Below are 72,089 nucleotides of genomic sequence, written 5' to 3'. Positions count from 1 at the left end.
ATGTGATTGACAGAACAGGGCGTTTTTGGGTGTTGACGGGGGTGGAGATGGAAAAACGCAGGCGTGGCGAGGCGTTTTTGGGGCGTACATACATTAGCAGATGCGAGCGTAAAATGTGTTCGGACCGACTCATACGTCACTGGATGATCCTCTTTCCCTTCAAAATGCTCGCACAGCTTAGGGTCTGGATTACTCTACCACATTGGCGATGGCCTTCTCCTCCGACCCGGGACTCCACGATGTTGTTGCGATAAATCGCGGGAGGGCTGAAAAGCAATTAGTGTTGGATTGAAAACCGGCTTGGTATGTGTTTTGAAATCAGTTTTTTGGGATAGCACAAAACCGTACGCAGGTGGAAATCAGAGCTGCTAATGTCAGGATGACACAACCAATTTGCGTACATTTGTGGGGGTTTATTTTGCCCTCAATTTGGTGGTTAGGGCCTATTGTAACAATAATGTCATCATGTTTTAATTTTCTCACCATTTTATTTTTGCCTCTTGAATTTGCCTCGTTATATGAATTTTTAAACGTTCCTTAAAGAGCCCATTTTTTTTTTTTTTGCCAGCTTTTGCCTTTTGGTCCAGGATTAAATGTAACCCATTTGTACAATAATTTCACAATCCAATGTCAGATTTTTGGTGTCAATTTATTGCTCAAACAAAAAATAAATTAATAAAAAATTTGGGGACATCTTTTTTTGGCAAAGATATGTCCCAAAATCAAACAAATTGGCCCAACATAACTGTTGACATAAACATACAACAAAAAATTAAAAACATTTCACAAGAAAGGAGAGGGAAGTTTTGACCAGAAAGGAATATGAGCCAAGCACAGAAGGATTGTGGGAAAAGTCACCATTGCTGTCACCGTTTTTTCACCCGTTTGGATGGGGGAGGGAGGGCGCCAGACCGGGTCCGGGATGTCATCGGGCTGGCCTGTCCAGAGGCAGATGCTGTGGCCTCTGGACTAGGCACAGGGCTAGGCACATTTGGAGGATTGGCTGATGTTGTGCCAGAGGTGGAGGATCCTGATGTTCCAGCAGGAAGGGAGGTTGGCTCCACCATGTGCTGGCGAACGAGCTGCTCCAGGGCATTGGCGATGCGGATGTTGGCCCTGGTATTTTCCGCCAGGGCCTGACCAATGGTCACGTTGGCCGCAGCATTTTGCTCCAGGCCCTCAGCCACCCGTAGCAGACTGGCGTCCATCCTCTGCAGAATCTCCGTATGGAAATCCGATTTGAAATTGAGTTCTGTGAGGAGGGACACTGCCTGCGAGGGGGATTGCCCTGGACTGGCTTCTGCAGGGTCCTCAGCCGGATGTACTGGTTCCTCCCCTGCCGAGCCAGCAGAAATTCGGCGGACAAGGCTCCCCTCTGGAGCAGACTCATCCGCCTGTGTCTCTGTTAGGAAAAAAGAGAAAAGACTCACATTAGAATCTACATATTGGCACAATAACATTTCAGAGTTGGTGACATCAAAAGATTTACCTGGGACAACATGAGGAGCCGCAAAGTCTGGCATGTCCGTATCCATGTTGGACACGCCAAACACCTCCACAGGCTGCACACACCCCTGTGCCAGCTCTTCTAAATCCGTCAACTCCAATGACACAGGGGTGGGACCCCCACCTGTCCCCCTTGCATGCCTAGCCCTGTCCGGGAGTTTTTGCTTTAGGCGATATTTGAAGTCGCCCCATCTGTGGGAAAAAATGGAAGCCATTATCCTTTTGTTTAAAATGGTGTTTGTTTTTAGGGGGGGCAAGTGTTTACTTACCGCCGTTTGACATCCCGGGCTAGACGGACATAATCACCCACCCTATTGACAGCAACGGCTACCTCTTCCCACATTCTCCCCTTCTGGCTTAGACTCATATTCCTGTCTGCCTGTGGCAGGATGTCCACACACTTCTGTATCAAAACCTCCCTCTCCTTTCTTGTGAAATGTGGCTGCCTTTTTTTTTTGGCAGCTTTGGCCGGAATACTGGGCCCAGCAGCCTCTTCCATGTCATCCTCCTCACCTATTTGTGTAAATATTCATATTTCAGAAAATCACAACTTGCCCAATCTTATGTTTCAAATTAATCATTGATACAAAATGCATGAAAGACTTACCGCCTGACTCTTGGGCATTGTTTCCCTGGTCTGTCGCCATGTCTGAGGTCCAACCAAGAAATACACCAGAATTTTAATGTGTTTTCGTGACGTATTTATACATGCGTCCTTATTTTGCGGCCGCATCATTGATTGTGCGTTCCTATGATCCCTCCTTAATTTGTGCGGGAAACGAAACACTATTTATGGCTTGGTGTGTCTCGAGTCGAGGTGGCGTTTTTGGATTGTTGGAGGTTACCTTGGCTGGAGTTTCTTGTTTGCGAATAAAGGAGTTGGCGGTTGGAGATTATTTTGTTTGCTAGATTTGCGTTTTTATTTTCCGTTCTCTTTTTTGTTTTTTGGCCTCGTTTCTTGATTTGGTAAGTTTTGTGAAGTCTAACTTTTGATCAATTGTTGTCTCATTGTGTTTCTTCTTGTTTTTAATTTTTGGATCCATAATTTCATATATTTTAGCTTTTTATTAATTTCGGACCCAAAGACCTTTTGATTTGGACTCTTATATATTTGCTCTTGGTAAGTCCATTTTTTATCTTGTATTTGTGAACTAATTAGCGCATTTTTCTCAGTTTGTATAGTGACTTGTATTTGCGAACTAATTAGCGCATTTTTACTACTTACTATTGTGACTTGTATTTGCGAACTAATTAGCGCATTTTTACTACTTACTATTGTGACTTGTATTTGCGAACTAATTAGCGCATTTTTACTACTTACTATTGTGACTTGTATTTGCGAACTAATTAGCGCATTTTTACTACTTACTATTGTGACTTGTATTTGCGAACTAATTAGCGCATTTTTACTACTTACTATTGTGACTTGTATTTGCGAACTAATTAGCGCATTTTTACTACTTACTATTGTGACTTGTATTTGCGAACTAATTAGCGCATTTTTACTACTTACTATTGTAACTTGTATTTGCGAACTAATTAGCGCATTTTTAAATGCTTATTAATCCTGTAAAATTTTTTGTGGTTGCCCTTTCGCTTTTTTGGCAAACATTTCAACCCATTTTGATGTACTGTGTGCAATGTCGTTTTGCTCTTTTGCCAAATGTGTGTTTCGCATATTTTAAGTTTTGTCTAGCACAAAATTTAGAAACAAAAATGCACAGAGTGAAATTTGTCAAATTATTTTTGTGATTAATTTCAGTTTGGACGTATCATGACAATACCCCGGCATGTAAGCAGCAATGGATGGTATCATCAAGCTAAGTTGTTTTTAATTTTCTTTTGGGGTGGGTCCAAAGCCTTACATTCCAATCTTGCCATTTCAGGTTGATCTTGGGCGGATTGTTCTGGCCATGCTCCCGGAAGCCGACCAACCTCAATCTCGTCCCAGGTGTAGGCATCGTAGGCGTGCAAGGCCCCAGATATTTCGAACACGTGTCACCCTTTTTGGAATGCCCGATGATGAGGTTTTAAGACGCTACCGTCTTCCTCCCAAAATCATCATAGACACTCTCTCATTAATAGAGAGTGATCTTGAGCGGCAAATTGACAGTCCTACAGCAATACCACCACTTACGCAATTTATGGCGGTGTTACATTTCTGTGCCTCAGGATCGTTTCAAACGGTGGGAATAGTGGCGGGCATCTCACAATCCTCCTTTTCCCGGATCCTGAGGGCAGTGATGGAGGCACTTTTCAAGCACCTCCATCATTTTATTCAAATGCCTTTGGATATGGGTGCCCTTAGTGTGGCCAAGGCCAATTTTTACCAAATAGCTGGCTTCCCACACATCATAGGGGTTGTGGATGGTACTCACATACCACTTCAGCCTCCAGCACGGCTGGAGGCCATATTTCGAAACAGGAAACACTATCACTCCCTGAATGTAATGGTGGTATGTGATGCCTCCCTCCAGATCCTGTCCCTGAATGCAAAATTACCAGGAAGTGCACGACTCCTTCGTCATCCGGCAATCAGGGATATGGCACAAATTAACCAACCTACAAGCTGGTGATGCGTGGCTTCTGGGTAAGTGGAGACCTTTAGAACATAACAATGTTAAGCTTGATACACAGTGATCCTGATGTTGTCTATTCTTTTTCACAGGAGACAGTGGATACCCTTGCATGCCCTGGCTGCTCACTCCTTATTTGGCTCCCACACCAGGTCCACAAAGTGAGTTTAATACTGCACTTACAGCCACCAGGCAAGTGGTGGAGCGCTGTATCGGCCTTTTAAAAGGCCGATTCAGATGCCTCCACCGCTCTGGTGGCGAGCTCATGTATTTGCCGGATATGGTTTCGAAAATTGTGGTCCTGTGTGGGATCTTTCACAACATCGCCATAAGGAGTGGTGTTCCAATGCAGCCAGAGGATGCCTTACCTGAGGATGGCCCCCCCGAGGTTGGTCGGAGGTCAGTATGTGGGGGGCCATACGCGATGATGTGGTGGCCTGATATTTTAGGTAATTATTGATCAAACAACAGTGTGTATACCCAATGTGTTACGGTTTTTTAACGTTCATCTTTTTTTATATTAATTCTTGCACCATCTTCTGTTTGTTTGCATAATCTTTGGCACTCCCACGATGACTACTTCCTGCTACCCTTCAAAAACCTTTCTGTTGAAACTTCGGGAATATATTCTGACACCAATATTGCAACGCCATATTTTTGAAATCATGTGGGCATGGACCTTCGTCAACCAGTTCTTGATTTGTTGTGTGTTTGTTTAGTGTTTTTGGTATGTGGTGTTTTTCTGATTATCACTGTGTGTTTTGTTTGTGAGTGACCACTTTGTATTTTGATTTCTGTTGTGAATAAATATTTGGAGAGTGTAATTTGTTTCCTTTTTGGGCACGTTAGAAGCAAGTGTAAACAAACTCCCAAACGTTAATTTTACCTAAGGGGTAACCCAGTAATGAAGCAAGTGGAGCTAAAATGTAATATGTTTTCGGGGTACTAACCAACACAACAAGGAATCGTGTACAATCAGTTGCCTTCGTAAGATTGTCCTAAGCAGTTTGGCCACCAAATAGGAACCTGAAAAATGGTGTAAACTATCATGTTGACCACCACAAAAAAGGAAAATGACATTGGTACTGGGAGGTGTTTCTTGTGCCTGTTTGCATTCAAAATACAACACACAATCTGTAGTGAGATTCTGTGGCAAACCTTGCTTGAAGAGTCTACTTATGTCAGTGTAAAGAATCTTGGATTTACTCCAAACGCATGAGACAGAGCTTGATTTAAAACAGATTTATTAAGAAACAATTTGTAAAAAAAAAAAAAAAAAACTAATTCCTAAGGAGGACCAACAAATGGTCAAGGCCCTGCATAAGCCCGGTGACCTGCTCCCGCATACGGCCCACACAATTCACAATCTCTTCCCGACGCCTCTGTTCCTCTGTGGGTGACAAAAGTTTGGGGATTAATAAATCGATAATGAAGCAACATTGTAAAAAAACACAAAACAAGCAAACCAAAACTTACAAGCTTGTGGGCCAAAAAAACATTACACGGATAAAACCCAGCACCCCAAAATGTCTAAGGGCAAAAATACAAGGGCCCTAAAAAAAGGCACACAGGTGTGATATGTGTATGGTGACATCAGCAGGAACAGGTAAAGACAACCCCCAAAAATACCCTAAGGCGACAAAAAGTAAAAAAAAATGGGGACGACACATGATTACATACAAACAGTTTGTGGTGTCCAAAATAAACTTTAAAAACATACCGTTCTCCAAAACGACAGAGCCAGAAGCCACTCCCTGGACCACCTCGGAGGTGGCTACATTCCCCAACCCGCGGGGCAAGGTGTTTTCGGGATCCTGGGAGGGGGTATTTGGAGGAGGGATGGATGGAGGAGAGGGGGAATTGGGCTGGAGGGGAAGTAGGCCTGAAATTTCGGCCACAGGGTCTGGGGAGGAGGGGGTAATAGAGGAATTGGGGGTTGGAGAGATGGGCCGGGACCGGCGTCTTGTGTGGCGATGCCGCCGTAGTGTTTGCTGTGCCCCTAAAAAATTACAAAAATATTGTGGTTAGTTTCAACAGGAAACCAAAAAAAAAACACAATAGGACAGACATGAAAACATGCACATGCAGATATGACTACAATGACTCAATAGGACAGACATGAAATAAAGCACCCCAAAAAAATTTGATTGGCTAATGTATTTGGGAAATTAACAGGACAAATTCTATTGGTTAGTGTATGAGTCATGTGTTCGACAGGGCCAGAAATCTCTTGAGAGTTATGATAGGCTTGATGCAGTGACATGCGTAAGCAAATTTAAATAAAGAAATGAACCACAGAAAAATTGTGGGGAGACAAACAAATAGAACAATTGTTTAATTGGGGCTAACATGTCTTTTGAACAGGTTTCGGCCGTACGTATTCTGCGAGCAAATACAAACACGGACAAGATTAAAGTTTATTGCATTGTGTTGAAAACAAACAAACAATTAAGCTAATTGATACATTGATTGGCATGATACGATTGAGGGAGGTAGGCCGAAAAAACGAGCAGGTAATCGGAATCTGACAGTCCCACTTCCGGTTTGTACTTGTGCGTGCGTTCCCTTCAAGCCATTTTGGGGATGTACGCTCGCTATTTGGCACGCTCGTTAGTCAGAGGAGGGGTCGCCTGAGTTTGGGGCGGATTTTTAGCTGCGTAGGAAAATACGAGCGAGTGCTTGAATTTAAATATTTTTTTACGTACGCCGAACGTGCGTACGCCCACTTGCGAGTGGGTCTGAATCAGGGCCTTAGTTCTCATTCTATCTATTTAATTAGCGTTGTTTTGCACATTCTCTGCACCACAAATCACTTTAAGGCGCTCTGACTTAATCACACTGTTCTCACATTACTCTAGAAGTCACTGACCACGACTTATACCGATTAGGTTGAGCTGACACCCCGTTTGTGTGGGGGGATAGGCTTTGATTTAATTGTATCATTTTATTTAATTATAGTTTTAGGCACATCACATACCACTGGCACTCTAAAAACCTTACAGACACACACACATTTATTATATATATTGTGACACAGTTAGGTTAGGGGGTCCCTCTCCTGGGTAGAGGACTCCTTCCTTTCACACACAGCAGCTGGGAAACAGTACGCCAGACTGGATGCAAGTACAAGCTGGTCGGCGCCAGTCTTTATTGTGCAATGTCAGAAATAACACAAAGAAAACATAAACGTAAATCCTAGCCCTGTCGGGGCACTAACTTCACAGGTAGTTCCCTCACTACCAGAACCTGGCAGGGCCTAATGCCCTCACCAGCAACAAAAGCACAGCACAACACTTACAGTTAGGTTTTCAAGTGTCTCTGAGCAAACTCCCTGTCTGCTCTCCCAGGTGAGACCATCAGCCCTAAACAAACTAGGCTTATATTGGCCACTCTCAGGTGGAAAACTAACAAGCCTGTTACCAGGCTGCGAGAACCAAAACCTGGAGTGGCCGTGGGTGGAGCCCTCCCTCTCCTCTCACCCACAACCCCCAGGTCCCAAACCGGCTTTTCAAAAAGCCGAGACTCAAGCCTGCTACACTGCAGACTTTCTCCTGGGGGTTTTAAAACACTTAAGACAGGAATCTGGGACAAATGTACCTGCCACAGACCACCTTACCCGTGATCCTATCACATATCCCCCCCCTTTGTTTCAACCTGTGGGGCGGAACAACTGAAGCACCCAAACAATGAACGCGTGACAACGCGTCTGCATTGGCCAGCTGGCTTCCTGGCCTGTGTTCCACTGAAAATTTTAAAGTTTGTAACGCCAAGAACCATCTTGTAATTCTCGCATTACTGGCCTTATTTTCGGACATCCACTTCAGAGGGGCATGGTCAGTGATCAATTTGAACTTTCTTCCGACCAAGTAGTACCTGAGAGCCTCTAACGCCCACTTTATGGCCAACGCCTCCTTCTCCACTGTGGCATAGTTTCTCTCATGTACATTCAACTTTCTGCTAAGATAGAAAATAGGGTGTTCCTCACCCTCCTTGTTCTGGGACAGGACCGCTTCTATACCTACTTCTGATGCATCGGTTTGTACTATGAATTCCCTTTCAAAATTAGGAGTCATCAGGACTGGTTGGGAACACAACGCTACTTTCAACTCCTGAAAAGCTTTCTCTGCCTCAGGACTCCATTCTACCATGACTTTTTGTTTGCCTTTGGTCAGGTCAGTCAGTGGGACTGCCATGGTGGCAAAGTTGGGTATAAACCTCCTGTAGTACCCCGTAATTCCCAAGAAGGCTCTCACCTGCTTCTTATTCAGAGGCCGTGGCCAGTTTTGTATGGCATCAACTTTATTGAGCTGAGGCTTTATCAGGCCTCTGCCAATGGTGTATCCCAGATATTTTGCTTCCTCCATGCCTAGACAACACTTTTTTGGGTTGGCTGTCAAACCTGCCTTATAGATGGAGTCCAACACTGCTTGTACCCTGGGTAAGTGAGACTGCCAATCAGGACTATGAACGACCACGTCATCCAGATAAGCAGCCGCATACCATCTATGGGGCCTTAGAATCCTGTCCATCATTCTTTGGAAGGTAGCAGGTGCCCCATGTAGCCCGAAGGGCAACATCTTGTACTGAAACAAGCCCTCTGGTGCTGAAAAAGCTGTCTTTTGTTTGGCGCTCTCGGTTAACGGTACTTGCCAATACCCTTTGGTTAGGTCAAGAGTGGTTAAATACCTTGCCGTCCCTAGTCTCTCAATCAGTTTATCCACTCTTGGCATCGGGTAGGCATCGAATTTTGAAACACTGTTCAACTTTCGGAAGTCATTGCAGAAACGCACACTCCCGCCAGGCTTTGGAATCAACACAATGGGACTTGACCATTCACTATGTGATTCTTCAATAACCCCTAACTCTAGCATATTTTTAATTTCTTTCGACACCAATTCTCTTTGTGCTTCTGGTAACCTATAGGGCTTTAGATTAACTTTAACCCCTGGGTCAGTGATGATGTCATGTTTAATGACCGAGGTTTTCCCAGGTACGTCAGAGAACAGCACCCTATTTCTAATCAGAAACTCCTTGACCTCTTGTTGTTGAATTGCCGACAGGGTTTTTGCCACTGTCACTTCGGGAACTAAGGGCCCTGGACTTACTGGAGGGTCTCGGACGGCCGACAGTACCGTTCTATCTTTCCAGGGCTTTAACAGATTTATATGGTATATCTGTTCCGGCTTTCTTTTCCCCGGCTGGAAAACTTTGTAATTGACCTGCCCCACTCTTTCTAAGATTTCAAAGGGCCCTTGCCATTTAGCCAAAAGTTTATTTTCCACAGTGGGAACCAATACTAACACTCTGTCACCAGGAGCAAAGCTGCGTAACCGAGCATTGCGGTTGTATACCCTCTGCTGTGTCTGTTGAGCCTGTTCCAGGTGCTCTCTCACTATCGGCACTACCGCAGCAATTCTCTCCTGCATTTGAGAAACATACTCAATCACCGTTTTGTAAGGACTAGACTGCCCCTCCCATGTCTCTTTGGCAATGTCTAGTAACCCCCTTGGGTGTCTCCCATACAACAAGTCGAAGGGTGAAAACGCGGTGGAGGACTGGGGAACTTCTCTTATGGCCAACAATAAATACGGCAATAAGTAGTCCCAATCCCTACCATCCTTGTCGACCACTTTCCTAAGCATGTGTTTTAATGTCTTGTTAAACCTCTCGACCAGCCCATCGGTTTGGGGGTGATAAACCGAAGTTCTTAACTGTTCGATTTTGAACAGGCGGCATAACTCTTTCATGACTTTGGACATAAACGGTGTACCCTGGTCAGTAAGTATCTCCTTAGGTATACCCAGCCTGCTAAAGACATGAACTAGCTCTCTGGCAATGGTCTTGGTTGACGTATTGCGCAACGGGATCGCTTCCGGGTACCTGGTAGCGTAATCCATTATAACCAGAATATACCGGTGTCCCCTGGCAGACTTCATTAAGGGTCCAACCAAATCCATCGCTATTCTTTCAAACGGTACCTCTATAATAGGCAATGGAACTAGTGGACCCTTAAAATGTGGCCTGGGAGCATGATACTGACACTCAGGACAGGAGGCGCAAAAGTCAGACACCTCTTTATGAAGCCCGGGCCAGAAAAACCTCTGCATTATTCGCTCAGTGGTTTTCTCTACCCCTAGATGGCCTGCCGTTATATGACCATGGGCCAGATCCAACACTGTTCTTCTGTAGGCTTTGGGAACTATTAGTTGTTCCACAATATCTTCCCCCTTCTTAGTCACCTGATATAACAAATCCTGACACATTGCCATGTGGGGATAGGACAAAGTACTATCAGGGTCTACGGGTTTACCATCAACTACTTTTACATTCTCCCTGGCTTTTACCAAAGTAGGGTCATTCAACTGCTCCACAGCAAAGACCTCTCTTCTGACCTCTAAATCAGGCAGACAATCACTTGGCCCAACAACACTTCCCACCTCAATGGGAGGCACATCAGTTGGCGGGCCACCGTCACGTTCCGCATTCTCTAGTTCGCCAACCATAGTAGAAAAAGGGAATAACTCCAGAAGTGAGCAAAGTCTCTCCCCAATATTGCATCGTACACCAGACCATGCACCAAACCCACAGAAACTATAGCAGAGCCACATGGTGTCTCGATGTTCACCTCGGCCGTAACATAATATCGAGTATCCCCATGTATGCAGGTCACACCCACAGTTTTCCCTGTATGCCTCAAGGGGTTCACCAGCTCAGCTTTTATAAGTGTCACCAAGCTACCAGAGTCTAACAGTGCCTCTACTCGGTTGCCATCTACAGTGAGTACACAGGTGCTTATCAGTCTCAGCCTGCCGGTCAGCCGTACAGGCTGTCTGTGCAAAGAAAGACCCCCTGCGGTAGACATGAGCAGTATCACATTGCATAGGTTCAGCTGTAAGTGAACAATTAGCGGCAATATGGCCGAAGCCACCACATCGGAAACACTGAGTCATATTAATGTCTAGTCGTTTACGGGGCAAGAACCCTCAGTCTTGGGTACATTCCACCGCCCAGAACCCTTCTCCCCTGGAACAATCTTACCAGTGTCTGTGGGAGTTTGCCGGTGCGCCATCGGGGCTCGGTGGGGCATACTCATCAGCTCCTCAGCCGCCACGTACCTCTCCACCAGCTCGACCAACTGGTCCGCGGACTGCATGGCTCACCCACTTGCGCAGAGTCACAGGTAATGATCGCAGGTACCGGTCCATCATGACCCTTTCCACGATCTGTGGTCCCGTCAGCGTCTCGGGCTGTAGCCATTTTGAGGACAGATGGACGAGGTCATGCATCTGTGAACGTGGAGGCTTGTCCCTATGGAACTCCCAGCGGTGGACCCGTTGGGCACGAACAAAGGAGGGGACTCCCAAGCGAGTTAGGATCTCCTGTTTTAGTTTTTTATAGTCCTAGGCATTAGCCAGGCATAAGTCGAAATATGCTTTTTGTGGCTCCCCAGACAAAAAAGGTGCCACCAGACTTGCCCACTGCTCCTTGGGCCAACTCTCCCTTTCGGCCGTTCTTTCAAATGCGGCGAGATAGGCCTCCACATCATCACCCGAAGTCATCTTTTGAAGGAAGTGACTGGCTCGTATGGAGTGAGTGGGGGTGGGAGGACCAGTAGCAACATCTCTGGGCCGGGCGACCAGGTGCTGTACCACCTCTCTTATCGCCTGGCTGTTTTCCGCTAAGGCCTGGCGGGTTTCCTCAATGGAGACCCGTTGAAGTCTGTTAGTCTCCTGCTGAGCTGCTGTAGCTTCCTGCTGAGCCCTGGTAGATTCCTGCTGAGCTGCTGTAGCTTGGAGCAAGGCCTTAATAATGTCCTCCATTTTGTCCTGGGGTGTAGGTTGGAAGCTGAACCTTGCCTCTCTGAGCATTGGCTGACGCCTCCTCTATGGGACTCCAAGGACACAGTGTTATTTCCACACTCACAAATTGGGTGTCTGTCCCTTTAATTTTTAAATGGTTTTCCTCTTGCTGCAACTTTAGTGTGTGTGGTTGCCCGCATTCTCCACCATATTGTGACACAGTTAGGTTAGGGGGTCTCTCTCCTGGGTAGAGGACTCCTTCCTTTCACACACAGCAGCTGGGAAACAGTACGCCAGACTGGATGCAAGTACAAACTGGTCGGCGCCAGTCTTTATTGTGCAATGTCAGAAATAACACAAAGAAAACATAAACGTAAATCCTAGACCTGTCGGGGCACTAACTTCACAGGTAGTTCCCTCACTACCAGAACCTGGCAGGGCCTAATGCCCTCACCAGCAACAAAAGCACAGCACAACACTTACAGTTAGGTTTTCAAGTGTCTCTGAGCAAACTCCCTGTCTGCTCTCCCAGGTGAGACCATCAGCCCTAAACAAACTAGGCTTATATTGGCCACTCTCAGGTGGAAAACTAACAAGCCTGTTACCAGGCTTCGAGAACCAAAACCTGGAGTGGCCGTGGGTGGAGCCCTCCTTCTCCTCTCACCCACAACCCCCAGGTCCCAAACCGGCTTTTCAAAAAGCCGAGACTCAAGCCTGCTACACTGCAGACTTTCTCCTGGGGGTTTTAAAACACATAAGACAGGAATCTGGGACAAATGTACCTGCCACAGACCATTTTACCCGTGATCCTATCACAATATATATATATATTATATATAAAAGTGCAGGAGCCGCACACTCACAATATTAAATATCAGGGTGCAAGGCTGAAGCAAGAAATTTACAAAAAACAATCCACTTGGTGCAACCTCAAACAAGGTTACACCAAACAGATGGAAAACCAGCACTCCATGGAAATTACAAACATATAGCTTTATTGTGCTATATAGCAAATAGCCATAAACTTGTGCAAGAACATAACAATACTCATTGGTATTTCATTGGATATAGGCCTTAGGTGAGTGTGATGAGGAGCGACCGCTGGTGTAGGAATTTCCTCTTTGTTGGATGGAATCTGGTTACACTCAACAAGTGTGGGTAAGGGTATCTCAAGATTGTCTTTGAGAGAAGCTACAACCAGTCCACTTGCTCTTCTTCCAGAGACCTCTGTAATTCCACTACAGTGGGTACCTGTAGGTGTAAGTGTAAGCATCTCCCTTTAAGTTTAACAGATCAAAGAGCTCTGGTCTTGCGAGTGATCGGTTGCTCTGATCATCTAAGATGCAGTACATCTTTAGAATCTTTTCTGGCTGTCCCTTGGGGTATACAGTGACTAGCCATATCTTTGCACAAGACTTGCCACAAAGATCTTCCCCACAGACTTTAGTGCATGAAGAAGATATGTTAATACGACTTGCTGTTTGATCTGCATTCTCCCCGCCATGCCTTGGTGCAGGAGGAAAATGTGCAGGCGGTGTAGGATTGGATTGAGATGGGTGAAGTGCCTGCACGTGGTCCTCACAGCCGCACTCTATGCACTTAATAGTGGTTTTACAGTCCTTAGCAAAATGGTCAGTAGAGGCACAACATAGGAAACATACCCCAAATTTCCTTAAAAGTTCCCTGCATTCCTGGAGAGGTTTTTTTCTGAAACCAATGCATTTCTTGAGGGGACGAGGCTTCTTATGAATGGGACACAGGCGATTGGGGTTTTCAATCCTTTCACCTTGGCTGCTCTTGTCAGGAGCTGATGTTGGAGTGTGAAAGATTTCAGTCTTTTTACTGACACTGGACCTCTGTGGTTCTTGTAGTTAGAGCGTGGACTGTCATACTTGGGAGTAGGTGAACCAAGATGAGTTGACTCACTGTAGGAGAAGCTTGGTTCAGTCTTGGATTCTGCTATGTTCCTGACAAACTCACAGAAATAGGAAAATGGAGGAAAGGAGACTAGATTTTCCCTTTTGTATTTTGAACCGAGTGTATTCCACTTTTCTTGAATACTGTATGGCAGCTTGGAAACTATTGGGTTTACCCCATGAGCTGTGTCCAGGTACAGTAACTGAGGCCAGGTAAGTGACTATCTGTTTTGGCCAGCTTTAGCTCAAAGAGTAGGTCACTGAGCTCTTGGAATTTCTCATTGTCCTTGACAGATATTTTTGGAAAATCTCACAGCCGTTTCAACAGAGCATTCTCTATGGCTTCAGGACTTTGTTCTAACCTTTCCCAAGCAGCAGTAAGATCTGCCATATGATTATCAATATGAACAGATCTGAGTCTGTTAACAAGTTCTGTAGACTGTGGGCCGAGCCACGTGATCAGCAGATTTAGTTCTTCAGCAGCAGTAATGCCAAGATCACTAATTGCGGTTGTGAAGGCACATTTCCAACCTCTGTAGTTCTCAGGCTGGTCGTAAAACCTAGTGAGGCCGGTCTTAGTAAGTTCACGGCGAACCATGTATCTTGCAAAGTCTGACATATCTGTTTTCTCTGACTTTGGGCAAGGAATTGCTGGCTGAGTAGTGCTGTTCATATTATTTGTGGTGTTCTGGGTAAGAGACATAGGGAGGTACGGGTCTGCATAGACATTCAGCCTAAGAGCTGGTTTAAAGTCCATAGGTCTCGCTGCATGTGGGACTGTGTGGTTGCCAGGGACCTGGTGACTTACTGGCATATTGGTTTGTGACCCAGTGTTTGTATATTGGGTCCTTGTTGAGGAGTTGGGCCTTGGTGCACTGTGGTGTGTGAAAATGGGTCAGGATGACGAAGTGATTGTGCATTGTAGTGACCTTGGATGTGGCGTGTTGCATAGGGATCTGAGTCCTTTTGCTCTGGAAAAATGTCCGCATTGTTAGGAATGTCTGCAGCAACTAGGGGTTCACTGTTTTGGCATAGGACACAGTCTCTTGTGCGCTTAAGTGAATCCTCCGCATCCACTTCACTTACACTGATGCTGTCCCTTTCACTTCCACTAGCAGCTTGTTCCAAAACCTTTAACCGTACCATTGCTGTGGCGTGCTCACATTGTTTCTCTAAAGCTTCTATTTCCGCTGCTCTAGCTTCCATTTCTGCCTTTTCGCGCACTGCTCTGGCTTCCAATTCTGCCTTTTTTTGTGCAAAGTCGGCTTGCATTTTGGTGGTCTCTGCATCTGCATGGGCCTTTATAAGTTGCTTGCTGAGCATGGAATATTTTGAACATCGAGACTTAGATGATCGTTTTGAATACCTGGTGGACACAGAAATATGTGATGATGTTTGCAATAATTGTGCGATTCTTGCTGCTGTCCTGGATTTAACTTTAAATTAAGGTCATTAAAGCTTTGCAATTCTTATAAAAAATCCTGAGTATTGAGTTTTCTTAGAATGCTTACATATTCCTGGTTTTTCAGTGTATAAAGGGCCTGATTCAGAGCCGGACGCTCTGACCAGAGCGCTCGCTCTGAATCAGTGCCCTCCTACCTAAAAAGGAAGCGGCCTCCTGGCCACTCGCATAGCTGTGGGTGACCACCCACAGCATATGCGAGCGGCGAAAAAGATGGTCGCGATGGTCAAGACCTTCGCGACCATCGGGGTTGCGACGAGACCCTGTGGTAGGGTCTCGGTGGCCGCAAGCCCTGGAGTGATTTTGGCTCTATCAGAGCCAAAATCACTCCCACTGACTTCACTAGTGATGTCAGTGGGGCCGGACCCAGACGGTAGGCGTTCCCATGGGAACGCCTCCGTCTGGCAGCCACGCCCCCGGCACGCCCACCAAAGGGGGCGTGCTGTCAGTCACCATCGACAGCACGCAACCTTTGGTGCGAGACCCGGAGCGACAGCTTGGCTGTCGCTGTCCGGGTCTCGCGCATGCGCACGACGGAGCTCCCTCCGTCGAGCACAATGGGGTAACATCGACCCGCTTGCGAGCGTCCTGCGCTCGCAAGCGGGTCTGAATGACCCCCAAAGTTCATATACTGAACAAAGCTGTCCTAGGGCTCCCTCTAGTGGTGACACATCAGAAACAGGTTGAGAGAGGGTGGACATATGATTTAGCAACTTTTGCCATAAGTTTAGGACATCGGAAGAAAGTTCATGTTTCCTACCTTCAAGATTCTCTTTAACCTTCCATGTAGACTTAGCAGGGCATTTAGACTGCAGGTTGGGATCCAGTATTTCTCCTTGTTCTGATTGTAGATATTGTTCATCTTGAACAGACTGTGCAGTGTTCCCTTCAGCCATGATATCACACAGGTAGAATGGATCTGAATAATACTGGAGTGAGTATGTAGCTTGCTAGAAGAATCTATGCTGTAGTGTTAGCTGCACACTCTGATGATTTCTTCTTACACTATATGCAAGCTTGTTATTGTTTTTGTATCTGCAGAAGCTGCATATGGCTTACTGGTGTTTATAACAGTTTTTATCAACCATCTTTTCACTATTCTGACTCAATAACCAGGCTGTAAGTGTAAGGCCCCTGAGATAATTCCTGTGTATATTTGTATTGAACCACCAAGAGACTTTGGGCCTGATTCACACCCACTCGCGAGCGGCTGTCCGCTCGCAAGTGGGTCGATGTTGTGCACTGCACATGCGCACGACGGCGGGAGCTCCGTCGTGCGCATGCGCCAGACGCGACGAGCGAAGGACTTTCCTTCGCTCGTTGTGTCTGATCAAAGGGAGCATGCTGTCGATGTTGATTGACAGCACGCCCCCTTTGGTGGGCGCGCCGGGGGCGTGCCTCCCTGACGGGGGCATTCCCAAGGGAACGCCTACCGTCAGAAGCCGGCCCACTGACATCACTAGTGATGTCAGTGGGAGTGATTTTGGCTCTGATAGAGCCAAAATCACTACGGGCCTTGCGGTTGAAAACCTCAACCGCAGGCTCCGGCTCGCAGTGGCGATGGTCGCGATGGTCAAGGCCATCGCGGCCATCAAACTGCACGCTCGTATAGGCTGTGGGTGGTAAGGCACGTATGAAGAATCCAGATGAAGGTTTATTTCAAGCTGATATTCTTATAATTATGCATAACATAGTAGGTGAAAAGATGATAGTTTACCAGAGCTCAACAGGAGCAACTGCAATCTAAAATGGCAGACACACACTGAGCTACAGACAGGAAGAAATGAGGGTTGATGACATCAGATCCTAGCTACAGAGAATCAGGAAGGACAAAATTTACAAGATGCAAAGCCTTGCAATAATAACATTAAAGAAACTAAACAGCATATGAAACACATATCGTGGGACATGACACCCCCATATTCATGAGCCCCATATGCATTGCCCCATATTTATTATCCCCTTATGCAATTCCCCCATATTTATGAGCCCCTTATGCAATGCCCCCAGATTTATGAGCCCCATATGCATTGCCCCCATATTTATTATCCCCTTATGCAATTCCCCCATATTTATGAGCCCCATATGCAATGCCCCCATATTTATGAGCCCCTTATGCAATGCCCCTATATTAGAGCCTAATGTGGCCCATATGTGACTGGCATCAGCACCTTTTTGCCAGCATACATATTAGTCCCACTATAAAGGCCAGCATTGCAATGGCCCCTTATGTGGCCCATATGCAATGCTGGCCTTTATAGTGGGACTAATATGCGTGCTGTCAATAAGGTGCTGACAATGGTAGCAGCACCCGAATCACTGCCCCCCGTCATTGGTGGCCAGGGGTGGCCTACTTACCTGCTTTGCATGCTTTTCCTTTGACAAGTCAGCTGCGCGTCTTCTCCCATGTGGCACATAGTTAATGTAAAATGGATGCCAGGGAGTGTCCGGGGAGTGTCTTACCTGGACAATATCAATGTGCGCAAATCATTCAAATCGATCACAGTGGATGAATTGAATGATTTGGCCATCGATATCGACCAAGTTGGCGAGTATGTATGGACGATGATAGGTATCTATATCGTTCATGCATGCCCGCGCATCGATCACAGGTTGGTAAGTACATTAAAATGCAAGATTTGAACAATAATGATGTGATAGATATCGTTATTGTTCAAATCTTGCATTTTAATCACTACGTGTGTACCCAGCATAAGATAGAGCAAGTAACTGTGCATCTTGGTAAAACTATGTAGCAATGCAGGTGGGGTATTTGGGAGAGGTATGTCCAAACTGAAATCTAAATTGCAGTGTAGTAAAAAAAAGCTTTATTAGTAAAAATAAAAAATCCTCAGACCCTGCTTAAATAGTTAAAAGTAAAAAATAAAAGTTTCATATTTGTAGCAATGAACCAGGTGTATGTATCTATATGAGATTTCTATCATGCTTTTCTAGAATTATTTTTTGTTAAGCACCATTTATGGTTTTGTCCTGGGCGCCAAAAACCTTAGTTACCTTTGAACTTCACTTAGGCTGGCAGTGTCTTAGCTCTTCATTTGTTACAATTTCAAGTGGTTTGAGTAGTTTGCATAAATCTGAAATCATTCCCCAAGTGCTGCAGTAAGGTAACAAGTCCAATCTCTCCCAATACCGTAACTTTCATGTGTTTGTCTTGATGGGTTAGGTACGAGATCCTAGTGATCAGAATCCCGACACTGGTATCCCGACAGGGCTAAGATACCGACACCTGTTGATAGGTATTCTAACCCTCCCTCCCTGCTGCCTAAACCTAACCCTCCTCCCCTAGTGCCTAACCTTAACCCTCCCCATACTACCTAACCCTCCCACTAACCTCACTAGTTACCATCATGATGTTGGGATTCTGACAGGTGTCGGGATTCCGGTGCCGGCATCCTGACTGTCGGTATTAGAACTACATCCCATCTTGATTGCTGTTCCTCCAGTCGCTGCACCATAAAGTGTGGAATTCCCCCTGGTTGCTATGTCTTGCTTCAATTGGTGGCAAAGAGGTCATAATATTTAGCAGCTGCTGTAGTGTTCTATAAGCAGTCACTGAATCCTGAAAATGCCCACATACAGTCGGTACGGTGGCATTTTCTAGGAGCTTAATAACTTTGGGCCTGATTCAGAATCACCTGCAAGTCAGAATGTGGGCCCATCTTCTGATGTTTTACATACGCTGCAAGTTGTGAAAGCATCATATCAGTCTTATAAGGAATTCAGTTGTACGCATCTCCTTACTTTGACACAATCAACGTCATTCTCATTATCTTCTACAAGTCCTACACATTCATCCTTGTTATCTTCATTCTGGTCAGAAGTGTGATTATCTCCCTCATCATGTTGCACTTTCAAAGTAGCATCCTAAATAATCATCCTTATCTTTCCAAATGTTTGAGATATTGTGGCGGAAGGCTGCTGTATACTTACAGCATTAGAATCTGATATGTCAGACTCTTACATAGCACTCGTGGACACATTGAGACTCTCCTCACAATTCTGTGAACGTCCAATTTCTTCTTCAGCCAGTTCTTTCCAGGCACTAATGTGGCTGTTTTGGAGGGGACGCATAGACTTGTGAGAAAAGGGATGCAGTCAATAACCTGACAGTTGGGATGCTGGCGCTGAGACACCTGTCAGAATCCCGGCACCAGCATCCCAATAGCCGGCATCCTGACGGTAAGTACTGGGATTATGGGGAGGGATAGGGTTAGGCACTAGGGGGGGTTAGACACTAAGGGGGAAGGTTAGGTTTCGGGTGTGGGGAGGAGTAGCTTAGGTTTAGGCACTAGGAGGGAGGTTAGGTTTCAGGTGCGGGGAGGGGTAGGTTAGATTTAGGCACTAGGGGGGAGGTTAGGTTTAGACACCAGGTAGGGAGGGAGAGGGTTAGGATTCTGTTAGGCACTCAATTTTGCACTAGGCATTCTAGCAGTAGCAGCGGGTGTGATACAAAAGGTTGACAATTATTTGGTTGACACCAGTAAGTCAACATGGCAAAAGGTAGACAGTATAGAGGGTCGACAGGTATATAAGGTTGACAGGTTCAAAAGGTCAACATGGAAAGGTCAACACAAATGATCGAGACATGTTTTTTTCTAACCACAATCTTTACCCTGATCCTAACCCTCCCCTTGGTTCCTAAACCTAACCATCCAGTAAGTGCCTTAATGTAACCATCCCTTAAGCAACCTAACTCTAACCCCCAGGTAAACCTAAAAAAACAAAAAAAATATCCAATGGGAATGGTTAGGTTTAGGCACCAAGGGGAGGGTTAGATTATGGGGTAGGGGAAGATTAGGGTTAGAAAAGCAAAACAAGAAAAGTCAAACAGTTCTGTTACTTTTCGTACCTGTCGACTTTCTGTACTGTCTACCTTTTGTCATGTAGACCTTCCATGGCGACCTTCTGGTGTCATCCAAATCATTGTCGACCTTTTGTATGGAACCTGAAATCACCACATTCATCAATTGCGCATTAATACTTAATCAAGAGTTGATAGTTTCTTTGATATTGTTTTGATAGTTTCTTTGATATTGTTATACATTGTTTGGAACTGGAGAGTATACAGTATGTCTGGATAGGGCAATGAGGCTCAGCACCAGGGGTCAGAAGAGCATGTGCTGAGCCTCTCCAATAAGGGATCATGCTCAGTCACATGTAATTAAGGCTGGGCCAATAGAAACGCTGCAGCCAGAATAAGAGCCACTGCATCAGTATAGCTACAGGCATCCTCACAATAGATTTGGGCAATCAGTGGTCCTGTATTCATCTTTTAGACTAATATGGAATTCCATGTCTGCATTTAATGCGCCAGAAGATCAATGGTCGCTCGGACATGCGCAGTCAGCATGCCTTGCATGAGCAGTAATGCAGCCGAGTGATCAATTTACTTCTTACACAACGCGTATAATGTAAAAAAGGTGTGTGCGCTAGTTCCAATACAAAATAACCCAAGACTGTATAATAATTATAAAAATCTATTACACATATATTTGCTAAACATGTATAAGAGAACTGCAGTTAAAACTAAAAACATACATACATTATGCATTAATACACAGTATAAATGTGCCTCCAAACATTACGACCTGTGGCAAAATAACTAACACAATATTGCTATTATAGAACTGAAACACAATGGCTCTCATTCAGAGCCGCTCGCAAAAAGTGAGTGCTCTCTCTGAATGAGGGCAGCCGCTTTTTATTTTAAAGCCAGCCTCCTGGCCGCTCGCTAAGCTGTGGGTGACCACCCACAGCTTTTGCGAGCGGCCAGGCGATGGTCGCAACCATCGGGCTGGCGACGAGACCCTTGTGGTAGGGTCTCGTCTGCCGCAAGCCCCAGTGAGCTTCTGGCTGTGATAGAGCCAGAAGCTCACAGCTGACATCACTGGTTATGTCAGTAGGGCCGCCCACAAATGGCAGGTGTTCCTTCAGGAACACCTCCGTTTGTCCAGCCACCCCCCCACTCAGACTACAAAACGGGGTGAGCTGTCAATCAACATCGACAGGCGCTCCGTATGTAGCGAGCCCCAGAGCGAGTGAATTTCTCACTCGCTATGGGGCTTGCGTATGCGCATTGTGCATGCCGCACGTGTGCAATACACAACCATTGACACACTTGTGAGCGCATAGCGCTTGCGAGCTGGTCTGAATGAGGCCCAAAGTATCTATGAGACGGTACGACTGTACTTAGATACTTCATGTTATCAAGTTTCATCTTTTTATTGAAAATTTGAATATATACTTACCCATCCTGTGAGACATTTTTATACTATCACCAATCCCAACGATTACTCTGGACATTCCCCTTGTCCATCTCACTCACCCATCCAGCTTCAATCCATATGCTGGTAAATCTGATTGGATCTACTCGCTTTGTCGGGGCATTTGCCCATCATTCCCAAACCCATGAATTCTTGGACCTAACCCATAATCTTTGGGATCCCCCCATTCATGATTTTGTATGTTAAATGTTTCATGTTTTCATACGTCTTCACGTGTTTTTTATTATCACGTTTTTTATTATGATGAATAAATGTCATATTTGTTTCATTTAAAACTGAATAACTCTCATATGTTCCCATATGGTTTAGAACTGATTAGCGCCTACAGTAGGTAAGACCCATTTTTTTTTTTACATTAACCACTGACCTGAACGCCGGCCGGTAGTGCCCCCAGCAACGCCGGTCTGATGGCGCCCAAGGCACGTACCCCACATGACCCCCCTTAGTTACGCTACTGGGAGGAAGGTAGTACAAGCGCACCTGAAATAAGTTATTCTGTGCCTTGTATATTTCACTGTCAGTCTGTGATAGTGGGCAGGTGGGAGGAAGGTAGTACAAGCCATTGACATGCAGTGAGATAAGTGGCTAGGGAGGCACTGGCTAGTATCAGAGCTAGAATTACAGCTATTCTTACTATTTCCTATTTCCCTGCTCTCTAAGGACCTGAGTTAGGCCCAGTGGCAGCCATGTGTGCATCTTTTGCCGCAGTCCCAACTTTATGCTAATGACACTACAAAGCCCCTCCCTGGTGAGCATCCATATGTACAGGGACTGAGACGCCCACTTTGAATATCTTTAGCTGTGGCAATCATGCTTGGTACTTCTATAGATGCCGTTATTGGTCGCACCATTGAAACTTGCACCTACCCTATGTTAGGTGTAGCTTCTCTATCTGAGTATGGCCCCCAATGTGACCGACTAAGCGTCTGTGTACAGAACTCTCAGCAACATGCCCACAATGTTTCTATAACACTCCCATAAGATGCAGCATCTCCGTGTGTCTGATTAGCCACCTCCCTCACTGTCCTGGAGCGCCCAGTATATAGGTATAGATTGTGCCTGTAAATGTGATGGCCAGGTGGATGCGGGAATAGCTGGATCTGGTACATGAGCCTGCTTATTCTAATCTGACACTGTTACTTCTCTCCGGTCTTCTCGCAGCGTCAGCGGTTCTTCCTCCCGGGTGCAGACTCAGGCCTCTGGATTCCACGCTGTATCAGGAATTGGAGGTGGCCGGGTATAGTAAGTTCAAGGGTTGTGCAGTCAATGGCGCTGGTCAGCTTCCTCCAACGTGTATTTGTACTTTTCAATGCTGCGGGTTACTGCAATAAGTGGTGCACTTGTCCAAATGTATCAATTTAAACAAACTTCTTTTTTCTGGTGGTTAAAAACTTTATTCAGTATTACTAAAACTTACAGTGTCTATAGTATCAGTATATATATTATATATATATATATATATATATTATACACACAATCTTAGGAACAAGGCATGTATATAAATAATGGAACAATTTTATTCCATCTAAAAATATATTATATATCTATCTAATGCACATATAAAAAAAATTGCACATGAATTATTCTTATAATCAATTTCTATATTCAAAAAAGACAGTACAATACACATTTTAGTATTCCACCGGGGGAATTAATGATAAAGAGTTCCATAAAAATTAATTATCCAGAAGAAAGATTTACAGTATAACAGGGAGAATCCTTTATGTATCAACGTTCCATAATCAGTGATAAATGGATTTCAACATATAAATTTCCTCTTTAGTGTGGTAAGAAAGGTGCTCCTGGGACAAACAATATGATATCCACAGTCCACAATCTAATGGAGCCGCAATGATGTGAACATAAATAGGAACTGTCCCAGAGTATAGAGGGCTCAGCCGTTAGTTAGTAAATGGCATTCACTAACAGGCTGGCCGCAAATCGGCACACACTGTTACCTGGCTCTCCGGAGCTAATGGCAGTGTTCAGCTGAGGTCTCCAGCCATCTGTTGTTTATGGGCTTTATCAGAGTGATGTCAGCACTGCCGTAGTATGCAGGTATTGAGTAGTAAAATCTTTAGCGTGTCCGTAGAAATAAAGCCGGGGTCCTTTAGATCAGTCCACACAATAGAAGTAATGAAGTCCTATACCTCTGACATGTTTCGCTTCCATTATGGGAGCTTTATCAAAGAGTGTTCTTTTTTGAGTATATATATTATGCAGTAATACATTATATTACACTGGTTAGCTGCTGTAAGGCATTTACAACGGAATCGGTATGTAATGCCGGCTATTGGGATGTCTCCTGTCAAAAATACCGACAGCGGCATCCCGATGGTTAGTATCCTGACATGGCTCGGGGAAGTATACTTACCCTCCCCCCTTCTCCCCCTAACCCTCCCTTCTTGTAGCCTAACCCTCCCCACCCCACACCCTAACCCTCCCTGTTAGTGCCTAAACCTAAGTCTCCCCACTTCGTGCCTAAACCTAACCCTCCCCCTTAGTGCCTAGCACTTACCCCCACCACTGGTGCCTAACCCTAACCCTCCCCCCTAGGGGTGCCTAATCCTAACAACCCCTAAAAAACCTAACACTAATCCCGCTATGCTACCTAAACTTAACCCTCCTCCCACGGCTAACACTAAGGGTGTCCCGAATTTACCTCGTTCAAGCTGCCGTCCTTCTGTGTTCCGGCATCGGGATTAAGATAGGCATTGAGAATTTCGATGCCTATTTTAAGTCCCTTATCGGCTTCCCCTGTCAGTATTGAGACCGTTGGCATCGCGGCCTCTGGTCTCATAACTACATCCCATTTACAACTATCTTAGTTATATACATTTAAAAAATAAAAAAGAGTGTAACATGTATTTATTAGCAGTTATTTATATAGTGCACACATATTATACAGTACTTTACAGAGAATATTTGGCCATTCACATCAGCCCCTACCCCAGTGGAGCTTACAATCTATATTCCCTACCATATATACACATACTGTATATACAATATGGGTATTATTTTTGTTAGAAACCAGTATGCTTTTGGATTATGGGTGGAAACTGGAGTACCCAGAGCAAACCTATGCACAGGGAAAACATACAAACTCCAAACTAACAGGACCTTGATTGGAAGCAAACCCATGACCACAGTGCTATCAGGCAGCAAATTTAAACAATGTGCCACCATATATAATCATACACATTTTGACTCCTCTCTCAAATACTTATGGAAGCCAGTACATTATCCTATCAATCTTATAGTCTAAGGTATGTGTCATTTTGAGTATTTAATGTTTGAGTTGTCTTTAAGACCATGATGTTACATTACAAGTCAGTTGTCTATGACATCATAATTGTCTATGACATGACAGCCTGGAATTTTCAGAGCGAATCTCAGTCTTTGAAAAGGTTTTGATAGAGTGAGTATTTTTTTTTATCAATACCTCATAGACTTTATTCTACATGTAGCTGAGCTATATTTTACCTCCATAATAATATCATCATGGAGTGTTCCATGTCTGTATCATCAGACTGGATAAAAATGCAAAAAAAAATAAAACGTCTGTGCCCCAAATCCATCCGGGTGCACCTGACGAGAATTGATGGAATCCATCCACAAATGGATGTTGATTATAGGAATGCCAAACGGCACAGAGTGATTGAGGAAGAGGGTGAAGAAGAAAGAGGGAGGAAGAAAGCTAGAGGAGGTAGCCGGGAAGTTGGGAACAATAAGAAGAGAGCTGTGAATGAACTGGAGTCAGCAGAGAGGAAGCCATTTAATCTTAAAAAGATTAAAGTTCATGCCACCCTTGGAAGAGGAAGTTTTGGCAAAGTAGGTGATGTGTATAACATAATAGATTCTTACCCGCTAATCTTATCAAGGGGGAGATGTATGAAACCTCAGCGAGAGATAAAGTGGAGAGAGATAAAGTACCAACCAACCATCTCCTAACTGTCATTTTTCAACAACAACCTGTATAAATGTCAGTTAGAAGCTGATTGGCTGGCCCAACATCTCTCCCCACTTTATCACTCTCAATGGTTTGATACGTCTCCCCCAAAATGAGAAAATAGGATAAAATAGTAAATGTCCTTACCCCCCCAAATCATGTTGTGATCGTCTAAACCCATTTCAGGCTAGTCCACATCTATTTTCTATTAACCACTTAAATGACAATTTTTTTTGTTTTTTTTTCAAAACGGCACAGAAATTGTTGTTGTTTATTTAAATGTAATGAAGATTACAAAGTATTTTAAAAAATATATTTAAATATTTATTTTAAAATATATATCTAGGGAGTGTTTTGTACCCCCACCCAACCCTCGTGTCCATAGGCCCCTTTGAAATTTCACTTCCCACCCACCATTACAATATTACCCAAGTGTAAAAAAAAAAATCACCTGCAAAATAAACCCCCACCCCACTAGTGGTAATAGGTCTGCTGGCAGAGCCCCCACTCTTACCTCCAGGGACAATGGGTCCGAAGCTTAGCATCCCTCCTCTCCATGTGTCACTATATATAGTCATACATTTTATATATATTTATACGTGCCCACAGACAAAAAAAATATTTTACCTTTGATCATAATTCCCCCCTCCCCCCTAGTGCCAACAGATGTCCCCCCATGCCCCCCCTCCCCTGTGACTAGCACCGCCTCCTCACCTCCTTGATACAGAGTGCAGTGGAGCGTGGTGCAGGGGGATCTAATCATCATACTGTTCGCACAGCATTCTGGGGCACAATTCTGGCAGTGATGTCAGTGGTCACCGACCGCCGCATCACTGTAGGGGGGCCGGAGCAGAAGGATGAGCTCCGTTCTGCCCAAGTGCAGTAGTCGGGGGACACAGCAGCTTGTGTGGTGGCATGTAATGTGACCTGGCCAGAGGAAGCACGTCTGGCTCCAGTCGCATTACATACAGTATGACCACACCAGCTAAGTGGTTAAAGTCACATCTCACAACTGGTGAATTATTGTAAATATGTACATTGTAGTTTACACAACTATATAAAAAGTCACATCATTGTGTGATTATATAATCTGAGATGAATATCTGATTTAATCATATTAGTGGGTAAGATGTAGGGATGTGCGCCGGACCATTTTTGCCGGATTTGGATTTGGTTCTAATTCGTCGTCCGGCTTTGGATTTGCCAAACTGCGGTGACTGGCTTTGGATTTGGATTTGGATTTTTTTTACAAAAATTGACAAAAAAAGCTAAAATCACATAAATTGGTCTTTTTTTTCTTCCTAGAGTATTATTAACCTCAATAACATTAATTTCCAGTCAATTTAGACCATATCACAGCTTATAATATTGTTTTCAACATTATTGGCCAAAGGTTGCAATGAGCTGACTGGTTACTAAGCGACAAAGCAGCGGCACAATGACACAGACACCACAGTATAAAGCACATCTATGACACATTGCCACACAGCAGTGGCAGAAATGAAAAGTAGTGCACCCACCCAGTGGGTACGGCCAGCAGAGTCACAGTACTTGTTTACATAGTGGGCTACGGCCCAAAGAGTCACAGTGCACAATCTTATTCACATTACACCGCACATAGGGCCTGATTCACATTACACCATAAAGTAGTGTCTCTTATTTATGTTACGACACACAGTAGTGCCCCTTTTACACAATGCCCACAGTAGTGCCCCTTTTACACAATGCCCACAGTAGCGGTATCCCTTACACAATGCCCCCAGCAGTGGTGCCCCCTATGCAGTCCCCTTAGTAGTAGGGTCCCCTATACAGTGCCCCCAGTAGTATGCCCCCCAGTAGTATGCCCCCCATTAGCATGCCACCCAGTAGTATGCCCCCCATTAGCAGGCCCCCCCAGTAGTATGCCCCCCATTAGCATGCCACCCAGTAGTATGCCCCCCATTAGCAGGCCCCCCCAGTAGTATGCCCCCCATTAGCAGCCCCCCCATTAGCAGCCCCCCCAGTAGTATGGCCCCCCCAGTAGTAGGCTGCCCCAGTAGCAGGCCCCCCTCAGTAGTAGGCTGCCCCAGTAGCAGGCCCCCCTCAGTAGTAGGCTGCCCCAGTAGTAGCCCCCCTGTAGTATGGCCCCCCCTGTTGTATGGCCCCCCCAGTAGTAGTATGCCCCCCAGTAGTATGCCCCCACAGTAGTATGGCCCCCCCAGTAGCAGGCCCCTCAGTAGTGGACCCCCCCCAGTAGTATAGCCCCCCCCCCAGTAGCAGGCCCCTCAGTAGTATGGACGCCCAGTAGCAGGCCCCCCCAGTTGTATAGCCCCCCCAGTAGCAGACCCCCCCAGTAGTATAGCCCCCCAGTAGCAGGCCCCCCCAGTAGCAGACCCCCCCAGTAGCGCCCCCGGCCCTTGCACAATTTTCACAAGTTAAAAAAAACAAAAACTTACCTGATTCCTGATTCCCCGCTCCCGCGCCGTCCGCTCTGCTGAGCCTGTCACACACTGCGGAGGGAGCCGGAAGACGGAGCTCATGTGTGAGCTCCAGCCGGCTCCCTCCGTGCAGCAGCCAATGAGAGTCTGTGTGACTCTCATTGGCTGCTGTAACAAACACACAACTGCCGCTGGCGGCTGTGTGTTTGTATCTGTGTAGGGCAGAGCGCTATCACAGCGCTCTGCCCTACACAATAGGAGACCTGATGTCGGATTCTCTAGTGAGAATCCGACATCAGGCGGCCGCCGTTCGGCCCCGAACGGGGATCCGAGTCAGGCGGTGAACACCCGAACAGGGTTCGGGTGGACTCGGATCCCCAATGTTCGGAGGGGTCCGGATTCCACAGAATCCGAACCGCTCATCTCTAGTAAGATGTAATGAATAGTGGAGCTTTATCTTCTTTATGTATTGAATGGTGGAGCTTTATCTGCTTTATAAGCACTATGTAATGTAATGGAGATGGCTTATACATTGTATATTTACTTATAGTTACATCATCTCTGAGATTATACAACTACACTATTATGTATAAAATGTCCCACTAAATGTTTGTTATACATAAAACCTGACTATTAACGTACAGCCATGCTGTCAGTAACATCACGTGCCTGTAACACAGCAGGACTTTCCTTATATGTAACACATTATCTGGTCATACACATGGTCTTTTATTCCAGACATCGTCATTGTTACATGAGCATTGCCACATGGGCAATCAGATGTGCCCTTTATCCTATAGGCCACTCAAGAGACATCACTACCTATGTATGTAACACATATGATTATATAACAAAGGGGCATCTTCATATTATACCTATAGGCAATACCAATTTCTATACAAACATCTAATACTGTAAAAGCATTAGCACATTTCTACAAATGTGACATTTATCACTAAAATGGTATTATCATTAATGTTTTTATTATGCAGCCTACTAGTTAGGATAAAACTTATATTGGAGATAAGTGTAAGTTATTATATTGTCATTTGTCTCGTCCATTAAAACATTAAAAAAAACCTTATTGTCACAATGTAACATTATTTTATTGCCATAGCAGTTACTATATCTATCTTGAAAAATAACCACAATGATAAAGATTATTTCTCTGGAGTCCACACTTCCTGCTATACATGTGTGTGACAAAGTGGCTTTATTTAAATTACAGTATATCTCCCAGCCCTCCACCCTTCATTAGAGAATATTAATTTTGAAAGGATAGGAGCAATAGCCCATTATATTTAAACAAGTGTTAGGGGCCAATGTATCATTTCTGCATAAAGTTTTTGAAAAAAATCCCTCTATTATCATTGCCTAAATGTTTTTTATCAGTGTAATGTATCATAATGATGGAGAGTAAAAATGCAAAGCAGAAAACACTGTAATACAAATCAGATTAGAGATGTGATGGTTTTAATTTTATGTGATGGCAAATTTTTAGACCAACATCCTGGAATATGTCACATTGCGCATGTGCCGGAAAGAAGCAGAGCGTGCGCAGTCATCCAACCAGGGACAACGTTCAACATTGCTCTTGAAAACTGATTAAAATTAAGCAATTAAGCAGCCCCCAAAGAAGCCTATGGGGGCTGCTTATGTAATTATAGCTAAGAGCAGTAAACAAATTTGGAGACATTTGAAAAATACCCATACAAAGTTACAGGGGGCTAACCCAAATATTATTTTTGAAACCAGGTATGCCTAAGGGAAACCACATATGCCTAAGGGAAACCACGTATGCCTAAGGGAAAGCACGTATGCCTAAGGGAAAGCACGTATGCCTAAGGGAAAGCACGTATGCCTGAGGGAAAGCACGTATGCCTGAGGGAAAGCACGTATGCCTGAGGGAAAGCACGTATGCCTGAGGGAAAGCACGTATGCCTGAGGGAAACCACGTATGCCTGTAGGGAAACCACATACGCCTAAGGGAAACCACATACGCCTAAGGGAAACCACATACGCCTAAGGGAAACCACGTACGCCTAAGGGAAACCACGTACGCCTAAGGGAAACCAGGTACGCCTAAGGGAAACCAGGTACGCCTAAGGGAAACCAGGTACGCCTAAGGGAAACCAGGTACGCCTAAGGGAAACCATGTACACCTAAGGGAAACCATGTACACCTAAGGGAAACCATGTACACCTAAGGGAAACCATGTACACCTAAGGGAAACCATGTACGCCTAAGGGAAACCACGTATGTCTATGGGAAACCATGTACGCCTAAGGGAAACCAGGTACGCCTATGGGAAACCATGTACGCCTAAGGGAAACCATGTACACCTAAGGGAAACCAGGTATGCCTAAGGGAAACCATGTACGCCTAAGGGAAACCATGTATGCCTAAGGGAAACCATGTATGCCTAAGGGAAACCATGTATGCCTAAGGGAAACCATGTATATCTAAGTGAAACCATGTATGCCTAAGGCAAACCATGTATGCCTAAGGGAAACCATGTATATCTAAGGGAAACCATGTATGCCTAAGGGAAACCATGTATGCCTAAGGGAAACCATATATGTCTAAGGGAAACCATGTATGCCTAAGGGAAACCATGTATGTAAAAGGGAAACCATGTATACCTAAGGGAAACCATATATGCATAAAGGAAACCATGTATGCCTAAGGGAAACCATGTATGCCTAAGGGAAAGTGTCACAGCGCCACATCTACACATACAATTGTGGTCTGACACTATCCCTCTCATTACTTTTATACTAAAATACTTTTCCTGTATTTACACCATCTGAGGGTGCCGATAAATATAGGACTTTTTTTGCTATATTTTTCTAGTTTTTTACTTAATACATATGAAGATATCGCATTTTAAAAATTTTCTCTTACATGCAGAAGAATTTGCAATATTGACTATGAACATATTTACCTCAATACAATTATACGCTAAACTGCTTTCTTACATATGACCGATACTAGATTTTCAATCTTATATGCGAAAGTCGATGATAAGATTGCATTAATAGAACAGGTTTTGCAGTATATATATATATATATATATATATATATATATATATGTAAAGTAGATGGTGCGGCACTCTTGGCATTAAAAATGGACAATGCTCCTCTGGATTATGTTATTAATGTTTCAGTGTTTAATAACTGTCGTCGGGATAAAGTATACACAAAAATACAACATATCTTTATAGCTGATCCACCCCATGTGCCTGCCGTTCTCCGGGACCAGGTCCGCTCATCCGCCCGATGGCTCCTAAAGATGACATCATAACTTTCAAGACGTGATGCCAGCACTTCCTAATGTGTCACCATCATCATAGTAACTTCAAAAGATGAAAACAAAGCATACAATAAAGCAGCAAACTTACACAAAGTACTTAATCTATGATAAATGTATCAAATAAATCATGATTGCGACATACTCTCATTTAAGCCTCTCGGCTGAATAACGTCCAGACGTGCAATCCATCGGGCCTCACTTTGTAATATTTTAATACTTCGATCACCGCCTCTAGTCTATAAGGATACGTGGTCAATCATGTGGTATCTAAAATTAAAGAGAGTGTGTCTCATTTCGCAAAAGTGTCGAGCGACCGGTTGGTCGCTAGAACCCACATTCAGGGCATTACGGATGGTGGATCAATGTGCTGCCATCCGTTCCTTAAATTTCCTTTCCGTTTTGCCAATTTATGAGAGCCCACATGGGCAAAGAAGTAAGAATTGACAGGTAACAAATGAGCATCTCACACATCCCAGTTTTTTATTAGGAAAACAGTAGTTGATTCTATTACTGGGGGTTTAATCTTTGACATATCGGTTTTCACCAAATAGTCTCATAAATTTTGGCCTCTGGAATAACAAGGCATCAAACTGTTCCCAGAAAGGCATAGCGATTCATCAGATTAAATGAGAAGCCAATGTTTTTGTAGAGATCTTATTGATGGAATTTTAAGCTATATTGTATCTGATTACCCAGGGGAACTTTGATCTAGTACCCTCATTTCGTTTTTTTATAAAATAATGAGATGCCAAGTGAAGCCGAAAGTTCACGTAAAGTTAATCTTCTGTTTTACTGAAAGTTCACGTAAAGTTAATCTTCTGTTTTGCAACATCTCCAGAGCTTTGGCAATGTTGACATCTGTAAACGTGGTGGACTGTCTCCCAGAACGTGCTTTGTCAGGCACTTGTGTATTACTCTCTTTGAAGTGCTTCCACCACCGAAATACTGCAGCACGGCTAATTGTTTCTCCACAATATGCTTACTGTAACATTTCATGAGTTTTATTTGCACTTTTTCCAAATTTAAAACAAAATTCAATCACACATCTCTGATGTAATCTCACAGACATGTCTGTTGAAATATGTACAACAGACTGTGGGTTTATTCATATGCATGTACTTATCTTGGAGGGACAGCAGATGGCGATATATTCATATACATGTGTATTTGTTTGTCTGCTATATACTCCTGTACTTGCTTGTTCCTCTCTCACACATGTGTGTGTTCTAGTGAAGGAGAAATGAAGGTGAGCCATGGAGCTCATGTTGTATTAAGAAGCTGTTACTGAAAGCTGATGTTTGTCATCTTTATATTGATCCTACTACCCAGAAATATAAAAAGAAGTTATATCTTTCAAGCAGTGGCATATCTATAATGGGTGCAGTGTGTGCGGGCCCTGCACCGCACACCCTGCACCCTTATTAGTTTAAACTTACCTGTCTGTGGTCTTACATCTGGTGTCAGTGCTGCTCAGAACACCGGAAAATGGGCGTACATATGCATGTACTTATTTTGGAGGGACAGCAGATGGCGATATATTCATGTACAGTATATGTGTGTGTGTGTGTCTGTGTAATGGGTTATTAATATGCTGGGATTTTAACACAGTTAGAGAAAGCAGATTATACACACATAGGATGCACCATTTATAGCACTACAACCATATGAGTGTGCATGACATGGAGTACCACTATATTTCTGCTCTATATACAGAGTGTGTTGCTCAGGTAATGGTTGGAATGACCCTCTGCCATGAGATATGCTATCACCCCATCATTGATGAGTTACAGTTCTTCTAGTTTCCTGGTCTCAGAGTCAGACCCCATAGAAGTGGAACTAGTGATGTTATATAGACCCAGATTGAAAGTCATTTTACAACATATAATGTTTCTGAGCTGCCAGCTTTCTGTGATGACTATAGGTAGACACCAGGAAGGCACCATACATGTTCTGTCCTTGTTCTCTGGCATTCATGTGGTTTTGGCAAATCCAAGGATGAAACAGTCAGAGGAATGTGTAGGCACTGGCAATTATGGGGTTGAGCAGATTTAACCCATTGGATGGAGTCTCACTAGTCCTGGCTTGCCATATTACTGCTGCCTGCAGTGGGCACCTGATGGAACACAATGAACATGGATGAATACCTGAGGTCAGGTGGAGCAGTGCTCACTTATGTGTTACTATCTCTGGAGTGACTGGGAGCAATAGAGACTGATAATGATCCTAATGATCCCATTATAGCATCATACAATTACTATGGAGATTAACAGCTCTGTAACTATTACTGAATATCTGATCACTGAACATCACTAAACTTATCAGTTTTGTCACTGTCTTTCTCAGGTTGTCCTCGCATCTGTCCCCAGCATCCACAAATTGGCTGCAATTAAAATTATTTAAAAAAAAGAACACCGGCAGCCTGATGAGGGAGAGGAACATCCTGCTGAAGGCACGGGGATGCCCCTTCCTGAGCCACGCTTATGCTGCACTTCAGTCCAAGGTACAGGAACTGCTCATTGCTCTGCCATATTCTATAGGACATTAGCCAGTAGATTGTCCCCTAGTCACACTGTGTCACCATCTTATTAGTATTTAATGTTATTATCAGTGATTACATTCCCCACTATGATACTGGAGACGCTCTATGATGTAGAGTAACATGATTCTAAATGTGTTACTGAGATTTGCACCCTTCATACCCTTGTATGGTTACAGCCCCAAATCATCTGGACCAGAAGTAAATTGTGAGCAGGAGCAGCCCAACACTTTCTATGTAACTATGGGGGGAGATGTACACTTATAGCTATAGGTCTTCCATCTTCACCTCTATAAGAAGCATGTATTCACATCCCAGCCACTGGAGTGGGGGAGAGAAAACATCCACCTCCAGCAATTTGTGCAAGATCCTCAGAGCGTCAGTCTCATGCTGATGCACTGTGTCATAGCTCCTGGCTGGCCCCAATGCACAGGCACATTATCTAGTAAACATTGCAAGACCTCTAAGAATGCACCGTAGGTTAGCCATGTATGAGCAGGTAATCCTGCCAGTATGTGAAAAAAATATAAACCCACAAAAGTGCTCTTATTGTGCTTTTTTTATAACATCTGAATGATTTTCAGTCACCGTACAATTGTAAGGTGATGGCAAAATTGTTAGGTGTTTGCAGATACTGTAGCGAAAAGTGATTTTCTCTATGTTATCCATACTTGACAAGCCTCCTGCATCTTGCAGGGGACTCCCGGATCAATGTAGAGTCTCCTGATGCCCCGGATAGTTAATTATAAGCCCTGCATTCCCCTGTCCGTGCGCAGTGCTGTCTTACCCTAGTAACAGTCACAGAGTGGCTTACATGGGAATAACCTGTATGTATGTAGAGCACCCTCTAGCTGCAGCCAGCAGCCACGATGGTGAAAGCCTGTAAGAGAGAGGTATCCGGTATTATAAGACTCTGGCAACATGACTTTTGCAGTGAGGATAGTAATTACCCTCAACTAGATATCCCTGCTCTGACATGGGATTATGGCAGATGCTGTGCTACTGGTATACAGTATCTAATTATTATATTACTTCACTGTTATGTGTATATACCTGACACTATGGGTATGGGGGGTGCATGCTGGACACTTTATGGGAATGGGGGGTATATGTTTGGCACTGTTTGAGTGTATGGGTATGGGGGTATATTCTTGGCACTGTGTGTTCGTTTGTAGGGGTGTATTCTGGGCATTGTATGGGTTTATGGTGGGGATGTATGCTGGATACTGTGTGGGTATATGGGGTGGTGTATGCTGGGCACAGTGTGGGTATATGAGGTTGAATGCTGAGCACTTTGTGAGTATGAGTGTTGTGCATATGCTGGGCACTGTATGGGTATGTTTTTTTTTGTATGCTGAGCACTGTGTGGGTATGGGGGTGTATGCTAAGCAATGTATGGGGGTATATGCTGGGCACTGTGTGAGTATGGGGTTGTAAGCAGAGCATTGTATGGGTATGGGAGTGTTTGCTAAGCACAGTATGGGTATGGAGGTTGTGAGTATGCTGGGCACTGTGTGGGCATGAGGTGGTGCATGCTGGATTTTGAATAGGTAAGAGGCATACTTGCAATGGATATGCCCATAGGTAGAGTTAGACACACCCTTTGGGCACAGCATGAAATGTCCCCTCCTACTCCCAACTACTGTATAATCTCAAATAGCACTGGTTATAATGCATTTGACAAGTACCGCCTTCTTACATCCCCACTATTTGCCTATCATCTGCCAAGTTCAAATGTCATTATACATTAGAGAATGGTTTCTTTTCTAAGAACTCTAATGTTGCTAATTCTAGCTCCTAAAGACAATTGGGGGATAGAACTAACATGGCTAGTTCTAGCTCCTATTGACAACTGGGGGATATAACTGACATGGCTAGTTCTAGCTCCTATTGACAACTGGGGGATAGACGTGACATGGCTAGTTCTAGCTGCTAATGACAACTGGGGGATAGAAGTGACATGGCTAGTTCTAGCTGCTAATGACAACTGGGGGATAGAAGTGACATGGCTAGTTCTAGCTACTAATGACAACTGGGGGATAGAAGTGACATGGCTAGTTCTAGCTGCTAATGACAACTGGAGAATAGAAGTGACATGGCTAGTTCTTGCTGCTAATGACAACTGGGGGATAGAAGTGACATGGCTAGTTCTAGCTGCTAATGACAACTGGGGGATAGAAGTGACATGGCTAGTTCTAGCTCCTAATGACAACTGGGGGATAGAAGTGACATGGCTAGTTCTAGCTCCTAATGACAACTGGGGGATAGAAGTGACATGGCTAGTTCTAGCTCCTAATGACAACTGGGGGATATAAGTGACATGGCTAGTTCTTGCTGCTAATGACAACTGGGGGATAGAAGTGACATGGCTAGTTCTTGCTGCTAATGACAACTGGGGGATAGAAGTGACATGGCTAGTTCTAGCTGCTAATGACAACTGGGGAATAGAAATGACATAGCTAGTTCTAGCTACTAATGACAACTGGGGGATAGAAGTGACATAGCTAGTTCTAGCTACTAATGACAACTGGGGGATAGAAGTGACATGGCTAGTTCTAGCTACTAATAACAACTGGGGGATAGAAGTGACATGGCTAGTTCTTGCTGCTAATGACAACTGGGGGATAGAAGTGACATGGCTAGTTCTAGCTGCTAATGACAACTGGGGGATAGAAGTGACATGGCTAGTTCTAGCTCCTAATGACAACTGGGGGATAGAAGTGACATGGCTAGTTCTAGCTGCTAATGACAACTGGAGGATAGAAGTGGCATGGCTAGTTCTAGCTGCTAATGACAACTGGGGGATAGAAGTGACATGGCTAGTTCTAGCTCCTAATGACAACTGGGGGATAGAAGTGACATGGCTAGTTCTAGCTACTAATAACAACTGGGGGATAGAAGTGACATGAATAGTTCTAGCTACTAATGACAACTGGGGGATAGAAGTGATATGGCTAGTTCTAGCTCCTAATAACAACTGGGGATAAACCTATCATGGCTAGTTCTAGCTCCTTATGAGAACTTGGGGAGATACAGACAGAGAGAGGGGGAAGGACGCCTCTCATTTGGTTCCAGGAACCTAAATCACAGCACATTGGTGTCTATTCATGGAACAGTGAAAAACACTTTATCAGTGATAACAGGGATTTACACTGCTTCCTCCTATTCACAGAAGGGGTTACCATGGAGAAATCAGCTCTGTATTGGAATCACTTCCCCATACACAAATATGGGGAGAGTTATTCATAGAAGCATGGAAAGCTCAGCTATCTGGTTCACTTTTACAAAAAAAATGTCCATCTCAGGAATGCACAATGAGCCTGCTGTAGGGGAGAGGAGCAGCGAAGGCAGCTGTCTTCCTGCTCTCTCCGCCCCCTTCTCTAATGCTGGCCAATCAGAGGTGCCTCAGAGAAAAATTGGCAGACAAAAAAAATCTGATGCCCATGTGACATGCACAGACAGCAGTGCTGGCTCCCTAATGCCCCTGCTCTGTCCCCCATGCGCTGCTGCTCTGCCCTCACCCCCGACACTCTGTCATCCGCCTCTGCCGCCACTCTGTTCTCACCCCCGCCGCCGCTCTGTCAAGTAGCTGTGTACCTGTACAAATCATGTTGTCCTCACACCATGTTATCCTTAAGGGGTGCAAAACTGCAAATACACCAGGGGGCGCTGTTGGAGGCTGATCACACCTGTTCATAACAATTTAGCACTGCAAATGGGCTGCCACTACCAAAGGAGAGGAGCAAACCTTATTATACCATTTAATAGTTAACAATTAACAAATACAATAAAAATGGATATAATACATAAAAGCATATAATTAAAAACAAAAACCACAAATTCAAAAGTATAATTATGACACCATGCAGGCATTTTGGGAAACAACACTTTTAACAATGGGGCTGATTCAGAGATGTGCGCTAACCAGATGTTAGTGCTCATCTCTCAGGGCTGCTTTTCCATATATAAATGTCTATACATACATACACACACACATAAGACAACACTCCAGATAGGTGATGCTTTAACAAATTTATTGTTCACTATTGTTTAGGTAACTCCTGTATGGTGTGCCGTCCTATGTTTGTTCCTGAATAACTTTCTCTCTCACTAGACCCTGTTGCATGTGGCTGTAAATATGCTTCCTCACTCTGGTCTATACATACATGTATATGTGCTGTATATAATTACTCCCTCTTATGGCACCAAGCACCTAAATTTAATCCACCAGGTCAGTGAAGTTCCTACATTATCTATCCTGAGGCTCCTGTGATAGAGGTTCATACACCCAGGAACTCCAAGAGATCACTTGTGCCTCAGTACTGGGGGTGTAACCCATACTGGCCTACTCTACCAGGATAGCTGGGAGCCTCCTGAAAATTGAGTGTTGCTCCCGGCACCCCGGAAGATTGGGCAAGTCCCTGCTCCCCCCCCCCCCCCCCCCGACATCCACTTAATCTCGGCACCCCCCCCTCCGATGTCTCGGTAATCTCGGCATCGTGTGGCAGGCATGGCTGAAATGACGCGATCATGCAGAAACGCCCCTGAACCGTCCCCAAATTAGCGTTATGCCCCCTGTTATGCTGATCTGGCTGCGTCCTCCCAGAGGAGGTAGTCAGATTGTCTGCAAGTATGGTGTAACCACACTCCTTTGTAATTACCAGGGCTCTCTACATAAGCTGTGTGCCACCATTATGCAGCATGGCCATAGAGGCTGTGGCCATGCTATGTTGGTACGCTGAGCCCCCCCCCTCTCAGTGCCCATTAATGCACTTGGTGGATCTTCATGTTCATCTGGGATCATAAAATTAACAATTATGCTTGTAATGAATATTTTCCTTTATCTGATATTTTTTGTGTTATAGGCCCACGCATACTTCATCATGGAGTATATTGGCGGTGGCAGTATGGAGGCTCTAATAAAACTATGTAGCTACATAGACATGGACAAAGTGCAGTAAGTAAATTACTATAGTTGAGATGAGAAAAGTCACTGAGGGTGGGTAGGAATAATATGAAGGTGACAGGACCGTCAGATGAAGGAGACACAAAACACAAGCACTGCTACAGAGTAATAGGATGGAACTTTGTTGCATGTGGAAAGACGACATACAGGGCCTTAGTCACACTTAGGAGCAAATTAGAAATAGGAGAAAATGGATTTTGCGGTAGAGGAGAAGTTTGCATTAGGCGATAGAAGTAGTCGGGCAGAGTGAGAGCGTTCCTGAGTTCCATTATTGCAAACACGACTAATGAAATAAGATGAAGGGAAGAAGAGGAGACTTGTTAGGCATCTAACTTGTTGTGCGAAAACACTTACAGCCATTTCCATTCTGCATATGAGCATTCGCACCAGCTCAGAGCTGTCAGAGGTAATGGGACACGTTGTAGCAGTCGCTGGGTTGCACCATCGTATGGTGTGTACCCCGGGGTGAGGGCACAGGGGTGAGAGCCCAAGGTGATTTGTGCTGTACATTCAGTGCGCTGTGTAAGTTCTGTCCTGAGTATGGATAACATTGGTATAATATAACATAATATAGATGAATGTGTGTAGAGCACAAAGGTATCACAGGAGTATCACAGAGAGAGGAATCTCTATTTGTTACACTGATGATGTCACTTTTCTTACACATTATATTTATACAACACACAAAACGTTTGTCTTTAGGATAGTTATATAATCATTTAATGACATCATTGTCTTGTCTTGCTCAGGTTCTATACAGCAGAACTGATTTGTGGCCTGCAGTTTCTCCATAGCAGAGGCATTGTGCATCGGTTAGTACAATAGTCTTACATGTTACATTTTAAAAGACAAAATGCAGGATTTAGTACTTACCAAGCAATAAAATATACTGCTGATACATCACTATTACCTTGCAATTTTATTTTAAAGATGGCTTTTACATTTCTGTTACTGAGGGTAATTTACTAATGTTGCATAAAAATATAAACTTGGATTAGAAACCACAGCAAGAAATCAGAAATTAGCATGTAATGTGTCTGTATTGTGTAAGTTATTTAATGATGGCACTTATCTGGGTTCAGTGCAGATTTGCACCTTTTATTACTCTCAGTAAATAACTGGGGGCGGGATGTATCAAGCATCGCAATTTTTAAGCTGGGTACACACTGACAGATATATCTGCAGACATATATGTCTATGGGCAAGTGTGTACGAGTAGTCTGTGCACATGCAGCAGCAGTCACTGGGAGGGTTTATGACCCAGGAGTTCTAATGCATGTGTGACCAGGGTGCAGGGTCAGGGTGCACATGGGCCCCTGGGTCCAGGGGGGGGGCACACCCTACACTCATATTTTTTTTTCATACTTACCTCTCCGATGTCTCACAGAGTAGCGCTGCTGAAATCACTGGGGAAATAGCTGCCGCGCCATATTTCCAGTGAACTGCGCATGCACAGTGCACTCCTGACACACTCTAGTACCCGGAGTCTACTGCTGCTGTTAGTACGCTGACAGCAGCAGGGAAGAGAGGAGGGAGCACCAGACAGTAAGTGAATACAGACCCCCTCCTCTCTTAATACGCCCCTGTGTGTCACCATTGGCCAGCGCATGTGCAAGCCACAGGGTACCCTGGGAGGGATCCGACTATAGATGGCATTGCCTATTGGGTACATGCTTCAGAAAGTTTTGCTTTCCAGAGCTAGATACATATGGAGAATGGTGTCCAACTCTTTGAAATGTCAGTTTTCGGAAGTTTGGCTGCATATCAGTGTTAGTACATCCCTGCCTCGATCTCCTCAGTTACCTAATATGTTTGGGTTCCTCTGGCTATGGACATGTAGAAGGAGACTGAACACCACACAGAAAGCCTTGGAGGGCTGCCAGCCTATGGGAAAAGTTGCATTGTTGTTTCCTACTTTTCTATTTTTATTTCCGTGTCATCATCTTCTCCAGGTCACTGCCCAGCTCTACTAGTGATCAGCGATGTCATCTACCAGATGTACCCAGTTATTGTACTGTATACCAAACTCAGACCCAGTCATCTCTTTATTTCACTGCAGGGATATTAAGCCTGAGAACATCATGCTGGACCAGGAAGGCCACATTAAAATCATTGATTTCGGCCTCGCCCAGGATGGCATGATTGGAGGCATAACAACTTCTGGCCAGACTGGCACCTACAGATACATGGCCCCAGAGGTGAGATACAGAATATGGGAGCAAGTTACAGAGGTTTTGCAAATTTATGTTACTGAAAATGTTCCTATATTTTAATGTAACCAACTGATAAACTGAATAGTAGACATACTCTAGTTTTAGGAAAGATACATCCATACATTGGTATAGATTACACGGCACAATAAACTGCATTTTACTTCTGTTACTGTAACTTACCCACTATACTGTCCTGCTGCAACTGATAGACCCTCACTCCAGCTATACCACGTTACACAGGAGCTGAAGCCGTGCAGTAATGCCAACATCTAATTGTATTTCCCCTTATGTAGAATACCTATTGTGTTATCTACAAAGTTACTGGTGTAATAGAATATGGATGCATTAAAAGTTATTATTTCTCAGGGATGAGGGAAGATTCAGTTATTGGAGAACTAGTTACAATTTTCTATTTTCCTGAACTTAATTTTTTTCATGTTACTGTATGAGAAGGATTTGTTTAGCCAATGAATGTCTGGAAGGCAGCACTAGGTCATCATCACATATTGCAACATCTAGTAAAGGAAAATGTACTTATATAAATTGTAATTCACAAGAAACTACGTATCTGTGCACTAAGCAATATCCAGGGTATAACTGATGGTACTTCAGTAGCAGCTACAGCAATGTCTGTGCAGAAGATGCTACGTAACTTGCTGGAGAGGTCATATCTTTAAGTATACATTGTGCAGATGGTGAAACACTGTCCTGTAGCTGCACTAGGCAGAAAGCCTTAGCAACTGAGGGGTCTATTCATCATCACTTAATTTCTGAAAATTAAGACTGTCACCTATTTTTATATTAATTGCCAGGGTTATTCATCATTCTTGTAATGAGAAATCTCCTGGTTATAATTGTCCCCTGATAATTTCCAAAGTCCCCATAGTATGGGGATGTGGAAATTATATAATTCATCAAGTTCCGAAAAAGCTATTTTTTTCTAGGAAGGTTAGGTTTAGGCACTAGGGGGAGGTAAGGTTTAGGCACCGTGGAGGGAAGGTTAGGATTAGGGGTTAGGTTAGCACTAGCGCACCCACGGGGGTTTCTGATACCCAGAAAGCCCCCATGACAGACTGGAGAGCAGGCACAATCTTTTTAAGCCCTGCCCCCTCACAGCAAAATGCCAAGATATGCAGGTCAATCAGGAGAAGGTGGAGCCAATATGACATAATTCCATTAGAATTGCATAATTTGGCTCCACCCACTGCCAATTGACCTGCGAATCATGGCACTTTGTTGCTAGGGTGAGTGGCCTAATGACATGGTGCAGCTGCTGCAAGGTAAATGTGTGTGTAATGTATGTGTGACATAGAGTATGTGTGTGTAAGGTATGTGTGACAACATATGCATGTGTGTGTATATATTGTGATAGGATCACTGGTAAAGTGGTCTGTGGCAGGTACATTTGTCCCAGATTCCTGTCTTATGTGTTTTAAACCCCCAGGAGAAAGTCTGCAGTGTAGCAGGCTTGAGTCTCGGCTTTTTGAAAAGCCGGTTTGGGACCTGGGGGTTGTGGGTGAGAGGAGAGGGAGGGCTCCACCCACGGCCACTCCAGGTTTTGGGCCTTGCAGCCTGGTAACAGGCTTGTTAGGGTTTCCACCTGAGAGTGGCCAATATAAGCCTAGTGTGTTTAGGGCTGAGTGTCTCACCTGGGAGAGCAGGCAGGGAGTTTGCTCAGAGACACTTGAAATACCTATCTGTGAGTGTTGTGCTGTGCCTTTGTTGCTGGTGAGGGCATTAGGCCCTGTTAGGTTCTGGTAGTGAGGGAACCACCTAGCCAGGGCTAGGATTTATGTTTATGGTTTCTTTTTGTTGTTTCTGTTTTGCACAATAAAGACTGGCGCCGACCAGCTTGTACTCGAATCCAGACTGGCGTACTGTTTCCCAGCTGCTGAGTGTGTGTAAGGAAAGAGACCTCTACCCAGGAGAGGGACCCCTAATCTGACTGTGTCACAATATATATATATATATATATATATATATATATATATATATATATATGTTTGTATGTGCTGTGGAGGTGGGGGTCCCCAACCCACCATTTTGACCACCCGTGGGCCACTTCAGCCCACGGGTGGAACAGCGGGACAGTACTATCCCACTGAAATCGGGATGCTGGGGAAGGGTGCGCCCTCTATGGGTGGCGACCCCCGGTTTTACTGCTCAGGTCGAACACCCCTAGAGCCAGCCCTGGTATATTATATATATGTATATATACATATATATATATATATATATATATATATACATACATACATATATATAGTATAAATGTGTTTGTGTGTATATATATGTATGTGTGTATATTATATATATATATATATATATATATATATATATATATATATATATATATACACACATACAGTATATATATATATATATAGTATAAATGTGTGTGTGTGGAAACCCCCCTCTAAAAACCCTGCATTTTCCCCTGGGTTGCAATTATTTACCTAGGGCCGTCGGGTTTGTAACCTGGTTGGGATGCCGGCGTCGGGCTTCTGACCGCCGGGATCCCGAATGCTGGCATCTCATACCCATCCCGTATTAGGACATGGTTCATAAGAAAGGATAACCATTGTTAGAAATCCATAAAAACCAATGCATAGCACACAGAAGATGTAATTACAGATAGAATAATGTATATTATGATCCATCACTTCTTTATCAGGTTCTGCTAGATCAGCCTTATGGAGTAGCTGTGGATTGGTGGTCCCTGGGGATCACAATAACCAGGATGGTGACAGGACACTCCCCATTTTATGATGGCCCGCACACACAGCTTTTTTTTAAATCTGTGCTGCGGGAGAAGCCAAAGTTTCCATCATGGCTCCATCCTGAGGCGAAACATTTCCTGAAGAAGGTAAGTTTATAAATACAGTATTAAAGCCATATAAACCTTACAATGGGGCCCTTTTATTATCAGTGTTTAGAACGAATCATTATAATTTCTTTTTGCGGCGATAAGAAATCATTTAACTCTGGCATGTATTAAACTACACATGCAGAGACAATGGGGTATATTTACTAAAGTGTGAGTTTTAGAAGTGGAGATGTTGCCCATAGCAATCAATCAGATTCTACATAACATTTAACTAACACCATCTAGAAGATAATAGCTAGAATATGACTGGTTGCCAGGGGCAACACCTGCACTTCCATAAACTCTCACTTTAGTAAATTTACCCTAATGGCTCCAATAGGAGCCCTTTCCTGCAATATGTAAATTTAATGTGATCACCTTTCAGTTTACATGGCCAGATGCACTACTGTGCAGCGCGGTCTCCTGACCGTGCATGTGGGAGGGAAAAGTGCTACGGATCCCTCTCCCTGTACCTGTTGCACAACATAGCCTATTGGGTGGCTAGCTATACAGTGGCAAGCGTCATCTGAAGATAGAGTTAGCTCCTGGGGCCAAGTTCCAAACATGGTAAATTTGGCAGTGCAGTACTAAAGCAAGTCCAGGCTTGGCCCCAGTAGCCAGCTTGGTAAAAGCGACTGCAACTAATTGGCCTTCAAAATTTCTCAAAGATCTCCTAGTAAAAGGGGACAGAATATCACAGTGTGGCCCCTATACATAGATTGAGACGTATTTACCCATTGTTACATAATCATCTTAATAATTGTTCTTTTTATACATTGCAATTCTTCAAAAACCGCTATGAGGAGCAGAGCAGGGACCTCTGTAGCAGACAGTCAGACATTGCCAGGGAAAAAAAAGATTTCCTAACACAACCAGCTGCATATCACCATCCCATTTTTCTTAAAAAAATAAAACTACAATACATAAACCTGCAATTAACAAACTGCAGATTAACCAGTCCACAAAAGACCATCTTGGGGTACCCTAAAAGATACAATATTTTTGTAGGACATAATTAAAGATTAAAGTACATTTTCTGTCATATTTAACAAATAATAATTATACATAAAGAATGTGACATGATGCGTATTTGTTGTTTCAATTTACAGCTACTGAAAAAGAAGGCAGAACATCGCCTCATGGTGTCACATAACATCCGTGACCGTCCCTTCCTGCGCACCATCTGCTGGAGGGACATAGAGAGGAGGAGAGTAAGACCCCCATTCCTGCCATTTATGGTACGTTACCACTTCTTGTAAACACAGGGAATTACCACTATATGTATTGGTGTATGTATAATGGGTGCAGGGTGTGCAGTGCACATGGGCACCTAGGTCCATTCCATATAAATATTATACTAACCTCTCTGGTGCCCCGCATTGGCCAGGAATACATACTGAAATCACTGGGAAAATAGCATGGCTGTCATTTTCCTAGTGTTGTGCACACGAACTAGAGATGTCTCTAGGAACATGGGATGGACGCCATGTTCCCGGAGACTTGCACATGTACAGTAGACTCTGGCACAGAGGTTGCACACGAGCCTACTCCTTTCTTACACTGCCCCTGGCTAGATGTCTATTCCAATGTGCAATCAAAAGAAAGTTCTACTTGTGCTGCTTAATTGACATGCACTGATATCAGGCAGGTACAGTAATGCGCATTGGGGATGGGTATATTACATGTCTTCATCCTTCATTGCCCATCCTTCCTGACTTTATTAGGGTTTGGCACTATTAGATATACCCTACCGTCTATGGTGGAGCCAAGTAGTTGTATTTGAGAAATAGACCCAAAGGGACGATTACATGTAATTAAAGAAAGATCAATACATTCTTTGGGTATAGCCATATTTTAATATAGTTTGTCACAAGAGATAGGCATAATATAGTTATTTGTATATAATTAGTGCAAACACAGAATGCTAACCTAACCTTAGTAATATACAGTTTATATTAAATACGTATATTTGTTATCTTAGTTTTGCTACAGCTTTAGGACCAGAAACACATCTTGATTTTGTGGTTATTGCATACTTCCCAACTGTCCCACATCCAGCGGGACAGTCCAATTTTTCTGAGACTGTCCCGCTATCCCACCCACAGGCCGCAGTGTCCCACGGTGGGAGGGAAGTCGGGGGAGAGCACAAACTGCTGAGCAGCGGGTGTGCAGGAGGAGAACAGATGTTGTGCACATGCGCATGGCATCTGTTCACCAGTATATTGACAGCCTGGGTGCTGCCAAGCATCTCGGAGAGTGCTGGGCATGCCCCCCATAGTGACGTAAACGGAGGAAAGCTGCGAGGCTCCACCCTGGTTTCCTGAGGCTCCTCCTCCTTTCCCTGAAGCCCCACCACCTTTTGGTCACACGCACCTATGGCGCGCAAACTGTCCCTCTTCGGGATACCTAAAAGTTGAGAGGTATGGTTATTTTTTTTATCTGAAATTTATCAGATACTTATTTTCAGAAATGGGAGCCATTGAAGATTCCCAAAAGATTCCATCTGATCTCCCCTATTGTCAGCACTAATAAATCCATGCTACATTAGCTCTAGGAGTCACTGATCCAGCAGTTACTATAGGATCCATCTCAGCGTGGGTTTTATTAGTAATGCCTTGTATCTGATCTCCCAATGCATACATGCCTACTCTCCCAAATTTTGGATAACACTCCACACCCCTGGAGGAGTAGGCAGGATGGGGAGATTTTACAGTGAATTTTCGGGTCCGTGAGTAGGAGGCGGGGCTAAAATTATGGAAATTGCATCATTTAGCCCCGTCCCCTACCCGTGGACCAGCAAATCAAGTGCTTTTCCTGTTGTGGGCGGGGCCTAATGATGCATACAGCGCAGCCCCGCCCCCTTAAAATGGCAACAGAATCTCCTGAAAGTCAGTAAGTATGCTATAGGATCCATCTCAGCTTGGGTTTATTAGTAATGTCTTGTATCTAAAGTCATAACTGCATGGGTCATATACTATAGGAGACATCAGAGACAGCACACGGTGGTATACCTCTCAACTCTCCCTCTTTTAGTGGGACAATCCCGCTATTCAGGGACTTCCTGCTGTCCCACCCACGGGCCATAGTGTCCAACGGTGGGGAGGGAAGTTGGGGAAGAGCACTCTCACACTGCTCTAAGCAGAGCAGTGGGTGAATAGTTGATGTGTACATGTGCACAGCATCTGTTCACTGTGAGGGGAGAGCCTGGGGGCAGCCCAAATGAGGCCACGCCCACTTTATAGATAAGTTCTGGGTACCCCTCTGGTGCGTGAAAGTCCCAATTCTCAAATTAGAATTGTTGGAAGGTATGAGGTGGCTGCACTGCCAGAAAGTGATGTGTCTATATTAGGGGTGTGCACCGGCCACTTTTCGTGTTTTGGTTTTGGATCTGGATCTTTCTTCGTGTTTTGGATCTGGATTGGTTTTGCCAAAACCACCCTTCAGTGTTTTGGGTTCTGGGTTTTGTGTTTTGGATCTGTATTTTTTTTTTTAAAAACCATAAAAACAGCTAAAATCACAGAATGTGTTGATTTTTCTGCTCCTATGCTATTATTAACCTCAAAAACCTTAATTTCCACTCATATCCAGTTTATTCTGAACACCTCACAATAGTGTTTTTATGTCCAAAAGGTTGCACCGAGGTAGATGGATGACTATGCTAAGCGACACGAGTGGGCGGCACAAACACGTGGCCCATCTAGGAGTGACACTGCAGTGGCAGACAGGATGGCAGTTTGAAAAACTAGGCCCCAAACAGTACATAATGCAAAGAAAAAAAAAAGGTGCAAGATGGAATTGTCCTTGGGCCCTCCCACTCACCCTTATGTTGTATAAACAGGACATGCACACTTTAACAAACCAATCATTTCAGCGCCAGGGTCTGCCACACGACTGTGGCTGAAATGATTGGTTTGTTTGGGCCCCCACAAAACAAGCTGGCAATTAATCTGGCCCTGCACAAACTGGCTCTACGGAGGCAAGATGTCGTCCTCATCCTCCTCATTCACCGATTCCTCACCCTCTTCAGTGTTGTGTACATCCTCATCCTCACAGAGTATTAATTCGTCCCCGCTGGAATCCACCACCACAGGTCCCTCTGTACGTTCTGGAGGCTGGTCTCCCTGGAAAAGTTGATAATTCATTTTTATGAACATCATCTTCTCCACATTTTGTGGAAGCAACCTCCTATGCCTTTTGCTGACAAGGTTCCCGGCTGCACTAAACACTCTTTCGGAGTGCACACTGGAGGGGGGGCAACTCAGGTAAAATAGAGACAGTTTGTACAGGGGCCTCCAAATTGCCTCTTTTTCCTGCCAGTACACGGACTGTCTGACATGCCTACTTGGATGCTGTCACCGATGTAATCCTTTAACAGACAGACGCACGCTTGTCGCTGCTGCTTTAAGGATGTAGGTGCGGCTACAGCCCACAAATTTCACAAAGACAGAAAAAAAAGAAGAATTTTTTTATTGTTTGTGGAGCGCACTTTGAGGGTTACACCACCCTTTAACAGACAGACGCACGCTTGTCGCTGCTGCTTTGAGGAATCAGGTGGAATCTAGACGGGATTTGGAACCGGGGACACACTACCTCCATCAATTGTCTAAATCCCACTGCACTAATGGCGGATACTGGACGCACGTCTAACACCAACATAGCAGTCAAGGCCTCAGTTATACGTTTTGCTTCAGGATGACTGCTGTCGTACTTCATCCTCATCGCTAGGGACTGTTGGAGGGTCAATTGTTTAGTAAAAGTAGTGGTGTTCCTACTTCCTCTCTGGGATGATGAACAACTCCCAGCAGCAGCAACAGCACTAGGAGGAATTGGTTCTTGATCTTTCCCTATTTTATTTTTATCGGAGAAAGTTTGTTCCTCCATTTATGTTATATTGATATATACGTGCGGCTAAGGCGCACACAAACACAGAAAATATTTTTTTATTTTTGCTGGAGTAGTGCACTTTGTGGGTTACACCACCCTTTGAGAAATGAGCCAGCCGGCTCTTTACTTATGGGACACAGGCGCACGCTTGGCGCTGCTCCTTTGTTGTTGCACGTGCAGCCACAGTGCACACAATTCACAAACACAGAAAATATATTTTTATTTTGTTTGGAGTGTACTTTGGGGGTTACAGCACCCTTTAACGGTCAAGCCAGTCGGCCCTTTACTTATGACACAGGCGCACGCTTGGCACTACTTTGTTGATGCACGTGCGGCTACTGCGCACACAATTCACAAACAAAGAAAATATTTTTTTATTTTGTTTGGAGTGTACTTTGGGAGTTACAGCACCCTTTAACAGTCAAGCCAGCCGGCCCTTTACTTATGACACAGGCGCACGCTTGGCACTACTTTGTTGATGCACGTGCGGCTACTGCGCACACAATTCACAAACACAGTAAATATTTTTTTATTTGGTTTGGAGTGTACTTTGGGGGTTACAGCACCCTTTAACGGTCAAGCCAGCCGGCCCTTTACTTATGACACAGGCGCACGCTTGGCACTACTTTGTTGATGCACGTGCGGCTACTGCGCACACAATTCACAAACACAGTAAATATTTTTTTATTTTGTTTGGAGTGTACTTTGGGGGTTACAGCACCCTTTAACGGACAAGCCAGCCGGCCCTTTACTAATGGGACACAGGCGCACGCTTGGCGCTGCTCCTTTGTTGATGCACGTGCAGCCACAGTGCACACAATTCACAAACACAGAAAAAATATTATTTTTTTTAGCACTTGGGGGAAGCACCCCTGACGGACAGAGCACCCCCTGGACAACACTACAGCACCCCTTTAGGACTGGGACACTGCACAGGACTTTGGAGTGGACATAGCCCCTATGGACAACTGACTGCACAACACAGTCCAGCCAGCCCCTATGGACTTTGAAGTAGTGGACACAGCCCCTATGGACAACAGCAGCACAGCACAACACAGCCAGCCCCTATGGACTTTGAAGTAGTGGACACAGCCCCTATGGACAACAGCAGCACAGCGCAGCACAGCACAACACTACTCTGCACTACACTACACTACACTACACAGCCCAGCCAGCCCTAACTGCCACCGTCCCTCTTCACTGTCCACAGCCGAGTGAGAAAATGGCGCCGACGCGGGTACCTTATATAGGATCCAAAACCCGCGAGACCCGGAAGGCGGGATGATGACGTTTTGCCTCGATTTCAGATCCGAGTCAGGCGGGAAAAGTCGAGCCTGACTCGGATCGGCCTCGGATCGGGGGGGTTCGGATTTCAGAAATCCGAACCCGCTCACCCCTAGTCTATATATACTTACACAGTAAGCGGGGTGATGTATGAACAGTGGTTACTACAATCTGGAAGCCAATTCAATCATTTATAACCCTATAATTGTATATCTAGACTGTTACCAACAGGTAAAGTAAAGCTGACATGAGCGTACACTTAGTAAGTTTTAGCATGATGGCAGGGCCAGATTAAAGTTTGTTGGGGCGCCTACCAATACAATTGCCTATAAAATATAATAGCGATGTTATTAAAAAGTATAATGTGTAAATACTACCAGTTCCACAAATTAGTTAAACACACTGTAGTACCCCCAGTTCACATTATGCCACAAAGAAACCCCAGTTCAAATATGCCACAGTGCCCCCGTGCTGGTGATGTAACTAAGTGTGGGGTCCCTGGGCAACTGCCCCTCTCTGCCCTATTGTTAATCGGGCTCTTTATGATTCTCTCATATGCTAGTTTGCACTAAAGGGGTACATATGTAGGGGCATATTTATAATGGGTGCAGGGCCTAGACCGCACAGCCTGCACCCATATTATACTTGCCACTCTGGAGACCCAAGTCAGCGCCGGTTGTCAGCACTGTAAAATGCCTGGAAAATGACTGGTGTGGACATTTTTCTGGGCACAGACTAGTACCCAAAGTTTATAGCTGCGACGCTGCGCTCAGTGTGCTGCCGGCCGCCGGCGAGAAAGGAGGGGGCCCCGGAGACTACACACGGGCCTCCACCTCTCTTGAAACATATGTACATATGATGGGTACATAAGCATAAGGTAAGAAGAAGACATTGCAAGCAGTGGTTATTAAATCAATATTTCTTATTATTGTAGCACCATCAGGAGCTCCAGACCCTCCCTGGACTGGAGTACAGGAGTGGAAGTCATCCGATCCCGGGATTTTCCTTTTAATGGACACACAGTAAGACAGACTTTACATACATTTGTGATAATATATTTCCTAATCCACAGCCATACTACTGAAGTTTCTAGAATACACAATGCAAATAATAAAGTATTAAAAAAAAAAAAAAAAATAGTTACAGCGACAATCATAGAAGTAAAAACAAGGAAACAAAATCCTTTAAGAAAATACCCAGACACTAAGGGCCTGATTCATTACAGATCGCAACTGGAAATGCAATAGCGATTACGCACGCAGTTCCACAGCGATAGTATGCTAATCCATTGCGATAGCAATGCCGTCGCAGCATAACATAAGTGCACCCCCTTCACCTTACACACTTCCGTAATACTTAGCAAGACTGCAAAACCATCAGTACCATTGAGTACCACCGCAGCCTCACGCACACTTGTACAAGCTCTGACCTCAGGCTGCTTATGGCATTGCAGTGGATAATTTCTGCACGCCCCTGCAACGGCATTCGAATGCACTGGTACACCTGCGTTTACCCCCCCGTCACCACCCCAAAGGCACTTCCTGTCAATCACTCTGCGATGGGTCTGCATAGCCCCTGCTATCACAATCCTGTTCGCAGTGGCTGATTCGCGCACTGTGATACATAGTTACATACGCATCAGTTCAGGCTCCCCAATAATTCAGATGTTAGAGGTATCCATGGTTGAGCACAGGTGGTTAAATCACATTGGCTGAGGTACTAAATAATTCACCTGTGCTCAACCATGGATATCTCTAAAACCTGAACTGTAGGGAGCCTTGAGGACCGCGTTTGGAAACCTCTGCACTAGTATATTGGAGTCGTCAATTGGCGCGTTATTAGTTGTAATTCAAGGTTTTCATTTTCTCCTCTCTGTCTCCAACCCCCTCATCTTTTATTAGTTTTGTGAGCACTGTCTCAAGACTGCATCCGTTGCCAGTGATCGGCTGCCCAGCCGCAGTGACACCAATCAACTTTTCAAACCATGTAATGTGTATGACATCATGAGTCATGTGCGTGTGCTACACATATGCATTTACAGCACATGCTCCAGCTACTTCAGTACAAACAGCTCCAGTTATGCCGCACACGCACAGCCGGTTCCACTTCTGTGAGAAATTTGTGTAGAAGTCCTGGTTCTTGGTGTCGTCTGTCACCGGTGCCAGTTAGAGCAGGGGTAGAGCACGCACATGCCTCCGTCGTGCCTATCACTGTGGAAGCAGGAGACCGGTATCTGGCAAGGTTATATAATAGATAGCTCTGATTATGTGGGAAATACTGAGGTAGATCCAGTAATAAAACCATCCAGCCTCTGGAAGATAAACTCATCACTGATCAGCAGTATCTGTAGCAGGGCCGTAGATAGGGGTGTGCGAGCAGTGCTGCCACTCAGGGCTCTGTAGGCCCTATGCGCGACCTCATATGATTAGGGGCTGGGGTTGGTGCAGGGCGCTCGGGAGCCTTGTTATAGCACTGATCTGCAGTAACCTTTCTGAATGTGAAAACTGGTCCTAGCATTCATCATTCATCTCAGGATGGCGTTCAGCAACACCATCAAGTTCCAAAAAAAAGCTTTTTCTGAATTTGATGAATGGTCCTGACACTTAATTTTCTCATAGTTTTGTGAAAAATAAGTGATGATGAATAGGCCCCAGAGAGTTGAGAGGGAGAGGAGAAGAAAAGCTAGTGGTCGTGTCACCTATTAGTATAGATTAGCTGGTGAATAGTTTCCTATATCTCTATAATGGTTTGTCTAGCTCACTTCCAAAAACACTTTCTTTTTAGGAGTATAAGGCCTTCACCCGGGACAGCCGCAAATCGGCCCATTTGAACCACCTGAAGGCATCTGGGAACATCTATCCAGATAACACCTGCTTTGTTATAAAAACAACAACATGAAAGCCCGCAAAGGGCCCAATATCTCCTAATTCCACCTGTGGAGACCAGAACCACCTAGCCTGCCTCATCCTAACTGGCCTTTCTTGCAGCCAGCCTGTGGCCAGGGACACTTACATCAGAGCTGAACTAGCAGGCACCATGCTCCACCACCATCAACCACCTCCTATCTGCTACTACTCTGGAGCATCTTCTACCTCTAGCAGCAGCCAATACAGAACACCTGGGACTCAGGCCCTCAGAGCTTGCCAAGAAAACATCATAAGCCACCAGAATGTTATCAGACTATCAGTCTTGTGAAGAGCTCAGCTCCAGAGAGATACCAGATACTAGCTGTCTCCTTTGGAGCATGAGGCCCATCTATTAAATTCTTTTACATCATTGTTCATGCGCTTTATTGCTTATTACATTTTCTGTGTACCTGACCTTTAGCTACTTCCTAAACCTTCGATTGTGGCCCTGAACATTCTCCTACTGATTTTGTAGCTTATCTGCCTGGTGGTCACAGAAACAGACTCACTGACACTCCCTGCTGACTTCTGTATGATCAGCCGGTATATAAAATATTGAAACTTTATTGGTGTACATTACAAAGTAATTCTCCACCCATAGGATGGCGAAATATTAAAACCATGAGAACTGTGACGTGAAAAAGGTGAATCAAGTCTACTGATTGAAAATGATTAAGTTATTTATTGCAGCAATGTACATATATACAGGGCCGGCCGGCCCGTTACGCGAAGTACGCAGCCGCGTACGGCGCCAAGCTCTAACGGCGCCGTCAGGGCCGGCCAACCCACTCAGCACTGCTGGGAAGCACCAGACTGGAGAGGCGCTCTCCCCGCAGCTACTGCTGATAAAATTGTTGCTGCTGCCGGCTGTATGACAGGCAGCCGCATACTGCAGGGAAGCTCTTGCCACTGTGTCTTGCCGACCATTCCGTTCCCCCTGGCCGGGTCCCCGCTTCCTCCCCCCTCCCCACAGTGTTGCACCACCTGACCTGTCATATTGAATGTTGGGCAGAGGCAGGGTCAGGCAGAACGGCCGTCTGATGCACATGGCTCCGCCCCCAGAAGCGTGTCATCCTCATAAGAGAAGCAGCCTGCCGGTCAGCGGCCCGTCCGCAGAGGAGCACTGAGCTACGAGTTCCTGCCTCCACCTGTCCCAACAGACAGCTTTCATGCACAGCAGTCAGCTCTGCATGAAAACAGACATCCGACTAGGGAAGCAGAGCGTATTCTGAGCTAAGCCTGAAGGTGCGGGCAGAGTGGTGCATGTGGCTCCACCCACAACACGCCCCCAGTATGGAAGCACTCTGATCTTTTCTCAGCTCAGCAGCACTTCAGTGCTGATCTTCTGCACCCTGCTACAGTGAGGTGAGGGGGGTGGGGTGGGGATCTGAGTAAGGTGGGTGATCTGTGTGTGTGAAGGGAGGGGAGCACTGTTTAGCGGAGGAGCTGTGTGTTTGGGGATGGGTATGAATAAGGAGGGGAGATCTGTGTGTGTGAAGTGGGGGATCTGAGTAAGGGGGAAGAAAGCTGTGTTGGGGGAAATTTTAGTGAGTGAGGAAAGCTGTGTGTGTGAGGGGGTGGCTGAGTGAGGAAAGCTGTGTGTGTATGTGTGTGAGGGGGTAGCTGAGTGGGGAAGGGGAGAGCTGTGGGTGGGTCAGAATGATTTCTGTGTATGTGTAAGAGGGGAGAGCAGTTTTAAGGGCAGATGAGCTGAGGGCAGGGCCAACAACAGAAATCTCAGGGCCCGGCCCACTCATGTATTTGGGCCCCCTCATCACCTTCCAGTAAGTACAGTACATGCAGGTTGGCCACCCAGCCTGTGTGTCTCACAGCCCCAGTGTCTCACAGATCCAGCCTCCCAGCCCCTGCACCAGTCTTACAGCCCCAGTGTCTCACAGATCCAGCCTCCCAGCCCCAGTGTCAGTGTCTCACAACTCCAGCCTGTGTCTCACAGCCCCAGCACCTCTCCAGCCCTATGCTATCATCTCCATCCAGCCTGCCAGTTCATCTCCCACTTCCCCAACCACCGCCTGAACAGTGTCTCCCTAGCCCCTACAACCACCGCCCAAGCATCACTCACCTGCAACCTACTCCTGTTCCCTGTTGGCTCGGACCCCGCTCTTCTCTGAGTGACCCAGCAGCGTAACATCATGCGCGCTGCTCTGGGTCAAAACAAAACTTTATTTTTTCAGGCTGCCGGCAGATGGCCTCCCTCTCCTTGGTCTCTCTGCCCTGCTGAATACATCAGAGCTAGGGGGACACATGAACTGGGCTCTTGAGAATCCTGTGGAGCCGGGGCCCTTCGCAATCTCGGAGCCTGGTACATGTGTCCCCTTTGTCCCCCCCTCTCGCCGGGCCTAGCTGAGGGGAAAAGCTGGGGGGAGGGAGTACCGAGTGAGGGGGGAGCATTGTGTGTTTGAGGGGAGGAGAGCTATGTCAGGGGGGAGCGCTATGTGAGTATTTTTATGCTGTATGTATTTAAATATACATTATTTATGGAGCCCCTTTGCGGTATTTTCATGGGGCCATGTGGAGTCACAGGCAATAACAAAGGGGGAGGAGGCAGTCCCCTCCCATCATTACCTCTAGGCAGGGGGTGATTGGCCGTTCAAGCCACCGGGAAGATTTCCTGTGGGCCAATATGCTCTTGGGACCGTCACGTCTGTCGGCCGGCAACTTTTTTTATAATTTTGTCCCAGTCCCACCCCCCCACAGACAGCCCATGTACCACCTGACTAAGTGCAGGGCTGTCTGTGGAAGAACAGGGAAACTATTTTTTAGGGGTGAGCGGGTTCGGATTTCTGAAATCCGAACCCCCCCGAGCCCCCCCGATCCGAGTCCGATCCGAATCAGGCTCGACTTTTCCCGCCTGACTCGGATCTGAAATCGAGGCAAAACGTCATCATCCCGCCTTCCGAGTCTCGCGGGTTTTGGATCCTATATAAGGTACCCACGTCGGCGCCATTTTCTCACTCGGCTGTGGACAGTGAAGAGGGAGGGTGGGAGTTAGGGCTGTGTAGTGTAGTGTAGTGTAGTGCTGCTGTTGTCCACTACTTCAAAGTCCATAGGGGCTGGCTGTGTTGTGCTGTGCTGCTGTTGTTAATAGGGGCTGTGTCCACTACTTCAAAGTCCATAGGGGCTGGCTGGACTGTGTTGTGCAGTCAGTTCTCCATAGGGGCTGTGTCCACTCCAAAGTCCTGTGCAGTGTCCCAGTCCTAAAGGAGTGCTGTAGTGTTGTCCAGGGGGTGCTCTGTCCATCAGGGGTGCTCCCCCCAAGTGCTAAAAAAATAATATATTTTCTGTGTTTGTGAAATGTGTGCGCAGTAGCCGCACGTGCATCAACAAAGTAGTGCCAAGCGTGCGCCTGTGTCATAAGTAAAGGGCCGGCTGGCTTGACCGTTAAAGGGTGCTGTAACCCCCAAAGTACACTCCAAACCAAATAAAAAAATATTTTCTGTGTTTGTGAATTGTGTGCGCAGTAGCCGCACGTGCATCAACAAAGTAGTGCCAAGCGTGCACCTGTGTCATAAGTAAAGGGCCGGCTGGCTTGACCGTTAAAGGGTGCTGTAACCCACAAAGTACACTCCAGTCCAAACCAAAAAAAAAATTATTTTCTGTGTTTAGCCGCACGTATATATCAAATCGATATAACATAAATGGAGGACCAAACTTTCTCCGATAAAAATAAAATAGAGAAAGATCAAGAACCACTTCCTCCTAGTGCTGAAGCTGCTGCCACTAGTCATGACATAGACGATAACATGCCATCAACGTCGTCTGCCAAGGCCGATGCCCAATGTCATAGTAGAGGGCACATACAATCCCAAATGGCAAAGTTCAGGAAAATGACCTTGAAAAAGACATTTAAATCAGCTGAAGAGAAACGTAAACTTGCCAATATGCCATTTACGACACGGAGTGGCAAGGAACGGCTAAGGTCGATCCCTAGTATGTTCATGACTAGTGGTTCAGCTTCACATGACGATGGAAGCCCTCCTCCCACTAAAAAAATCAAAAGAGTTAAGCTGGCAAAAGCACAGCGAAGAACTGTGCTTTCTAAGAAGATATCACAAATCCCCAAGGAGAGTCCAAGTGTGGTGGTGGTTGCGATGCCTGACCTTCCCAGCACTGGACGGGAAGAGGTGGCTCTTTCCACCATTTGCACGCCCCCTGCAAGTGCTGAAAGGAGCACCCACAGTCCACTTGCTGATATGCAAATTGAAGATGTCACTGTTGAAGTACAACAGGATGAGGATACTGGTGTAGCTGGCGCTGAGGAGGAAGTTGGCGAGGAGGATTCTGATGGTGATGTGGTTTGTTTAAATCAGGCTCCGGGGGAGACAGTTGTTGTCCGTGGGATGAAAAAGCCCATCACGGTCATGCCTGGGCAGAAGACCAAACATTCCACCTCTTTGGTCTGGCAATATTTCTATCCAAATCCGGACAACAACTGTCTTGCCATATGTACCATATGTAAAGGTGAAATAAGTAGGGGTAGGGACGTCAACCACCTAGGAACATCCTCCCTTATACGGCACCTGCAGCGCGTTCATAAAAAGTTACTGTCAAGTTCAGAAACTTTGGCTAAGACCGTAAGCAGTCCAGGGACACCTAAATCCCGTTGTCCTGTTGTATCCAAGCGCCTGCAAACCACACCGTCAACTCCCTCCTCGTCAATTTCTTCCTTAGTCAGGATCGGAAGTAGTCCTGCAGGCCATGTCACTGGCATGACTGACTCTCCTATCCGGGATTCCTCTGGAGGATCCTGCATTGCTACGCCTACTGCTGCCGCTGCTGCTGTTGCTGCTGCTGGGAGTCGTTCATCATCCCAGAGAGGAAGTAGGAACACCACTACTTTTACTAAACAATTGACCCTCCAACAGTCCTTAGCGAGGAGGATGAAGTACGACAGCAGTCATCCTGAAGCAAAACGTATAACTGAGGCCTTGACTGCTATGTTGGTGTTAGACGTGCGTCCGGTATCCGCCATTAGTGCAGTGGGATTTAGACAATTGATGGAGGTAGTGTGTCCCCGGTTCCAAATCCCGTCTAGATTCCACTTCACTAGGCAGGCGATACCGAGACTGTACAGAAACGTCAGAAAAAGTGTCCTCAGTGTCCTGAAAAATGCCGTTGTACACAATGTCCACTTAACCACGGACATGTGGACAAGTGGAACAGGGCAGACTAAGGACTATATGACTGTGACAGCCCACTGGGTAGATGTATCACCTTACGCAGCAACAGCAGCAGCGTCACCAGTAGCAGCATCTCAGAAATGCCAGCTCGTTACAAGGCAGGCTACGCTGTGTATCACCGGTTTCAGTAAGAGGCACACCGCCGACAACCTCTTAGAGAAACTGAGGGAAATCATCGCCCAGTGGCTTACCCCACTTAGACTCTCCTGGGGATTTGTGATATCTGACAACGCCACCAATATTGTGCGGGCATTACATCTGGGCAAATTCCAGCACGTCCCATGTTTTGCTCACACAATAAACTTGGTGGTGCAGAATTTTCTGAAAAGCGACAGGGGCGTGCAGGAGACGCTTTGGGTGGCCCGAAAAATTTCTGGCCACTTTCGCCATTCAGCGACTGCGTGCCGAAGACTGGAGCGCCAGCAAACACTCTTGAACCTGCCCCGCCATCACCTGAAGCAAGAGGTTGTGACGCGGTGGAACTCAACCCTCTATATGCTTCAGAGGATGGAGGAGCAGCAAAAGGCCATACAAGCCTATACATCCACCTATGACATAGGCAAAGGAGGGGGTATGCACCTGACTCAAGCGCAGTGGAGAATGATTTCCGTGTTGTGCAAGGTTCTCCAGCCCTTCGAACTTGCCACACGTGAAGTCAGTTCAGACACTGCCAGCTTGAGTCAGGTCATTCCCCTCATCAGGCTTTTGCAGAAGCAGCTGGAGAAAGTGAAGGAGGAGCTAAGACGGAGCGATTCCGCTCGGCATGTGGGACTTGTGGATGAAGCCCTTCATTCGCTTTGCCAGGATTCCAGGGTGGTCAATCTGTTGAAATCAGACCACTACGTTTTGGCCACCGTGCTCGATCCTAGGTTTAAAGCCTATGTGGTGTCTCTCTTTCCGGCCGACACAAGCCTGCAGAGGTGCAAAGACCTGCTGGTGAACACACTGTCAGCTGAAGCGGAACGTGACACGTCAACGGCTCCTTCTTCATTTTCTCCTGCAACTGGGCTGCCAGGAAAAAACGTAGGTATCCTAAGCAACCCGCTGGCGGTGATGCAGGGCAGGCAGGACCAAGTTTGGACATCTGGTCCGGACTGAAGGACCTGGCAACAATTTCTGACATGTCTACTGTCACTGCATATGATACTGTCACCATTGACAGAATGGTGGAGGATTACATCGGTGACAGCATCCAAGTAGGCATGGCAGACAGTCCATACCTGTACTGGCAGGAAAAAGAGGCAATTTGGAGGCCCCTGTACAAACTGGCTCTATTTTACCTGAGTTGCCCCCCCTCCAGTGTGTACTCCGAAAGAGTGTTTAGTGCAGCCGGGAACCTTGTCAGCGAAAGGCGTAGGAGGTTGCTTCCACAGAATGTGGAGAAGATGATGTTCATCAAAATGAATTATCAGCTCTTCCAGGGAGACCAGCCTCCAGAAGGTACAGAGGGACCTGTGGTGGTGGATTCAAGTGGGGACGAGTTAATACTTTGTGAGGATGAGGATGTACACACTGAAGAGGGTGAGGAATCGGTGGATGAGGAGGATGAGGATGACATCTTGCCTCCATAGAGCCAGTTTGTGCAGGGACACATTAATTGCCAGCTTGTTTTGTGGGGGCCCAAACGAACCAATCATTTCAGCCACAGTTGTGTGGCAGACCCTGGCGCTGAAATGATTGGTTTGTTAAAGTGTGCATGTCCTGTTTATACAACATAAGGGTGGGTGGGAGGGCCCAAGGACAATTCCATCTTGCACTTCTTTTTTTTCTTTGCATTATGTACAGTTTGGGGCCTAGTTTTTCAAACTGCCATCCTGTCTGCCACTGCAGTTTCACGCCTAGATGGGTCACGTGTTTGTGCCGCCCACTCATGTCGCTTAGCATAGTCATCCAGCTACCTCGGTGCAACGTTTTGGACATAAAAACACTATTGTGAGGTGTGAGGTGTTCAGAATAGACTGGAAATGAGTGGAAATTAAGGTTATTGAGGTTAATAATAGCATAGGAGCAGAAAAACCTATAAATTCTGTGATTTTAGCTGTTTTTATGCTTTTTTAAAAAAAAATACAGATCCAAAACACAAAACCCAGAACCCAAAACACGGAAGGGTGGTTTTGGCAAAACCAATCCAGATCCAAAACACGAAGAAAGATCCAGATCCAAAACCAAAACACAAAACACGAAAAGTGGCCGGTGCACACCCCTACTATTTTTGTATGTCGGGTATTAGATGCCAGTGTCAGAGCCACGCTGAGAGCTCACCTTGTGCTGCTGCCTGGTGCTGTGTTGCATGTGTAATGACATACATGTGTCATGTGAGCGATGTGCCCACCCTCTCCCTGTCACCCTCTCCCTGTCATCCACTGCTGTTACCATCTGCCTGTCGTCATTCTCTCCCTGTCATCCATTTCTGTCACCCTCTCCCTGTTACCAATTGCTGTCACTTTCAACCTCTCCCTATCGTCACCCTCTCCCTGTCACCCACTGGTATTCATGTGGGGGCCTATGTATGTGTTTAATTACTTTCATGTGGGGCCTGTTTTTCTTTTGTGAGCATAGAAACATAATTATTTTCACGTGGGGGCTAATGTGTTTTTTTTTTATTTCTTTATGGGTAGCCCTATGGGGGGTATTCAATTAGCCGCAGGGTTTCCCCCGTGACTAATCACCGTCAAAAATCCCGCTGCGCGGGGAAAGGCTGTTCAATTAAGTATCCCTTTTCTCGCGCCGGAAAATCTGGATTATTTCAACAGGGGGCGCAGAAATCTATATCCGCTTACCAAAAAAATTAGGCTCGGGCCGGCCCTGCATATATACCAGAAAAATAAGCAAACTTCCCCTATATATTTACTGTAATGGACACTTTGGGCTGTATATAGTAAATAGCAATGTAATAGTGACATCCTCTCAGTAGGAAAGTATGATTTATGTGAATATAATAAACCAGACAGGCATCTGCTGGATACTGGATTTAGATTTGTCAGATAGTGGTTTCAGTTGTAATAGAAGAAGCGTATTCTAGTTCCATCTACTGTAGGTGTGCATAACATACATATCACACAGTAAGCCTCTGAAGTCTTACACATATTACAATTTCCTCCATGCTGTGGCTTATATAAGTCACTTATTACTGAATAGTAGAGATGAGCGGGTTCGGTTTCCAGAGATCCGAACCCACCCGAATTTAGCAGATCCAAGCCGGCTCGGTTGTTCCCGCCTTACTCGGATCTCTCAAATTAAGGCAAAACCATATAGACGAACTCTCGCGGTTCGCGAGCTTTCGTCTCTATGATCAATGTAGTATATAAGGGACCAAGTGACGGACGCCATTTCACTCCGGCTGTGGAGACTGAACAGGGAGGTGGGTAGTGTAGGGCTGGGAGAGGTGCTGATCCATTCTGGGCTGGTGCTGTGACAGCTGTCACTGTGCTGTCTGCTGTGTCCATCTGGGCTGTTGCTGATCCATCTGGGCTGTCTGTGCTGTCTGTTATGTCCTGGGCTGGTGTTTTTCATGTCTGCTGTGTCCATCTGGGCTGGTGCAGAACTGCAGATACATCTGGGCTGGTGCTGTGTCTATCTGCGCCCAAGTTCTAGACTAAAAAAATAAATAAAAAAATATATAGTCAAAAAAAAAAACCGCACCTTGACTACACTATTGTTGCTTGTGACACTGCTTCAAGACCACAGAAAATATGGAGGGCTGTCACATGACAGGAGAGCAGGGCCAAGAAGCACATGTTGTAGCTGCTGCCAGCAGTCATCATTATAATGCAAGGCTGTCAATATCCTTGTCCTCTATGAAGGCCCATGCCTTCAATCCTCAAGGGTATCCCAACCATCATCTTTGCAAAGTCCTCAACTCTATTAATAATTATATCAATCAGTTTTGAGCCAAGCTGGATGCAACCTTTTGGCCCTTTAACTAGATGAAAAAAATCAATATTGTGAGCTGTGAGGTAACCAAAATTGACTGAAAACTAGTGGAAATAAATGTTATTGAGGTTATTAATACTGTAGGAACAAAAAAAGTCAAATTTTATGTGATTTTAGCTGTTTTTTTTATTTTTTAAGAAAAAAATCCAGATCCAAAACCAAAACACAAAAACAAAACACTAAGGAAAAAAATCCAAAACCAGATTCAGATCCAAAACCAGGGGAGATCCAAAACACGAGGGTCGGCGCACATCTCTACTGAATTGTAGAGATGTATGGTTCGGTTTCCCTGAAATACAAGCACACTCAAACTTAGGGATTCCGTGTCGAATCGAGTCCTAGTTCGGAATTACTTTGGGGTTCCGAGTTGAAACCACTCACGGTTCGGTTGTGCAGTCAGTTCAGAACTCGGATTTAAAAACTGAGCTTGGGTTTTGTATTGCATGTAAACAGGTCCAAAATAGCTGTTTATCGATTTAAAAAAATATATGTTTTTATCGATATTTAATGGATTTTCATTAATTTTTATGGAATCCAAAACCGAATCCAAACCAAAACACTTGAGGGTGGTTTTGCCAAAACCAAAACATGGTGATGAATTAGAACCAGAACACGGAGGTATGAGAACATCTCTGCTGAATAGCTTATTCACTCGGCTGTGGGGTCTATGTATTATGGGCGCCTCACCCCCGAATTAGCATATAATCGCCACATCCTGTGGCAATAAGAAATTATTTGTTGTGGTGTATATTTCAATCTGTTACAACAAGGTCACAGACTCCAAGGCTGGGTACACACATAAAGATTTGCCATCACTTTGCTTCCAGGTTAAGGCTCTGCTTTCTCAATGTACATGTGTGGTAATTGGGCACATGTGGAAGCTCTAGTTATCAAAGATGATTTCCCACTAAATAAAATTCTTGATAAATATGTCCCTGCTCCTGATACAAAAGTTTAGCCTGTGCTATAGCAGAAAGTGTGCTTTAAAAAGGAGCCAGTTTATATAAAGTGCTATATAAACAAGGTCACACAATGTTTTTCTAAGCTAGAAACTGTGATTAAGTGCCTACGGTGCATGATTGTTGATTATACATTCCCATTACGCTGACATGACAGTAACTGGTTTTTATATGATTGATGCATAGTCAGACATTGTTGGACCTTAAATGCATAAACAATCAAAATTCAATGTAAATACTTAAATGTATTTTTTTCTTTTTTACAAATGCTGGGTGCAAAAGATCTGTATAAAATAAGTGCATCAAACAAGCGTGGAAGTTGGGCTACACGTTCTCGACACTCCCATGCCCTGCCGAGACACATCTGTTCCATGTATCGCAGGAAAACAACTCTTTTTTGCTGTGTATGTAGGAGGTGTGCACCCCTTCCCTCATCGCACCCACACTGTGCCGTTCCCTCATCCCACCCACACTGTGCTCCGCCGTCCCTCATCTCCCCCACATTGTGCCCCCCTTCCCTCATATTATCCACACTGTGCCCCCTCTTCCCACACTGTGCCTCCCACTGGGCAACACTTACCTATAACGCTGGCCAGAAAGGGAATGTAGTCCAGAACCATCTTCATTCTTCTGCAGCTTCCCAGAGTCCTGCTCCCTGGCAGGTGGCTCCCCTGAGTCTGCTCTGCATGCTGCTGTCATGCCTGACGCTGTCTGCCGGGGTCCTTGGAGAAGCTGAACACCACACTGACTGGGGTGGGGGCGGAGCTTACTGATGACTCATCGTTTCCCTCTTACTTCAGACTCCTCGGATCACTGGCTTAATTAATTAATTGAGTCATCAGGCAGCCAGGCCAAGCCCCTACACTAGTGCTGCAGCAGTGCTGAGCTTCTCCAGGCAATGGCAGAAGATGCAAATGGCGGCCGTTTGCCTATACTCCAGGCCAGTCCTGCATATGTGTGCAGCGTGCGGCTGCAGACAGCTGGCAGGCCCCCCACAGCTAAATAGTATCGGGCCGGGAGCAAGCTTCTGGGTTAATAGTGGGCAGCCGGAGCGTGCTAGTAGGAGCGGGCCCCCGGTTTCAAGGGGACAGTAGTGGGACGCTACTCGGGCTAATGGGTAGGGCCCCCGAACGTCCATCTGCGGCGTAGGTAGGCGGAGAGGGAGGGCAGCACTGGATTGGGCCAGTCACAACCTTACTTTTACTGTGCAGTGGCAGGGGGTAGTAGTGTGCGGTCCCCGGAGAGTCCGGGATCAGGACTCCAGTCCAGACAGCCTCCCCTGATGGTGGCCCCGTACCTGCTTATGTATCCTCCGTGAAGGAGTGCATGTATGGAGGCGCACATGCACAATTTGTGAATACTTCTTGTGCATGTGTAGTTTGCTAAAAGTGTACGCTTCTGGACTTGCGTGCGACTCCAAATCAGGCTCATTAACCAAATCTCTTGTGGCTATATAGTACGTACCTTTATTAGAATTAAATATACTCCAAGTAAGATGCACAGTGAAAACTGACTAAAAGGGTTACACACATATTTTATTGATATGCAACAATACAAAAATGGAATCTGTGTATAAAACTGTTTAAATAAAACAAATGTGTCTTAATAAATGAAAGAGCTAAATACACAGCAGCCAAGAAAGCAGCACACCAGTCCAGGGTTTCCGTATAATGAGCTAAAGCTAGTTTATTGTGCAATAAAAGGAAAACATAAAACAAAATCTTAACCCGTCTGGGCTCTAACTAAACACAAAGGTGGCTAAAGCCCCTACCACAAACATAGGCATACGCACAGTACTCACTGTAACTCAGTAAATTACAATGGGCCCTATTTATCAAAATTATTTTTACTAAAAAAAAATGGGAAAAGGTGTTTTCACACCCATTTTACATTATTTTAGTATCACATATTTTGATTAAATGGCAATCAGAATAATTTTCATAAAAAACTACTCTATGCCCTTTAATTTGCATATTTTTAGTATGCAGATCGCATTTCCCATACTTGTAATGGAAATTAGATCTGCCTGAGATTTACTAAAAATATATTGTTAAAAAATACCAGGGAAAGCCCTGTGATAATATCCTGGAGATGTCGTTATCAGGGCTTTACCCCTGTTCCCTGACTCCTGCCCTGCTCTGACAGGCAGAGCAGAGCTGGGAGCCGGGCTCCAGTGATCAGCTTTGTGGTCTAAATAGATCACAAGCTGATCACTGCAAAAGAAAAAAAAAAAGTTAAAAACACCCCACTTACCAAAATCCAGGGACCGATGATCGGTGGTCCGGTGATTGGTGCTCCGGTGATGTCCTCTGGGGCTCCGGTTAGCTGGTCTCACAGCTCCTGCACTGTGACCCCAGTCAGCTGCTGCATAGAGCAGCTGACTGGGGTCACAGTGCAGGAGACAGGAGACCAGCTGAGCAAAGCCACAGGGAACATCACCAGAGCACCAATCACCGAGGTAAGTGTAAGTGAGCGGGGGGCTGCAGCAGAAAGGGGGCAATCGCAGGGGGTTGGCGGTGAATGCTCGAACACTTTCTCACTATTTTTTTGTGAAAAATACAGTGAGAAGTGAGAAGACTGAGGAGGGAATTGGCAGGGACAGAGGGTCTCATTTAGACCCGCTCGCGAGCGCAGGACGCTCGCAAGTGGGCCGATGGTACCCAAATGCGCATGCGCACGACGGAGGGAGCTCCGTCGTGCGCATGCGCGAGACCCGCATAGCGACAGCCAAGCTGTTGCTCCGGGTCTCGCACCAAAGGGGGCGTGCTGTCGATGGTGATTGACAGCACGCCCCCTTTGGTGGGCGTGCCGGGGGCGTGGCTGCCAGACGGAGGCGTTCGAATGGGAACGCCTACCGTCTGGGTCCGGTCCCACTGACATCACTAGTGATGTCAGTGGGAGTGATTTTGGCTCTGATAGAGCCAAAATCACTCCAGGGCTTGCGGCAGCGAGACCCTACCGCAGGGTCTCGTCGCAAGCCCAATGGTCGCGATGGTCTTGACCATCGCGACCATCAGCATGGACGTTCGCATAAGCTGTGGGTGGTAACCCACAGCTATGCGAGCGTCCAAAAGGCCGCTCCAAATTTAAATAGGACGGCCCTGATTCAGAGCGAGCGCTCTGGTCAGCGCGTCCGGCTCTGAATCAGGGCCAGAGCTTTATTACAAGCTCTGTCCCTGTAGGGGATCTTTGATAAATCCCTGTGATATTTCCTAAATTCGCAATGCGGATAATATCACACTACAACCTCATTTTAAATGTGGATTGTAGTAAATAGGGCCCAATGTCTGTTTACAAGCCTACTGCCTGTTACATATAGCACTACCATGCTACAGTTATCAGAAATGCTAGGCTAGCAGCTCCATTCCAATGCATATGCCATTTTATGCAAAAGGAAAATCGGAAACAAAATCTATTTTTCTCTAGTTAGGAATATAAAAATGTTCCCACTACCAAGGGGTCTACTCATGTAGAACATGAAGTGGCTCACAATAAACATCACTATATATTGCATTACATTGATGCGATATATATAGTGATGTTTAGTAGCCATTCATGTATACTTACCTCTCCGACGTCTTCATGTGATTCTGGTCCCTCCGTGATCCCTGGATGCAGTGAGAATATCTGTAATACCCTATGAGTTTTTTTCTGTTTGGTGTGTTGTTCAGCCATATAGGATCAGGTGTTATTTTTTTTTCTTGGAATGGTTGGGGGTGGTGGTGGGTGTAGCAGGGTTTGTTGTTGCATAATGTTCTTGACAAATTTTCTGTTGCTGCAAACATATAGTGGTATATAAACAGGCTGGGATGTTGACACGGGACTATATGAGTGACATACACCACGGGGGCCCCCATTTATTAATGATTGCACTTGCAATGGTATCTGGGCATGCCGGTACTGCCCATGATCGCATTGCATGATATGATCATAGTGCTGGGATGTCTTATCCGACACATGCAGTGAGAGGGGCTGAGCCTGTCCCTGCGATGTACTGGAGAGCTGCCGGGACTGCCGCACATGAGCAGTCCCGCTGACCACACATGTGTGTTGGCCATTGCCGGGGGAGGATTCAGGAGAAACCCTCCGCCGGCTAATTATGCAGTGTGTAGCCCTTAGGCTTAGGCTACAGCGGCTAACACCATCTTCAGATGGCGTTAGCTTCGGGGGCCAATATCAGGAATGTATTGCATTCTAGATATTGGTAAGTCTGGCAGCTGCCTGTGGGAATGGAGGGATTGTATCAACAATACATCTGGGGCATATTAAATATGTGCTGTTAACCCCCGAAAACGGGTGCTGTCAGGGACATAGGGGCCTATTCATCAACACTAAAATAACGTTTTTAAGGACATTTTCCTTAAATAACGTTATTTTGGTATTCATGAACAGACTTAGCACAGGAGATATCACAGATATCTCCTTGCTAAGTTCCCCTGCGTTAATTTCCACACTACCCATACATTAGTATGGGGATGTGGAAATTGTGGTATTCATCAAATTCCGAAAATTATGAATTTTCGGAATTTGATGCAGTTACTATTCGCCACTGTGAGGTGGCGAATAGCAGAATCGACTTACCTGTATCCACGTGTGCAGGTCCCCCAACGAGTCCCTCTGGCGCTCTGCTCCGTCCTCAGGCTCCGGAGGCTGGTCGGACATGTGTGCTCCCCAGCAGAGCACAAGAAAGTTTTGAAAAAAAAAAAAAAGTTTTTTTTTTCTAATCTGTCATAGGTCTGCTGGGAAACCACATGACAGACCAGCAGGACGGAGCCGGAGGCTGCTGCGCGGACAGGTAAGTCGGGGGGGGAGGTGAGCGGAGGGGGGGGGGTCGGGGGGGTACACAAACTTAACGCATCTGTAGGCAGTGCTGCGCATGCGCTGGTTTTACAGATGTAACAGCGCATGCGCAGCACTGTTTCCAGATGCGATAAGTTAGTGTAGGCAGGGAAAAGTATCTATTTCCCGAAAAGCTGTCATCGCAAAAATGACAGCTTTTCGGAATAGATATTTATGGAGAGGTGGAATGATGAATTCCACCTAGGGGTGTGCACCGGCCACTTTTTGTGTTTTGGTTTTGGATCTGGATCTTTCTTCGTGTTTTGGATCTGGATTGGTTTTGCCAAAACCACCCTTCCGTGTTTTGGGTTCTGGGTTTTGTGTTTTGGATCTGTATTTTTTTGAAAAAAAAAGCATAAAAACAGCTAAAATCACAGAATTTGTAGGTTTTTCTGCTCCTATGCTATTATTAACCTCATTTTCCAGTCTATTCTGAATACCTCACACCTCACAATAGTGTTTTTATGTCCAAAAGGTTGCACCGAGGTAGCTGGATGACTATGCTAAGCGACACGAGTGGGCGGCACAAACACGTGACCCATCTAGGCGTGAAACTGCAGTGGCAGACAGGATGGCATTGAAAAACTAGGCCGAAAACTGTACATAATGCAAAGAAAAAAAAGAGGTGCAAGATGGAATTGTCCTTGGGCCCTCCCACCCACCCTTATGTTGTATAAACAGGACATGCACACTTTAACAAACCAATCATTTCAGCGCCAGGGTCTGCCACACAACTGTGGCTGAAATGATTGGTTCGTTTGGGCCCCCACAAAACAAGCTGGCAATTAATCTGTCCCTGCACAAACTGGCTCTACGGAGGCAAGATGTCATCCTCATCCTCCACCGATTCCTCACCCTCTTCAGTGTGTACATCCTCATCCTCACAGAGTATTAATTCGTCCCTGCTGGAACCACAGGTCCCTCTGTACGTTCTGGAGGCTGGTCTCCCTGGAAGAGATGATAATTCATTTTATGAACATCATCTTCTCCACATTTTGTGGAAGCAACCTCCTACGCCTTTCGCTGACAAGGTTCCCGGCTGCACTAAACACTCTTTCGGAGTACACACTGGAGGGGGGGCAACTCAGGTAAAATAGAGCCAGTTTGTACAGAGACCTCCAAATTGCTTCTTTTTCCTGCCAGTACAGGTACGGACTGTCTGACATGCCTACTTGGATGCTGTCACCGATGTAATCCTTTAACAGACAGACGCACGCTTGTCGCTGCTGCTTTGAGGATGCAAGTGTGGCTACATCGCACACAAGTCACAAACACATTAAAAAAATTTTTTTGATTTTTTGGAGCACTTTGAGAGTTACAACACCCTTTAACAGACAGACGCACGCTTGTCGCTGCTGCTTTGAGGATGCAAGTGCGGCTACAGCCCACACAATTCACAAAGACAGAAAAAAAAAGAACAATATTTTAATTGTTTGTGTAGCACACTTTGAGGGTGTCACCACCCTTTAACAGACAGACGCACGCTTGTCGCTGCTGCTTTAAGGATGCAGGTGCGGCTACAGCCCACACATTTCACAAAGACAGAAAAAAAAAAGAACAATATTTTAATTGTTTGTGTAGCACACTTTGAGGGTGTCACCACCCTTTAACAGACAGACGCACGCTTGTCGCTGCTGCTTTGAGGATGCAGGTGGAATCTAGACGGGATTTGGAACAGAGGACACACTACCTCCATCAATTGTCTAAATCCCACTGCACTAATGTCGGATACCGGACGCACGTCTAACACCAACATAGCAGTCAAGGCCTCAGTTATACGTTTTGCTTCAGGATGACTGCTGTCGTACTTCATCCTCATCGCTAGGGACTGTTGGAGGGTCAATTGTTTAGTAAAAGTAGTGATGTTCCTACTTCCTCTCTGGGATGATGAACAACTCCCAGCAGCAGCAACAGCACTAGGAGGAAGTGGTTCTTGAGCTTTCCCTATTTTATTTTTATCGGAGAAAGTTTGGTCCTCCATTTATGTTATATTGATATATATACGTGCGGCTAAAGCGCACACAAACACAGAAAATATTTTTTTATTTTTGCTGGAGAGTAGTGCACTTTGTGGGTTACACCACCCTTTAAGAAATGAGCCAGCCGGCTCTTTACTTATGGGACACAGGCGCACGCTTGGCGCTGCTCTTTTGTTGATGCACGTGCAGTCACAAACACAGAAAATATATATTTTTTTGGTTTGGAGTGTACTTTGGGGGTTACAGAACCCTTTAACGGTCAAGCCAGCCGGCCCTTTACTTATGACACAGGCGCACGCTTGGCACTACTTTGTTGATGCACGTGCGGCTACTGTGCACACAATTCACAAACACAGAAAATTATTATTTTTTTGGTTTGGACTGGAGTGTACTTTGGGGGTTACAGAACCCTTTAACGGTCAAGCCAGCCGGCCCTTTACTTATGACACAGGCGCACGCTTGGCACTACTTTGTTGATGCACGTGCGGCTACTGCGCACACAATTCACAAACACAGAAAATAATTTTTTTTTTGGTTTGGACTGGAGTGTACTTTGGGGGTTACAGCACCCTTTAACGGTCAAGCCAGCCGGCCCTTTACTTATGACACAGGCGCACGCTTGGCACTACTTTGTTGATGCACGTGCGGCTACTGCGCACACAATTCACAAACACAGAAAATAATTTTTTTTTTGGTTTGGACTGGAGTGTACTTTGGGGGTTACAGCACCCTTTAGCGGTCAAGCCAGCCAGCCCTTTACTTATGACACAGACGCACGCTTGGCACTACTTTGTTGATGCACGTGCGGCTACTGCGCACACAATTCACAAACACAGAAAATAATTTTTTTTTAGCACTTGGGGGAGCACCCCTGATGGACAGAGCACCCCCTGGACAACACTACAGCACCCCTTTAGGACTGGGACACTGCACAGGACTTTGGAGTGGACACAGCCCCTATGGAGAACTGACTGCACAACACAGTCCAGCCAGCCCCTATGGACTTTGAAGTAGTGGACACAGCCCCTATTAACAACAGCAGCACAGCACAACACAGCCAGCCCCTATGGACTTTGAAGTAGTGGACAACAGCAGCACTACACTACACAGCCCTAACTCCCACCCTCCCTCTTCACTGTCCACAGCCGAGTGAGAAAATGGCGCCGACGCGGGTACCTTATATAGGATCCAAAACCCGCGAGACTCGGAAGGCGGGATGATGACGTTTTGCCTCGATTTCAGATCCGAGTCAGGCGGGAAAAGTCGAGCCTGATTCGGATCGGACTCGGATCGGGGGGGTTCGGATTTCAGAAATCCGAACCCGCTCACCCCTAATTCCACCTATAATTAGCTAGAACTCCATGCGAGTTCTAAACCTAATTATCTCTAGAGAATTTTTAGGTTTAATGAATAGGCCCCATAGTGTCAAATATAGAATGATAAATGGGCTCCTATATATTTGCAGAATCATTGTTGACATACATATCGCGTATGTGCTGCAGTTTTTTATTGCTTAGATTATGTTGCAATGTATGGTTCGAAATTTTTTTTTTTTTTTTTTTAAGGTAAATAGATTATATTTGTATGCCATAATCACCTATACAGCAAACATGAACTGTGGGCCTGATTCAGACCCAATCGCTATTTGCGGCCGCTCGCTGGCTAAAAGGGGCCGGATATGTAAATCATGTGCTCGCACTGCGTCACTTAAAGCCGCCCACTAAGTAATAGCGAGCGGCCGCACTATGTGCTTGCACCTGCATAAAGACGCCCCTTTGACACTCGCAACACATGTCATCTCCGGCAGTTACAGGATTAATCGGAAACATCGAGAACCATCGGAGCTGCTCGCAGCACTTGTGGTAGCTTTTTCCCACCACAACATTGCGAGCAATTCAGGCTAAAATATAACCCAGCCACGTGTGTAATGACGCTACTTTGCTAATTATGCACACCCAATAAACGCCGTTCTGACGGTCGGGCACGCCTGCATTTGCACATCCACACCCCCGTTCATAAGCACCTACCCTGTTACCATCCACAAACGGCACTATCTGTCGCTCAAAATAGCGGCCCGACTACGGGCTACGGGCGAGCGCTTTGCCATAGCATTGACTGGTTCGCGTACGCGCATTGCGAATTATGTGCATGCACAGATTGCTAAAAATCGCTCAATGCAAGCGAGCGCAGCATAGCTTCCAGGTCTGAATCAGGCCCTGTGTTTGAGCTGAAGAGTAGACTAGAAACAGGTGTACTGAATAATGTGAAGAGTTACTATATATT

General features: G+C 45.4%; 2 protein-coding genes across 3 annotated transcripts; one reads left to right on the top strand and one right to left on the bottom strand.

The window, feature by feature from the left end:
* The first annotated feature begins 25,065 nt into the window (after window positions 1–25,065).
* On the top strand, window positions 25,066–53,516 carry LOC148541888 (protein kinase C theta type-like). Its single transcript, XM_088475228.1, has 9 exons — window positions 25,066–25,406; window positions 33,587–33,743; window positions 38,645–38,736; window positions 39,495–39,557; window positions 40,805–40,943; window positions 43,633–43,824; window positions 44,934–45,062; window positions 50,927–51,014; window positions 52,777–53,516. Exons 1-8 carry the CDS (start codon window positions 25,066–25,068, stop codon window positions 51,002–51,004), a joined length of 1,191 nt encoding a protein of 396 aa, XP_088331354.1. The 3' UTR covers window positions 51,005–51,014; window positions 52,777–53,516.
* Window positions 31,064–64,131, bottom strand: LOC148541887 (uncharacterized). 2 transcript variants are annotated; one of them, XM_088475215.1, is made up of 3 exons: window positions 63,569–64,131; window positions 39,100–39,279; window positions 31,064–33,356 (listed from the first exon to the last, which is right to left on the bottom strand). In XM_088475215.1, the coding sequence occupies exons 1-3, from the start codon at window positions 63,685–63,687 to the stop codon at window positions 33,248–33,250; spliced, it is 408 nt and encodes a 135-aa protein (XP_088331341.1). In that variant the 5' UTR covers window positions 63,688–64,131; the 3' UTR covers window positions 31,064–33,247. The 2 variants fall into 2 exon arrangements, 1 of the variants encoding a protein (XP_088331341.1); XR_015878829.1 differs by lacking the exon at window positions 39,100–39,279.
* Between the last annotated feature and the right edge of the window lie 7,958 nt (window positions 64,132–72,089).

The sequence above is a fragment of the Taudactylus pleione genome, unplaced genomic scaffold (assembly GCF_031769625.1).
Source record: "Taudactylus pleione unplaced genomic scaffold, aTauple2 ptg000016l, whole genome shotgun sequence".
NCBI lineage: Eukaryota > Metazoa > Chordata > Amphibia > Anura > Myobatrachidae > Taudactylus > Taudactylus pleione.
Note: the sequence above shows the minus strand (reverse complement) of the source record. Positions and strands in the feature narration are given on the sequence as shown.

Bases quoted from the DNA above. Each gene is read 5' to 3' on its own strand.
- LOC148541888 (XM_088475228.1), top strand. From the start codon at position 25,066: ATGGAGTGTTCCATGTCTGTATCATCAGACTGGATAAAAATGCAAAAA. The intron at 40,944-43,632 runs GTGAGATACAGA...CTTCTTTATCAG, and splicing joins ACAGATACATGGCCCCAGAG to GTTCTGCTAGATCAGCCTTA. The intron at 43,825-44,933 runs GTAAGTTTATAA...TTCAATTTACAG, and splicing joins CGAAACATTTCCTGAAGAAG to CTACTGAAAAAGAAGGCAGA.
- LOC148541887 (XM_088475215.1), bottom strand. From the start codon at position 63,687: ATGACAGCAGCATGCAGAGCAGACTCAGGGGAGCCACCTGCCAGGGAG. The intron at 39,280-63,568 runs GTAAGTGTTGCC...ATCCATACTCAG, and splicing joins CTTTCTGGCCAGCGTTATAG to GACAGAACTTACACAGCGCA. The intron at 33,357-39,099 runs GTAAGTGTTTTC...GTGTTCCATCAG, and splicing joins TATGCAGAATGGAAATGGCT to GTGCCCACTGCAGGCAGCAG.